The sequence below is a fragment of the Rhodamnia argentea genome, chromosome 9, assembly GCF_020921035.1.
Source record: "Rhodamnia argentea isolate NSW1041297 chromosome 9, ASM2092103v1, whole genome shotgun sequence".
Taxonomy (NCBI): Eukaryota; Viridiplantae; Streptophyta; class Magnoliopsida; order Myrtales; family Myrtaceae; genus Rhodamnia; species Rhodamnia argentea.
This window is the reverse complement of record NC_063158.1, coordinates 5,833,720-5,892,246: the sequence shown is the minus strand read 5'-3', so window position 1 is coordinate 5,892,246 and position 58,527 is coordinate 5,833,720. Positions and strand designations below refer to the sequence as shown.

Below are 58,527 nucleotides of genomic sequence, written 5' to 3'. Positions count from 1 at the left end.
TAATGACGTGGCAAATATGCATGACAAAGAAAATATAATAATGCAAACTAAACTATAATGCTATGCAACGTTGATGGTATTTTTTGGTATATTTTTGTGTATTTTCGGGTTCATGAAAAAATAAAGGTAAAAACTACCCTAACGTGAAGTAACATCTAATTTAACTTAAGAAATTGATTTCTCAAAGTCCTAATTTTATTATTTTCATGCAAAAAGAGAAATGTGATTTAGCTTAAGAAAACGTGACATCTTTTTTGGGATTTTTTAGGAATTTATTTAAACCATGAAAACAGTAAAATTTGAACAAAAATAAACAATATTGCCCATAAAACACCTTTAAATCCGAAATTCCAATTTTTATTCATAACATCCCCCGAGATTAGGGTTAGCAAGTGAATATAGTATAGAATTACCGTCGTCCCTATATACATAGGGCAAACTTTGAAATTCTATTTAGGAATTAGCGATCCGCTCCTCGAGATCGAGGATTTGATATCTAATTCACACGTACGGGCACGATCATACTTCGAGATCAAAATCATATGTTGCCTTTAATGTACGTTTTCCGAGAGACAAGGCACAAATAGGGAGCATGTGTTATGGGCAAGATTGTTTATTTAAGTGCAAATTTTAACAAACAATCAATCGCATGAATAAATAAATATGCATAAGGACATAAAATGCAAAAGCCAAGGTTGATTGAAGGTGATGCAGCAAAGTAACGTCTCAAAAGTCCTTTGACAGTCAATTAAAAGTTCATTCTTTTATGATCGAAAGGGTTTGCTCTATCAACTTTTAATTACAAATTGATGCATGTTTAGCAAGATACAATAGTATAAGTGCAAGTTATCAACTGAATAAGCATAAAATCCACAATCTAAAGTTGCAACATGTTACCTTTTCCAAGCTAAAAATCTGCGCTGCGTAATCTGTCCAAAATAGCTGCTTTTTTAGCTCAAATTTTCAGCAAATCAAACTCCTAAATAGCCAAGATTCCACCACCAGTCGTAGCTTTGTTAGACTCAAGTAACGACAAAAGAACGAGCTGTTTTACCACCCAAATAAGGCTGATTTGAGTGTGAACAGGGGCTGGACAACAAAATGTTGTATCAATAATGCCTCGAGATCGATTCGAATCGTGCTTCGGGACTCCACGGCCGGGCGGAATGGTGAACTGAGGCAAAGAAATGTAGTGCTTGGCGGTGGATAATGAATAGAGCTTCAGTGATGCGTGGGTGGTAGCGCAAGTCGTCGGATGGGGTGTTCCTTGGTCGAGCACCTCTTTGATCACTCTCTCCTTTTCTCGCTCTTAATTTTCTGAGAGTCCTCCTTTTATAGGATGAAGTTAGGGTTATAAGAAAAAGGGTTGAATAGTCAAACCATCATTTCCTTCGTATCTTTTCTCCCAATGAATATTACAAGTGGATTCTCCACTATTATTCAACCATGCAAATGTATATCTTCCTTATTGCAAGCTGCACTTAGCCGAATATACACCAGGATATTGTCCTTTTGTCATGATATCGCTTCTCTCCTTTTTTTACCTTTTTTTTTTAGCCCTCTTCCTTCTTCAGCAGCACGTATAATATTGGCTCAATATTGCGCCGATTTCCCTTGTGATTTGAATTCCTTCATGCCCATGTTTCCTTTTTGTCTTGCCCAAGAATATATTTGTCTCATATTACCTTTTCTTGGCCTTTATGATTTTTTTTTTATTTTTTTTGCAATTCGCGCAAATGAGTACTAATGCAATGCATAAAAAAAATTGATTTGGTTTTTTTTTTTGTTTAGAACTAAAATTAGCTCTAACTTTTATGCAAAAATAACAAAAAAGGAAAGTCAAAATTTAGGTGTCAACAAAGAGTTGATAATTTAGTACGATAAGATATTGATAAATGATCAAAAAATAAGTGATCCATAATTTTTTTTTGCACGAACACTGTTTTGACACTCGATAACTATTTCAAAATATCAGCTCTGAGATGATGCCCACCGTCCTTTAGTGATAAGGCTGGCTGAAAGCTCAGTTGCTGAAGAGTAGACAGTTTTATACCGAAGGATATTCTTCTTTTAGACTCCATGCTGTTGTTTATTTCCATTCTCTACCCTTTGAATATTCTACCAAATTTTGATTAATCGCTATAAACACATTAAAATTATAAATGGGTACATCAAGAACTTTATTATTATTATTTTTTTTTGTAATTTATTAAGGTGAGAGGTTGGAAGGTGCCAATCAAGCAACCGATTGCCTGTTGAACTTGACTTAGGGTTTAAATTGCCATAAGTACTATCGTTAGGTTTGAGCTGAGCTCGGTGGTCTCCCTCCTATTTTATGACGACTATGACCAGTTACCGAATTATGTTAAATGTCACTTATCAAGGAAGCAGGAAAATTGTCCAAAAAGTCTTAAATCTATTGCACTTTTGTTAATTCGATGATAAACCTTTTAATTTTACTGGTTGAATCCTAAACATTTTGACGTTTTGCCAATTGAGTTCATCCGATTGATTTTGACTGGAATTTGCTGATGTGGATGCCGATCATCCTACGTGGCACTACCGACGTTGACGTGGATAATTTTTATTAATATTTTAATGCTCTTTCGAATTTATATTCATTATTTTATTTATTTTCCTTTTTTCTCTTTTTCTTGTTATCCTTTTTTACCCTTTATTCTTTTTTTTCCTTTTCCTTTTCTTTCCCCTCAGCCAGCCTCGCCTAGGCGAGCAAGGATGGCCCTCACTAGGGATCGGCAAGGGTAGCCCATCGCTAGATCGGGTGAGAGCCGCCCATGCTCACCCAACGACGTCCGCCGACCATCGATGAGACCCGACGATGGTCAGCAGAGGAAAAAATAAAAAGGAAACAATACAAGAAAAAATAAAATAGGAAAAATTAAAAATTAAAAAAATAGGATAATATTATTAAAATTATTTATGTCAGCGCCGACCGCGCCACGGTGTCCATGTCAACTATTTTCGATCAAAATTGGCCGGATGGACTTAATTGACAAAATTTGTGAAGGTTTGAAACTTGATTGACAAAATTAAAATATCTAAGATTGAACTAGCAAAAGCGCAATAAGTTTAGGATTTTTTAGACTAGTGGGTAAATTATTCCTCTCGCGAAGTTTTTTTCTTCAAACAAATTCTTGTTTATAATAGAAAGCTGATATTTAGGACAACAGGGAGTAGGTTGTTTTGGGAATTGATTAACTAATGCCAAACTATGCAGCCTAACTTTGTTTTGTTCGGTCTAAGGTTGGGTCGTCGAAGACTAAACATATCTCAATGCAACTTACTTTGGACTAGGGCTCAACACTAATAGGAATCCTTTAAGGATGAGTTCGGCAAGACTTTGTCAAATCCCTTTGGGCAAATGCAGTACTGTTGGACAAATTTTTTTGGAGAGTTTTGGGTAGATTCAATTGTATTTTCAAATGCTTCTAAATGCTTTTAGCCCAAGGTCGGTTCAAAGGAGTTTTGAGCTTTGAGCATTACTGAAATGTTTATATATATATTCTATTTCAATTTTACCCTCGATAAACTTTCACATTTTGGGAAACGCTCTCGCTTTATGCGATGTTCCCTGCAAAGGGCTCAGGCCACTGGCTACCCAAATTTGGGCTCGTCAACAAAGGTTTGAGATTCTTTGTTAAAAAAAAAAAAACTAGCGAAAGTCCTTTGCAAGTGTAGTTTTTTTTATCCTTTCCAAATTGCATTTAAGTAAAAGCTGTTTTCAATATGTTTTAAGCTACAACTTAAACATACGCTATTTGCATCGTGGAAAAATCTTTTCGCGTAAACTCCTTCGCATTTCCTCAAAAATCGAATTAAACGCAGGCTTAGTCCCATTGGATCATGTGATAATCAAATGTTTAAAACTCTTTCTGGGGCTTGACTAATGATCGAGTTTGGACAGGCTAAAGAGGACTTCAAGCTTCAAAGTACTTGCTGAGACCTGCCCGTGGCTTAAAGAAAAAACTGTTTTTATTTTCAAGAAGGTAGTTGAAGAGGAAAGTTGCTTGTATACATCTGTCCAATTTGTGCTTTGTATACATCTCCCTCTCTTCCTCGTTAAGTGTTTCGAGTCTTGAAAACTTGATTCCATTTGGGATTCTGATTGCATTTTCGCAATAAATTTTAAGACTTTTGATGTAGTTATTCCTAATTTTTTTTTTAATGATGGGCGCACGAAATTTTGAATGACTCTAGACATCAAATTTTTCTAGCTTCTTTACCAATTTTTTTTTCCTAGCCATAGAGATCATAAGATTTAATTTATCAAAGTCGAGGGGCATAATTTGGATATGATGGTACATGGAATTAGTTAGGGTGGGTGGATTAGTAATTTTGACATGTCACGAGAGCATGCACATTGTCCATTTAAGCACAAATTGTGCAAGACTTCGTACTTTGGGAAAAGAAAACCCATTGTGTTTTTCATGTTCATGTTACCTTACGATTGAGGATATCTTACTATTAGAAAAAAAAACACTCGATATTTAGATTGAAAAAAAAAATCTTTCTTTACTTAACGTATAACGTTGGTCTATTCTGGGAAAAATTTAAAATAAGCGTTTTAAGTAGAGCTGCTTTTAAAAAAATGAAATAATGGTTTTAAGTAGACGTTGTCTTAGAGGAGTGTCTGAAGCTGCCAAGTTAGTCAAGTCTGAGCTCGCCGGCCAGCTGGCCAACTCCTCACTCCTGCGAAGCATGGGCAATTCTATCCACATTGCAACTAGGTGAAAAAAGGGTAAAATCTTAAGAACCGAAGGCTCCAAATTGAATTTCACTTAGGTTTTTTTCGTTGATTTTCTCCTCCTTTCCCAGGTTCGCTCTTCGATTCTCCCTCTCAATCATGTATAGAAAGGTACATGGACCATGGAGACCGGGACCTGAGGAGCTGACCTCAGTCAGATCAACGAGCCGAGAAACGATAGGGAAGTTCTTGAGGCCATCAAGCGGTGCAACTCGACTGGGCTAGCGAGCTCAGACCTAATATGATGCTAACTTGGTCACTTCAGGCTCTTATTTGACACAAAGTCTATTACCAACCCCCCACCCCTCCTTTTTTTTGAGAAGATGATTGCGCTTCGGGTCCTTTGTTTGAAATTTTCCCTTCATGGTCGGGGATTGGATAAGCATGGCATAATTATGGCAAACATGATCGTCTTCCACGTCAAACAAGAGCTTAAATTTAACGACCCAGCGAAGTTCGTGCAGAAAAGAATTACAACTGGGAAATCTTGATAAGCATGGACACAAGAAAAGGGGAGAGAGCCTAAAACAATCACACTCTAAATTTAAGAAAAAGCCCAAAAATAAATCTCCCCCTCCATTTGCAAAAAATAAATAAACAAAACAACGTGGCAACATCAACAAGGGAATGTGATGACCGAGGGCAATGGTTGGTTAGGGAGGCCGGAATGAATAGCAACCCTTGTTTTGTCCCAAGAAAATCTCCCCTCCAATCTCTTTCTTCCTCCCTCAAAACTCAAAGCCTTGTTCATGTCCCATCTCCAAAATCACGGGTCTCTCTTTCTCCTCCTCCTTCTTCTAGGGTTGGATCTGATCTCATTCTTGATACATTTACCCTCGTATTGCTTTCATCTTCCTCTCTAAGGACTTCTCTCCTCCTGTCTGGTGCACAGAATGGTATGTCCCTCGCAACGCCCACTTTTTTTTTTTTTGTTTCGATGATTTGCTTCTTCAGGAGATGTAGAGGCTAGAAATCCCATGATCAATATCAATTCGTCCAATTATTCCATATTTGCCGGATGGCATTCGAAATTTGGTCGATGTAGGTGCTCGTTGTTTCGCCCGAGAGCATGGCTCGGCCGGCGAACATATTGATAGGCGGATTAGCTAGGACTTTGTATGGCCGAGATTTTCTTGCCTCGCTTTGCGAGAAACGCGGCCTGTTTCATTTGATTCCTCGGCATACCCGAGCGCACCCGTGCATGAAGATACAAAGAAATGTGCGATCTAGTTGCCATCGTCGATTGTTAACTCGGATAATTTCTACTTAGGAGAGAGTTACTTGCACATATAGTCTATCAAAATGCTGAATGGCGAAGAACAATTGGTTCACATTCATGCGGAAAATGTGTTCCGTCTGGCCCATTTGTATCATCACTCTAGAAACAATCATATAAACCTTTGGCTTTCGCAAGTTAGTGAGACGAAAATTTGCAGGCAAACTCGGCATCGGGAATGGCGGTGCACGACGAGTGCAAGCTGAAGTTCTTGGAGCTAAAAGCAAAGAGGAATCACCGGTTCATCGTGTTCAAGATCGATGAGAAGATCCAACAAGTTGCCGTGGAGAAGGTCGGGAGTCCCGAGGAGACCTACGACGATTTCACCGCATGTATGCCACCCGATGAGTGCCGATACGCTGTTTTTGACTTCGACTTCACCACCGACGAGAACTGTCAAAAGAGCAAGATCTTCTTCATCGCCTGGTAACGGGAAAACTCTCAATTCCGAGCATGCGTTCGTGTCATGTTGCGTATGTTTGTGTATAACCAGCTCCTATTCCCACTTGCTGCATCGTTATGATGTCGTCATCACCAATTATGAAGAAATTTAGTGCAATCTTGACTATAAAGACATAACTTTCTGGCCATGACAAATTGGGATGGCAAATAAGATGAAGGGTCACGACAACCATGATATTGACATAGGCATATTCTACATGCTTGGATATAACCACAGCATGATTATTTTGTGTCGTTATTCTTAGTCATTGACTCGTTTATATCTGTGAAATGTGACTTAATGAACCCACCTCATAATGTGATCTATTTGCTCACAAGGATCAAATTATATCTGGCCTTGCTTCGGAGCGGTTCGTACTATTCAGATATTCGCTTAACAATTGTTTTTGGGTTCTTTTGGTGGGGGATGGACAGGTCGCCAGACACATCGAGAGTGAGGAGTAAGATGCTATATGCGAGCTCTAAAGACAGATTCAAGAGGGAATTAGATGGCATTCAAGTGGAGTTGCAAGCTACTGACCCCAGCGAGATGAGCATGGACATCATCAAAGCGCGAGCTCTCTGAACGAATGAATACCCTTGATTTTATGAGCTAATAATCTTTCTATGTATCCCAGTGAGCAGCAAATTTTGCTTCTTCTGTATGTTCTTTGTGGGTTATTTGGATTTAAAGAATAATTTCGTCATTCCTTCTCAGTCTCAAGGAGAGTGTATATACATTGTTGGCACTTGGCCAGAGCGAGCAAGAGAGAGAGAGAGATCAGGCTCAAACCCTTATCCACGTTTCCACAATCTTTAGGAATTGCTTTAAGTTTTCACTAGAAGCTCAACAATGACCGACCCTCAAAAGGGAAATTATAGAATCTCAAACAAGTGCCCCTCAACTTTCTTGTTGGCCCCGACCCAAACAACTCAACCACTAGAAAATGTCAAAACAAAGTCAAACTATCAAAAGGGAATTTTACCCCCTAGAGGAGGCTTGTGTTCATGCTCTTGTTCTTGTTCTTGTTCTTGTTCTTGTTCTTGTTCTTGTTCTTGTTCTTGTCCTTGTCCTTGCTGTTGACTTTTTGCCAATAGTCATTCTCCATCATCTCAACTTGCCAAGTGGAATGAGCCTTCTTCTCGCTGAAGGCTTGGAGCGAAGGAGTGTCGAATGGAGGAGGGAGAGTGCATGGGGCTCCTTCGCTTGGGGACATCACCATGGACTCCTCCATGTACCTCCTGTATGTCCTATTCGACGGGCATGCCATTGCCTCGGAGCATAAGTCGACTGCCTTCGGCGGTATGCTCGGCTTGTATGTCAGTAGCCTTGCATACTCGCTCAGCACATGGTACATGTAGTCGTACACATACTCCATCTTCAGCTCATTGAATACGAATTGGCTCCCACCATTTCCTATGTTCTTTGCCTGGCACAAAAAGATACGGTCTAAGATGATTCGGTTTAACATTGATTTGGATTTGATCAAACAATCGGTACATTTAACAAATTTTGATCATTGATCATTCCATAAGTTATAACAATAGACGCGAGTCGACGACCTAAATTTGGCACGTGAATAGGGATCGACGGTTAAGAGAGAGAGAGAGAGAGAGAGACCTTGCCGGTGTGATTGTTGCCCCATTCCACGGCAAACTTGAGGGAGGTGCATTTGGAGTTGGGCCTAATTGGCCAGTAGTGTTGCAAGGGGACCATTCCTCTGGTGAAGAAATCATAGTAATCTGGACGTACTAACAGAGTCATAGAATCGCATGCCAGGATATACTTCTCGCTTACGGACCACGCCCACCCGTCAATGTATATCTTGTAGCTGCCGAAATCCGACAAGAACAGACGCTCGTGAAAGCTGTCTTACCGAGGAAAAGCAAAAGCGAGCAACTAATCAACTCTATAATGCGTACCGATGTGTGCATTGGTCCTCTAGATTGGATTGATTGTACCCTTGTTTGGATTGTTCCTCCCAATCCTGCCATAAGAGATTGATACTCCTAACATGTGTTAGAGGCCTAATAGACCATACGAGTACCGAGTTCGCATAAGTTCATATATAGTACGTGGATTTCACACGCGATGTTCATCAAAGTCGACACGGCATATACAATTTCCTTTCCTCTTGTGCTTTGACATATAAATCAAAGGATGTTTACCTGAATAAATAATCGGGTATTCCAGTCATATTTATCTGTGACATTGCATTTGAGGAGGTCTCTTCTGGTGGGGGCCACATTAGGGTTCCCTCTCCAGTAAGCATAGGGCAATCTATCTTCCCACTTAATCCTCTTATTACCTTCTTGTATGTCCTTCAGCACATGTGCCCATGGTTTGATGTTTGTCTCCACCCTACATATATGTACCAAGCACATCATTCTCATCAGAATGACTCATTTAAAAATTGAGAGTTATTTGCTATGTTCTTATAGAGTGAGTGAAAGTTGAATCTAATCACCATCCCCAAAAAGACCAATCTGGAAAAACTATGTCGAACGTCTTCCCATCCCCGCAGTAACGGAATAATGGTGGCGGTCCCGATCGGGGGCGTCGATAGTCCTTCATTAGGATGAGCGGACGATCGTCGCAGTCGAACATCAGCTCCAAATCAGGCAATCTTCCGGGGTACCGCCTAAGGAGTTGCAGTATGCCCCACAAGGTGAACAAGTCCCTAGTTTGTAGCGCCGGCCTATACTTCTCGACGTAGGCCCTCCCGTCGAGGATCACGAGCCGGAAATGCGCTGTCTTGCGCGCTCTCTCGACCATGTCCCTCGTGATCCCGGTCTCCTTCCAAGGCCGCAGATCTTCGTGGATCCATACGAAGTATGACGGGCATTGACTCGTTGATGCATGGTTTTGAGATTGCTTGGTGAGGTTTCGAGTGGTCGGGTAGTTTCTTGGACATGTCTGGGCGAGGTTATGGTTTGTGCATTGTAGTGGGAATTCTGGTTTCTTTGGTACTTTTGAAGTTGTGAAGATTGATCTTGGATAAGCACCTGAAAAGAGTGATTGAAACTGGAAATGCAAAAGGAATGTAATTAACGTGGCTTCCATCGGATCTAGGAAAATCGCACTGTTCCATATTTCGGTAAAGAGTACTAATCATCTCCTAATTGAAACGAAATTCGGTATGCAGTGACGGGTTGCGTCAAATGCGGGCCTGTCATGTCTACTTACTGCTTTGATCCAAACGGCGAAAACCAGAGCGCCGACCAAAAGGAAGAGGAAGAAGACGATAACCAGAGTCGCGGTTGGGCTCCGCTTCTTCAGCTGCCTCCACCGTGCTCCGGCCGGGGTTTGCTTATGAATTCCATGACCAGACATGCCCATATACTTCTCACTGATAATCATCTTCATCTAGTCTTTGATCGTCTCTCTAGCAGTTAAACATCGGAACCACATCGTACACTGATGTAACATTTAACAATGGAAGACTCCCCACATACACATGATAATTGAAGGGTCGTGAAACACTGCGTGAGTCCCGTTCTTTAGCTGGAGTCTCATGTTTTGCGAGACATTACACAGGCCACGACGCATGCCGGGATGAGCGCTCTTCTTGCCGGCTTTGCGAGTTTAAACGGACGAGTACAGCATCGAATAATCGAGGGCAGTTTCGTTTTCTTCATGAAAATCATCTGTCCTCTTCACGATTAAATGCCTCCATATGCGTATTCTATCGTCCATCTTGTACTTAAAACGGAAAAGACGGCTCCGAATCCAGGAGGGAAGCAGTAAAGTTGGCTCATTTAACCAGTCAATTCCGGGCAAAACAAGTGGGCAAAAAACAAAAGTCATCAAGTTCTACACATGATATGCGTGCATGGACGACTACTATCAAATTCAAGGGAAATGCGACAAACCAAGACAACGTCAGAGCTCTTTTAGATTTATCGGTACGGTGATTGTAACGATCCGACTCGAATCGTGCACGTCAAGTCTCGAGGATAGTGCTTCGGGTTTTGATTTAGGATAGAGCCCAACATTCTACATGTAACAACATCTTTGTTAATGGAAGAGCCGACGGGATTTCAGTGCTTATGTGGATCGGAGAAAGTACACACACGAATTGAGAAAAGTTGGGAAATTTTCGCACTCTTCCGAAGTCATAGGTGGCATGCTTGGGCATGGTCTCTCAAGCTCGACTCGAGGGCTCGCCCCGACGCGCCACAAGGCCTTGGATATTACAGTAGGTCCAGCCGAACCCGCCTACGACAGCCCATTAAAGATGTCTCCCCTCTATGTTCTCATCCTTTTAGTGATCCGGAGGGCGGAGGTACTACCGGCGGCAATACAGCAAATATATATATCCAAACTGAAGATCGCGATTCTATTACCGATCGGTGTGTGCGTTACTGTGCCTCCTTTTCTTTGAGCTTAACTCTTTATTCATGACAGCCTTGCATTGCATCTATTCCTTATGCTGAAACGACGACCTTACCTTTCTGTTCATCAACTTTATTCCCAACCCATTTCGTTCGAAATGAGACGGGTCAAGAAGCACAGCTGAGCAGAACGACGACCGGCGAGCTAGTTTTCGCTCTCTTACTCTTTGTTTGGCAAAAATAAAAATGCCCGCCTATGGCTGATATATGGACCCCTTCTATACAAACCCACTGCACTATATTCACTTGCAAATCATCAGAACGGTTTGGAGTCCAAGCACTTAGAAGTTGATAGTTAAGGCATGAGGCGAGAGATGACAGTCACACCACCAGAAGGGAAGAGCGACGAGTCCATAGCTCTCGTTGCTGCACCAAGTAAAAATCGCCCTCTCTTCTCCAGCCTCCTTTGTGCTTCATTCTTCTCTTTTCTCTCTCTTTGGATGGCGAGAATAATGGGTGAGTATTGAGTAGATGCTACATTCATGTCTATGCTCGAAGTTAACGAAATGATAGAGTTATATCGCGCTCGTTGCTTGGTCATTCTTTCTTATAACTAGCTCTGATCACAGAGAGAAAGGTTATGAATCATCTGATCTTCCTACTTCAAGTGAATTATACCCTGTCTTTTCTTGTCTTTGGAAGCTGTCCCAAGCTCAAGGGTCGCCTCAGTCCTCTACGTTCATTCTTGGTAAAACTTGTGACGTTCTTAACACGGACCTAGTTTGAGAAAAGAACTCCCATTAGTGTACAAATGAGGCTGAATAAAGTATGTGGATTTCATTGTGTCTTCACATATGTAAAGAGATGGAATTGGATCCCAAGTTTCTCAAAGCTGAACTCGGGGATCGGCATATTAAAAATGCTTGCTTTCGTTGCACTATGCTTGATGTCTGTCTTATCAATTCCAAATTTGGGTACTCCACTATGCTTTCATTATTCTTAGAATTCCCTTTCCCTTTAATAAAATAACAAAGGAAAAATAGGGCACTTTCCTGAGGTGATAGGAAGTGCAAATGACCTGTTCTTATCTTCTATTGCTTCAGATTGCCTTCTGATGAGTTCTGAACCAACACGATCTAAGAGAATACCCCAGTTTAGAACCAGGTTAAACCCGGTCAAGTTGAGTCGTCGTTGATATTTGAGCTCTAGACGTCATTAGGCATATAGCGAGTATAGCTCTCAACGGACTTCGCTCATTGCCTTCACGTGAATTTGGCGAAGACTTCAAACAGACGGGTTCCTAATGCTCATCATCTCAAGCAAATTCTGTTGCTTGAACTAAGACCTCGAGAATAATCAGTTTCTTGTTGAGACTATTTTCGGTCCTAAGTGCAAGGAACTGGACCATAGTTGTTATGCCAATCATGGGCACGTTCTTCTCTTAATTGGCTTTGCACAAAACATGGAGACCGCTAACTAAAGCACTTTCATTTACAGAAGTGAAGATGTTAGCTGCGACTTAGCGTATGACACAGATCACTCAATCTCCTCTCATCCTCTAGAAATTAAAATTAGCATTGAGGGATGGACATAGAAGTACAAATATGTTGAGAATGTGTTAGCAGTTGGAAAAATGCTGTGGATTTTCACTTCATTGTGATGCACTTCAGTAGTCAATACTTGCCCAAGAACAATTACTCCAGGATACACATTCCGTAATTATTCCGTCTCACTCCAATGTAATTTATACTTATTGACAGAGGCACCAGGTACAGCACGGAATAAAGGTTCAAGTGGATCAGTCGACAGGGGTGAGTACTAGCCTACTAGGTGCTTGCACATCCAGAAAGATTTGATCTTACCGAAACTTCTTTTATATAGTTCCTAATAATGATGCCATTTGATTGTATAGCCACACAATGAATTTCTCAATTTCCGTCCTAATCATCTTACATCGGTCATGATCCGAGATCTATTTTTTTTTTTTTTTTGGTGTGTTTTATCGTTGAGTTTCTCTCTTTAAAGATCCTATATGCATGATGGAGTTTCCTCCCAACTCAATTGACCCGGCTTTTCTGTGTAATGCTTTTTGCAGACCTTGCGCTAGCAGAAGTTGAGAAGGAAAAGAAACTGACATTCATTAAGGCATGGGAAGAAAGTGAAAAGACAAAGGCAGACAACAAGTAAGCCATACACACGACACATCTTCTTGGAGTTTTGAATTGGGTTGCCTTAGCTTAATGCATGAATTTGCTTGAATGAGCGGAGGTCTGAAAGTATGATCATGGGGGAAAGAGTTCTTTGTTTTCTTTGAGGAGTGTTTTCCAACCTCCAGCTGATACGCAATCGGCTTGCCAATGTGCATTGCTGAATCAATCTCTCGACATTCCTGTAATCTCGCGAACCAAATGATTATACTTATTCCTATCTTCCCTACCGTTTTACGTCCAACAACCTAATGTGTGCTACTGAAGTACCAAACTCTTCACTTTTGCTCCGACCGTGAGGAAAGATAGTTCGTCAATATATGCTTCATGACAGAGTGCTCAATCCCAAGTGATGGATGCTCTGCTTTATTAGTTACTTGACCAAAGAAGTTGTGTTCACATCTTAATGAGTCAATAGCAAGTCCCTCTTACACATCGCCGTCGTCCCGCTAGGCCTGTTCTGTTTGCCCTCCTGAGTCCGAAACGCCATTGAGCTACTTAGAAATAAGGTTTTAGTGCTAGCTCATAATAGTGTGTCCAAGCAAAGCAAGGTTTTTGCATGAACAGGGCACAGAAAAAGATGTCCACAATTACTTCTTGGGAAAACAGCAAGAAGGCTGCTAAAGAAGCCGATTTGCGAAAAACAGAGGTAACATCCGCAAACACCCGCTTCCTCCTTGCTTTTTTTCTTATCATTTCGTTCTTTCTCCAGCTTTGAAGATCTGCTTCTAAGTTTCTCCTTGCATCATGTGCTTCTTTCTTGGTTATTCTCAGTTCCGTGTCCATGGTATGCAGGAAAAGCTGGAGAAGAAAAAGGCAGAGTACGGGGAAAAAGTGAAAAACAAGGTAGCATTGATTCACAAGCAAGCAGAAGAAAAGAGGGCAACAATCCAAGCAGAACGTAGTGAACAAATTCTCAAAGCAGGGGAAGTGGCTGCAAAATATCGTGCTGCTGGGTACATGCCGAAAAAGTTCCTAGGGTGTTTCTGAAAATCGTTGATCTTGGACCTGACCAGAAGGGAAGAACAATAGCTCTCATCGATAATGTTTCTGTTGTTTCATGCTGTTGGCGCGTGAACCTCGCTGAAAAAGGAAGATTGCCGTCTGTTTTTTGTGCTTCCATGACGAAGGGCTTGTTTGCCGTGTCATATCTTAAGTACTTAAATGGTTGTGACTTGTGAGTGATCTTTACCTGTTATTCCTATGAAGAGAATGGATTGTCTAGTCTAGGTTCCTGGTTCAGATGTAGCACCTTTCTTCCATAACAGAGGGTTGCTTGTGGTTTTTTCTAACCATATTCCAACTCCAAATGCTTAGAAGCAACTGCTGAGCAAATTTAACAACCCTCTGTTATGTCGGAACATGAGACCTATCCATGTAATGCATTAATAGGTTCCAGAACAAGAAAATTTCTAGATACAGCAAAGCAAAATAGACTAAGCAAGTAAGACATTACCATAGAGTCAAATGTTAACGTTCGCATCTCCTCTTGCTAATGGAAAAAGCTCAAAACTCTAGCAGGAGAGGCCTCATAATAGGTAAATGCTTAGCCGGGTTTCATAACTGCAAATATTTCAGAACTTTCTAAATTAAACCAGAAGATGAAGCATATTGATCAATATCTCCTCCTAAGAAGCTAATGTCATTGTTGATAGGAAAATCCAGCAGCAGCTGCAATGCTGTATCTGATGAATCTTCTAAGGCACTAGAGCCAGAGGACTCTGTCCCTGCAGCCATTAGTGGAATGTAGGATTTGCACCTCTTGTATTCCTCATCTTCGTCTCCGTCATTTGCGGCAGCAGCAGAACCACCCACGCAGGGACCCATTTCGGTGCTGATGGCTGAATTGGATTCACACTTCACAGATGAAGATGCCGGAGAAACCGGGCTTCTTCCAATTTCCATGCTTGTCTTTCTGAAAGATTCTCCAACTTCTGAGTTCCACAGCCGGAGGAAATGGTCAGCATCAGTTTTTGGAAGTGGATTAAACAGGAAGGACTCCCTAGAAAGCCGAGCTTCAGCTTCAAGCCGAGCACTTTCCCACTGTGCCATGTGACGCGTGATTGTTGATGTGGGTGAGTTTGTGATAGGGCCTCGGGTTACGAAAGGTTCATGAGTCTGGGGGTCGAGGCCCATGCAAAGAAGACGCTTCTTTAGATGGGTGTTCCACAGGTTCTTGATCTCATTGTCCGTTCTTCCAGGAAGTTGAGCAGCAATGGCAGCCCACCTGGCATTACGAAGAGAACAAGTCAAAGGCCTACACTTATGTTTCCAATGACAATCTGTTGGAGTCCTAATCATCTTTGATAAATAGAGCAGTTCTAAGATACTTTCAATCACATGCTAGATTTAAATTAGAAGATACAAAACAAGTGAAAATCAAGTGGCCAATGCTTAAAGCGAGTATGGAACATTGTATAGCTACAAAATAAACAGCCTAATGTAAGTAAGAGCAGAAAAATGCATCTTCATGATGCTATCTGGAATTCAAACACATCCTTCACAAGCTTAGGAATTCACAGCAGAAGCTAAATTATTTAATAATCAGGTATATTATCTTTATTCTGGTCCAAATCTGAACCTAGTAAGATAATATGGTACCGATCATCAACTTGCTTAGGCAGAACAAAATGTTGAGGTGTCAAACCACTATAGATCTTCCAAAGCTAAAAAGGTCAAGTGCCATAAAACAACAGTAACTGATATAATTCCAAAAGGGTACCTTCCATTCTATTAGCTATTCACGATCCAAATGCAAGTAGAGGTTTTATTATCTCTACTCAGCTAAGCCAACCATATCCACCGGTTGTTCAGACTAAGCACCAGGCATGAGTCTTGGAGAGTGTAAGATAGGTACCTGTTACCGAGTATTCCATGAAACTGAATGACAAGCTTCTCCTCCTCGGGAGTAAAAGGGCCACGTTTTATGTCTGGCCTGAGATAGTTCGTCCACCTTAGCCGGCAACTCTTACCGCAACGAAGAAGACCTATTAAGCAGCAGCGGCAAAACTATTTTTCAGTACCATGTTGTCGCAAAGATGCACAACACCACCTAAAAGAACTCTACTTTTGCCCATTCTCGGACTCTCCGAAGCAAAAAGATTGCAACTTCGCCTTTAGAACCACACTAATTCTTCTTATAAGACAAGTTTCAAAGGAGCCCTTGTGGTGATCAAACATACAGTAAACCGAAAAAAATAACAAAAAGGGGACAACTTTAGAAGAAGAAGAAGAGAAGAGAAGTGTAGAACCCCACCTGCAAGCTTGGGGAGAGAACGCCAGCTTCCATGGCCATTCTGTCTGATATACCCAACAAGAATCTCATCTTCCTCGGCCGTCCACGGCCCTTTCTTCAAATCCTTCTTGTCACAGCATGGTGTCCTTCCCATTTTCTCTCTCCCACTTACAAAGTTATCACAACATAATCCAAAAACAGAAGACCCTGAGAGAACCAAGAAACGCCTTTAAAGCTCTTCTTCAGCCTGTGAGTGAAAGGGAGCAAATGAAGTACAGAGAAGTAGTCAAAAAGACTATCTTGGAGAGAGACAGAGACAGAGACAGAGAGACGGGAGGATCATGTAATATGTGAGGGGTTCTCTAAATGCCCATTTCGATTTTACTGCGTCTGGGGAGGGATCGAAACCAAACTGGACACAACTTGTGGGAGTGGAAGGACGATCGGCGGGCTTTAAGCTGTGGCGCGCATTAAATGGGACGTATTTTTGCTGGGAGGAGACATTAAATGTTCGACGTGTCACGTATTCAAAGTGTATGTATCCCATTGGTCCCTACCAGTAGAGCTCGTACCCCAAGAGCAAACGAAGGGATTCGGGAAGAAGAAGAAGAAGAAAGACTGAATCTTGAATCATCATCACTCGAGGGGTCATAAGTTTCTGAGGCCCTTGTGCAGAAAACGAAAGCCATTTAAAGCGGGCACTCCCTCTTTTGAGAGGTTTTCAACTGAGGGGGGAAGGGAGGGAGGGAGGAGAGAGAAACCCCGTGAAGTGACAATCAAGAGGGTTGCATTAATGGCGGATGGTCTTGAAGAGAGAGAGCGAGATAGAGGGGGAGAGAGAGGGAGAGAGAGAGATCTCAGGAGAGGAGAGAGGCGGAGTGTGTCTCTTCATTAATGGCTATGGCTCTGTGACATGACATGAATGAGGCGGGTACGGACACGGTCTGAGGTGACAACCTCTTCCTCGCTCTTCCTCTCTGCTATCCATTCCTTCATTAATAAACTGCTGGCTATCGACCAAAAAATTTATAAAAAAAAAAAAAACTGCTGGCCACAGTGCGATAAATCGACGTATATTCGGTTGATGGATGTTGTTAGCAACCATCTTGTGCAATGCTGATCAAGAAACAAACATGAATTCTACAGTTTTCTTTTTTTTTTGGGTTTTTCTCATTATCTTGTACTAAGTATGATCGAATTACGCCATATTCAATATATTTAGAGGACGGTTTATTATTCCATATGAACCTATGATCATAAGTACGCGGAGATATTAAGGATACGTGTATTGAACTATGTCGGGAAACATTTCGGCCTTTCTTAGCATTCACTCACAGTAGTTCGACTTTGTCGATGAAAATGTGGGAAATAAATTTACAAGGCGGTAGGGATAGAGACGGATTACGGATCCGTTAAGATAATGAGTCGTTGAAAATGCGGGAAATGAACTTACGAGGGGGTAAGGGCGGAGACGGATTACGAACGCATTAAGATAATGAGTATAGTTGCGGTTCAAACCAAACGTTCCACGGGAATGCGAAATTCGTATGATGAGTTTAGATTAAAAAAATAAAAAACACAGATTTGTTTGCGAGAGCGACAAACGAATCAAACGATTCAATGGGGGAAAGAGATGTGAAGGAACAGGGGAAAAGGAGATCATAAATGCGGTCAAAGCCCACGAAGCTCAGAACAGGAAAGCTCCTCCTCCGCATCATGTCTGTTTGAATCACTCAGCTGAGTTTGCGTGCTCGGTTGAGTCACCGAGTCTCTCTGCACTTCCTGTTTTCAGATTACATTCTGATCTCTTCTCTACTCGGAAATATCAAAGAAGGGTCCACAAACTAGCAGACAAGCAAACAAAATAAACAATCGCTCATGTACTGTACGGGTCAATCTACGGTCGTTATACGGGCACCGCGGCTTTCGCCCCAGGTTTAAATGAAACAGATGTTAAACCTTCTACAGATTTCAGCATGAACGGCGATATTATAAGTCCTTTTTTCAATCCAATGACGGATCGGTGAACGCACAGTGCCCACGAGACACCATAGACTCAGTCCACTCGTCCACAGTTATACCATCGGTACAATATATCCCCCAAATGTCATTACATTCTCATCCGTGTGTATGAATTTGATCGCTTCACCATTTAGAACATATTTTCTCTAACCTTTGGCACGACATGTACACAAACTCTATCGATCGACCGCTTCATATACAACATGTCAAGTACAAGTGAAATCCCAGTGCGTGCTATAAAGCACGGTCGTTGAAGGGACGAACAGTTGTTAATCCTAGTCCAGCCAGTGTCGTAGACACATTACAATCATTTTTATGCAACATGGTAGGCCCTCGATTCATCCGCCGACATTATTGGAGGCAGGAACAAAAGGTGATTCAGCACCACAATCTCCTTTGTGACAAACTCGAAAGAGAATTGTGATTCAGAGTTTACCAAAATACGGCCAATTACTAGTATTCCCATTAGACATCAGAAAACCAAAATGATTTGGTAAGTTAACTGCAACGATTCCTGAAATAGGACATTTTGGGAAGAGCATAGAAGACAGATGAAGCATAGAAATAAACCTACCTCGGTCAAATCTAAAACAAAAAAAAAAAGGAAAAAGAGGGAGAGACAGGAGGTTAAAGAAGTCGAAACAAAAGCCGTAAAAAGAAAAAAAGAAAAAGAGAAGCAGCAAGAGATTTGATCCAAGGAACATCTGTCAACAGTGATCAATCTTTCCAAAACAGAGGGAACAAAAGCATTCTAGACAATATAGGCGAAAACAAGAGAGAAACGTCTCTTGAGGAAATTCAAAGGTAAATTGGACCCATACGTTTTTTCCCGAGACTTGTGTAGATCATCTACCAACTCTCAGCAATCTCCTGATATAATCCGGGTTACACAAATCCAGACACCATTAAAAACATTCTTAGCACTCCTATTTGGGCGTCCACAAAAAAGTTTTTATCATATTAATCCCTCACAATTTACGCTCCACAAGCCGCCCATGCCCACTTATTGAATCAGGCAGCTTCATCGATCCCTGAAAGCAGGAGAGGAAATATTAGCAACCTGTTAATAGCAATTGAATCAAGCATACCTCACAATCTTATTTGGATTAGTCCAATTCGTGCTTATACATAAGAAAGGCACATGTATATCTCCGTCACCATAACACTTTTATTGTCCAACGAATATATGATCCCATGCAGCTACTACTCGTCAAAATTGAGGTTACAAATTGATACTTCACAAATCCTGTAAAGAATGTTAAGAGAGAAAAACATAATGGATAGAAAACCATTCACTGTGCTGTAAGAAGAAGATGCAGTCATTAGAGCTCATTCCACAGACTACCAACCAATGATCAATGATAACTCTTCCGCTTTGTACACAGAACCTCATTCATACAAGTAATGAACGAAGGCACCTTCAGACCACAGTTATAGCAAAATAAAAATTAGCTACACAATAAAAAAATATCAAGCAATGTCTCCAAAATTTTACATCGACATCACTGCCAAAATAATTCACATGATAATACCCGCTACAAGAAGAGCAGGTATCGTGGCCTCGGTAACAGATGAAAAGCATGAATCTTGACAATTCTTCTATCAATAAATGCTCGTTAAAAAAAACATCAGAAAGAAAAAGCCATAAATCTTGACAGTTACTTAGACTATAGCAAGAAAGAATCCAACTCTACACACCATTAACACACCCATTCCCCACCCTCCCCACCCCACCCCACCCCACCCCAACAACCCACCCCCCACCCCCAAACCAAAACCAACGACCCAAAAAAAAAATAAAAAACAGTAGCCCCACGTGCCATCACTCACCATTTCCACTTCAGTACTGCACCAAGATTTCTCCCATATATCACCGACAATAAATTGCCTGATCAATATGTGGAGGAATCTGTTTAATCTCAGTTCCAAGTTCTTGCTCAATCCTATACCTGTAGGAACAATTTAGGCAAATCATTAGTAACTGATTGGCTAGCAATTCCAGACAGATGAGGGAATGAAATGCATACAAGTTGAAGCGATCCTCATATGTGATAAGATTGACAGCTAAACCTAGGTGGCCAAATCTTCCTGAACGACCAACCTGCACATGAAACCAAGAGAACTTGTGATGCTTCACATTAACGGAGAGAGAGAGAGAGAGAGAGAGAGAGAGAGAGAGAGAGAGAGAGAGAGAGAGTCTCCCATTACCCTGTGCAAGTAAGTTTCAGCGTTCTTGGGGAAATCAAAGTTAATAACGACATTCACAGCTTGAATGTCAATACCCCTAGTGAATAGATCTGCAATGTTACCAAATAAAAAGCAAAAAGTTCATCATATCCGACTAGCGAAGTAAAAGAATATGCACGCAATAATTTCAATGAGTACACAAATCGATGCCACCACACAATCACAACCTCCCAAGAACCACCAAAGAAGAGCAGTGTAAATTAACCATCAAAAGGGACATCTCTCTCGATTTGTTGCCTCTAAGAGCGTATAATGCCTTGGACATACAGAAACTATGCTGTAATCAGATTCCTAGCAGCCTACCACAACTCTAGTATTAACATCAAATCACAAACTGCTAGCTAAATCCTAAAAACCTACAGTAAGCAAATAACAATTTCCACCCAATACCCCGCTCAAAACAATCGAGAGAGAAAAAACCTAAAGCCAGTTAAAGCTGAAGATGCTTATGCCACTATAATCGTGATGAAATTGGAGAAAAAATGGACAGAGAGATTCACTCTGCAACAATTTGCATTTCAAGTACAAACGCACCAGCTTGCACATCCATAGTAAAAGTAGTACAAAGTACCCAACAGGACACACCAATAACATACCAGTACAAACAAGATTCCTGCAGGCACCATTGCGGAAGTCGTGAAAAACTCTGTTCCGATGGTCTTGCAGCATCTTGGCATGAATGTAGAAACAAGAGTAGCCAAGTTCAGTTATTTTCTTGGCTAAAAGCTCCACCCGATTGACCGAGTTGCAAAAAATGATTGATTGGTTGATTTGAAGCTGGAGATAGAACGTCTTTGTCACAAATGATCCAAATCATAAGATGGAAAATTTCACGAATCATCTATCAAAACAAACCTTTGAGAACAGTGTGTTGAGACAATGCACCTTCTGCCGTTCTTCAACAAAAGCATAATATTGGGTAATACCTTTCAGCGTGAGCTCGTCCATAAGGTTAATAACATAAGGTTTCTGCAGATATCTATCCTTGAAATCCTTCACAGTAACAGGAAATGTGGCTGAATACATCAAGATTTGACGATTGCCTGGCAAAAATCGAATCAGCTGCTCCACCGATGGTTGAAATTCTGGTGACAAGAGCTTATCAGCCTGAAATACATAGATGCGCATACATTAGATATTTGGAATTGGAATTCAATTTCTATAGGTGAAAATTTGCATAGTGTAGCAACAACCAAGGATTCCATTTTAATTTAAGAAGGAATAATGAATGAATGAAAATGAAGAAGAAGAAGAACAACCTTCCAGATTTATCTCCTCCCCAACACATACAAATAAATTAGTTGAGAACAAGAGCACACATAGCTTAGCAGCTTGAGCCGCACAATTGGCACTAAAAAAATAGTCGTGCAAAGAATATAGTATCCCACGAATGGAACTTTCATCAAACAGAACTGTAATCTAAACCGTAACGGCAACAAAATCACCAATTTAGATCCGTTCAGATTATTACCTCATCCATAACAAGCATTGAACAATCTTTCAATATGCACACTCCCTTCTTTGAAAGATCCAAGATTCTCCCGGGTGTTCCAACAAGTAAATGAACAGGTTGATACAAACGCATAATATCATCCTTTAAGCTGGTTCCACCAGTGGTCACCATCACTTGAATTTGCAAGTGCTTCCCAAGCTCCTTACATACTTGTGACGTCTGAAGAGCCAATTCTCGGGTTGGAACAAGTATGACAACTACATCAAATTAAAGAGTTATCACATAAGTCACAAGCAACTGCATCAAGTAAAACGAGTCACTAGACGACTTACCGACAACAGTATGCCAACTTATTATTTCAGCGTCACTAACTTTTTTTGTTTTCACACCGAATTCACCTATGGAGTATAGTTGCAATGATGAAAAATGCTAATGGTACAGACTGAAAGAAGCTCAAGTGAAGCAAGATCTCTTAATAAATTTTGTATCATTTCAATTCAAGGGCATTGTGCAGCATGATTGCCAAAAAGCTAAGCTAAGCTCAAAGTTTTAGGCGCTATAGCTATAGCATATGTTAGAGACAACTGCAAAAAGAATCAACAATTTAAGCTGAGCTCTAATGAGCTTGGAGTCCACCTAAATTTGCCGATCACACAACATAAAAGATAGGCTTTTAGGTACTGGCAGAAGCAAAGCTCATCAAGTCAAAAGAGCCCAAGGCACTGCCTAAAATCCTTAGACCCTAGCATTAAGGGCATGAAATACGATTCTGCCTCCGTGGTGGACTTGGAGTTCAGAGAAGACAAGAGGCTAATTCCAATATATCTAAGCAACTCTTCTGGCTTATTCTTCTCAGTTTAAGGCAGAGGCTAATTCCTATATATCAACTGAAAGCAGCATAACAAGTTTCGCATACTACCCAAAATAATATAAGACAAGACACAACACAAACCTTGAATAACATTGTTATCTTGATCAATCTTTTCCAAGGCAGGAATGCAGAATGCAGCGGTTTTTCCAGTTCCATTTTTAGCTCTAGCAAGAATGTCACTACCAGTTAGAGCAATTGGAATGCTTTCTTCCTGGATAGGAGAAGGTCTTTCAAATCCTTTCTCATAAATACCCATAAGGAGCTCGCGCTTCAGAAAGTAGTCCTCGAATTCGTTTCCTTTAGTTGCTGTAACATCCTGGAGTCAGATTCAAAAGTTAAGAGATGGAGCCTTTCAACATGAGATCTAAAATATCCAAATCAATAATGCAAAACAGCTTCTGTTAAAGATTTCCTAACAATCCATCCATTTCACTGACAAGGACAAGTCAGAGAAACATCAAAACTAAGTATTCAGGGTCCATTACTAGTACCAACTTTGTTGACATTAGATAGAAAAATGAGGAGACACCGCATAAACTAAAAAGAATAAGCCAGAAGGGTGTATTGCTATCAGCTTTAGACAATAAATTACAGCTCCTTAAATCGTTTGTCAATAAAAGCTACTAAAAACTACCAAATGAGGGTATCATATTGCTCGCCCCAATAGAGTAACTATGCTCCCTCCCATCCCCAAAAACTGCAAAAAGTCTATTTGTCATCAATATCAAACTTCATGTTTAAGCTGCAGTATCCCTGAAAAATTCAAGCCGCTGCTACGGTAAAATGGTGGGTGTGCAGGGAAGAAGGGGGGGTGGGGAGGCAGGGGGTTGTGTTTGTGTGTGTGTGTGTGTGTGAGAGAGAGAGAGAGAGAGAGACGCCAGGCAACCAAATTTTAGGACAAAATAAAGTCAGAGGAAATATTAGCTAATATTATGAGCCAAACACTAGTATCTGTCAAGCACAAGTACCGTAATGAGCTCTCCTCTCGCGATGCTTGGAGCACATAAAAAGAGATCAAACATTCAAAGTTCTCATACCTAGTCATTTTCAGCTTCTAAGATGATTCAAACATATTGATATTTACAAACTGAAACAATTGCCATTCCCACGCCGATATGCGCCTCATACCTCTGTCTTGTAGCGCGTATCAGGTGGTGGTATCTTTAGCCTTGCCTTCCAATCTTGTGAGCTAGAGGGAAAAGCATTAAATGTCAGTACAATGAGCTCCTGAGATGAAAACACCAACAATGAAAGAAGAACGAGCATGCATACACAAGAAGCATTCGTGCTATTGGCAGGGAGAAGTTTCAAAACTGGCATAAATATAAGCATCTCTGCAGAATTCTGTAGATTGGCTACATAACCTTCAACTACTCGATTAAAAGTGAAACTTCAGAGAAATAGGGTTAAATCATCATAAATTTCCTGTAAAAAGACCCAATTTCACATTGTCCCTTCCTATAGAAAGTGTCACAAAAGACATATTCCCAGCTCAAAATCTCCATGAAAATCATGTTTTCAGCTCAAATTTGAAAAAAAGAAGTTGCGCAGACCACAGATGCGGAAGAAGCTATGTAGTCCTAATTTGCAGTTCCCGAAATAACATATGAGGAAGAGATATCTTCCACCAAATTAGTCGAAAGAGTAGATTTTGTTAGATGCAAAGATGAGACTAGCCTTTTGTAGCAGTAAGTGACGTAAGCAATGAGATAACAATCTCTCCAACAAAATAGGTAATTCATGAACTTCCCAAAACTCCACTTCACTCTCTCATTCAAATACATCACGTGCACGACTTTTCTCAATAGACGCAAATGGAATCCTTCGTTGAGAGGTAAAGGATTAACTCCTTTTAAGTAATAAAGTTTAATCGTAAGAAAGAAGGTTTTTTAGCTATGGGCCTAGCAAAAGAAAAATTGGGATAGGATCCTATAGGATCTTCCCCCTTAAAAATCGGATGTGAAAGTTTCCTTTCATCCGGCTCAAGTAGTTACACCAAATAAATTTTTGTTGGGAATATTAGGAAAAACTGAGAAGCTTAAAACACAAAGGAGTAAAGATAAGCATAGTACGTAAATTACTCCAGGTTGTTCTATCATTATCAACTGTAGCACAGAAAGGAACTTCATGGAAGTTAAAAATATGAAGAAATAGGCGTGCCTAGACGCGATATTCAATTGATTAAGTCACCGACTTTTTCATAACTTCCTCGATTTTGCAAGTTCAACTTCGTTATTAAGGGAAGTTCCTACAAATATCGGACTGATGGCGTATATAATACTTAAAAACTCTCGGAATGAAGTTCTCAAAGTCTCCACATTTGGGAAATCAAAAAGATTAAGGTAGCAACTTCATATCACTTAAGTATCTATTCGTGACACCCAGGATAAGTAAGTGGTGGCACACACGAGCGTCAATACCTCTAGCAATGTCATGGCAAGGTCAATAAAGCCAAACACAAGTTGCAAGACATTCACTTTCAACTGCAAAATCAGCACCGACACAACTAATTGACATGTTCCACTCATAATTTAATCTCTACAAACACACTAACCACACAGAAATTGTACACACGGGCAAATGCGCAATTGCATCAAGTATAATGCACCTCGAATCAATGGCCTCTGACTGCACTGTCACTGTCTTCTCGACCTCATCGACTGTCGAATCTGCACCTCCTAATTGAGTTCTCCTAAGCCACTGTTGATGCTGCTGCTGCTGATGCTGCTGCTGCTGTTGGTGGTGGTGATTCTGCTGATACTGTGGCGGTTGTCCTAACTGGCCTCTCTGCACATACTGCGGCTGAGGCGTCCTCGACTGGAATGCAGGGCCCGCATTCACGCCCCTGCCCGCACCGATACCCGGCGGATACCTAGCTCTATTGTTCATCATCGCTAACACCGAATCGACTAAAAAAGAAACCTAACAACTACCCCTTTTGTATACACAAACTGCGAACGAACCAAGATTACACCTAACGCTCCCCTGCCTGTGAAAAAACAGGAAAATCTGCTAAACCGAACGACCGCGCTCTATACAGATTCGAAACGGAAGCCGAAAGCAACAAGAGAAAGCGCCCGTCAGCTTCTAGGGTTTGGGGACGGCAGCGCGGCCAAATGGAGGCGAAAACCGTGGGTACAAAAAGAGGTTGCCACTTCCAATGACCACAGCGATTGGAAACCCTAGGACGATCCCGCGACGAAGGAGGGGGAATCACACACTCGAGTTCGGGGATTCAGAAGCTCCGAGAGAGCGAGAGAAGGAGTATTTGTACATACAGATCTAGGGCGAATGCTTGAGAACCGACGCGAGAATGATGGCAGCACGATGAGAAGAGAGCGAATCAGAGCGTGCGAGAGCTGCGGCTGGGGCGATTGTTCATGATCTCCTCTTGGAGAGAGCTTTTTTATTTTTTTTTACCCCTTCTCCTTCTCTCTTTCTTTCTGGCCTTTTGCCTGCGAAGCTCGATGCGATGACGATGATGATGAAGATGACGATGGATTGTGGGGGGGGAGGAGGAGAGTGGTTCCTTTCGCTTCGCTTCTTCTCCTCCTCCTCTGTCCTAGGGCGTCGAGGAAATTGTGTGAATGAAATTGCGGAGAAGTCCCTCACTTCTCGTGTATTTATAAAAACGGCACCGACTTTGGAGAGACCTCGCGAATAGAGAACAGCTTTCTTTTTTCTAGTTTGAATTGAGCTCCAATCAATTTGAAAAACAAAAAAATTTGGTAGAGCTCCAGCTCAGATTTCCTCATGGAATGGCTTTAGCATAATATAAGATTAATCGGTTCTAATTTAATATAATGCAGATAGAAAGCTGAATAAATTTATATTTGGATTCCGAAATTCGAGCTTCAACTCCATCTGATCGAATTCGATCGAGCCCGAGCTTTGTCAAATTAAAATTCAATGCATTTTGGGAGAGCTTTGGGAAAATGCAAATCGACTGGAAGGTGCACTTGCTATATAAGTAAATATTGTTTGATTAAATAACTTTTAGTGTATTTTTTGCAAAGTAGTTTTGAAGTAAAAAGAAAAAGAAAAAAAAAAGGGCATGCCTATCATAGAATGGAAAGCATCGAACCAACCTCGAAGCGAACTTGATGAAAGTAATCGGAGCCGGGCAAGGATCGAGCCATCAAGAGGCCAAGCGATGCGATGGCATGAGTCTCACGGTTTCGGGCGGACTAGACTTGCACGATCCCGGTCCTCGGCAACCCGGATCGGCGAACCATCACCGATCATCGGCAATCCTCGACGACTCTTGCGCGTCCCTCGGCGCTGTGTTAGATTAGCGACGCGGATCTAGATCTGGAAAGTCAATTTCGGAGAAGGAGACGATGAACGGTGATTGTGAGGGCAAAATTGGAATATGAAAGTATTAGTGAGGACAAAGTTAGGAGGAAAAAAAAAGAATTCATCAAATATGATTCCGGCAAATGCTGAAATGAAAATACTGGGCGAGGGTTACATTGGATTAAGGAACTTTAAAAATGACAACTTTGCTCCAAATGGCCTTTTGGGAATGTTGAATCGAATAACTTCAACTTTGACATGAAGATCCTTGGAGACTTGAAATACTTTTGAAAATGCCTTGTTAAAATGGCGGTCCAAGATTTTCAATGAGGTTCCTTTACCACGCAAGAAGGATTTTTACCCGGAATTTCTACGAGATAAATGCTCCATTTATTTCGTAAAAAATGAATAATTTTGAAAAATATTTTCTTAAAAATGATCGCTTGTGTCGTTTATAAGATGAATGAAAGAAATATATTTTCATCATATACAAATATAAATTATTGTCGATATTAAAAACATTTTTCATTGATTATCTCTTTTTTTTTTTATCGGACTTGATTAATTATTTCAAGTGATATTTTTTGAAAAATAAAATATTTTAATAATCATTTATCATCTTCTCCTTGGATTTACTTCAGTTAACCGGTTTGCAAGTTAAAAGTTGCGTCCATTGCTACATCGAGTAGAATTGGACGCGCAATTTCTAATTGTATAGTCATAATCGTATCGTGTCACAATCTCTATGGGTCGAATTCAAGTCGAGCGCAATTTGTTCACTACTATTGTTCTGGACTTGACATTCGATCGGGACGTCATTATTAAACATGTCAAGATACAACATGCTTCAGCACATTTCCAAAAAATTATGAGCTCTCGTGCGCAAATATGTCTAAGTGCATTTAAAACGCGTTGTGCCAATAGGAAATAACGTTATGGTACGTTTGCACGCAGCATACCAAAAAAAAAAAAAAAGTAGAGATTAATATAGTCCATCCGCATGAAACACTTCTACCGGTTGTTTATAAAATGGATGGATTAAATCTTGCTCGAATACGCTCGATACGTTTAGAAAGTTCAATCCCGATGCTTTTAGAGCCGCTCCGATAAATATTTTCTTAAAAATGGCCGTTCAAAATAATTAGTCAAGAAAACGTTTTCATTATCGATAATTACATGTCTGAATATTTTTATGGACGATGAAAATATTTTTCGTTCTTATTCATATTTGTAAGAGATATAAACAATCATTGTTTAGGATAATGTTATTCAAATAATTCGCTTTCAGAAAGATTGAGTATAATCTGAAACAGAAAATTAATTTCCAAAAAGGAAGATAAAGAAGTGTATTTTCATTTCTTTCTTGTTTCAGTGGGGTCACATCCACACGAACATAGATGATGCATACATGATATGGGAAATTTCGAAAATTGTGGTTGGGGCAAGATGATTTTTTAGGCTTTTAAGATGGGGAATAGCTAAAATAGAGAAAGTGTTTAATATGACAATTTTATTTTAATTCGGGAAGAATTTCAAATTTAAATAAGAGCATGAAGTAGATCTTGTTTAAAAAATAGAGTTTGAAGTGGTCATGACTGTTTCAAATAAAGGCCTAACCTTCCCTAGGCAGACCGGATGCAATTTAAACATACTTTTTAATTAAATTAAATTAAAAATTTTAAAAATAATAATAAAAAAAGAATACAGACTGGGTTCCCTAGCACCTCTGCCGATGACCCCATCGACTTGAGGCGAAGAAAAGAAATATAGGCCCTAGCCTGCCGTGTATGGGTGAGACTTGCCTAGAATTGGCGAGGGCTGCCCTCATCGTCATTAGTGAGGTTGGCCCTTGCCTAGTCTCATCCAGGCAACATTGATGGCCAGGCCACCGGTAAAAAGAAAGAAAAAAACGGAAAAATGAAGAAAAAGGAAAAGAATATTCCAAAAAGTACACTACAAGTGCTAAAACTTATGTACGGCGCCCATTTTAGTGCCAAAACTTTTAAAATGAGCACTTAAATATCAATTATTTTTAAAAACGATCACTTATATGTCAAATTTTTTAAAAATACTCACTTCAAGTGCCAACTTTGGCGATCACGTCAGCTCAAATACTAATAAAAAAAATAGGCCATATCAGATTTCCGATCAACCATGTTAGCTTAAATTGGAGTTGGCAATCAAGTAATTGTTTAAAAAAAAAAAGTTGATATTTAAGTAATCGTTTTGAAAGTTTTGGCACTAAAATGAGGGCCGTACACAAATTTTGACACTTGTAGTGTACTTTAGCCCAAAAAAGTAAAAAACTAAGATGCCCGTCAGGCCTTTATTTGAGATTGATATGGCCACTTTGAATTTTTATTTGAAATAATATCCACTTCGTGCCTTTAATTGAGACAAAGAGGGCACTTCAGGTCTTTATTTGAAATGAAATCTATTTTAGCCCCTTATTTAAAAAAATGAATCTCTTTGGACCCTTATTTGAAATTTTTATTCTAGTATATAATGATCAGAGTCAGCAGTGCGCCATTTGGGAAAACCTTCCAATGGAAGGCCATGGGCAAAAGGTGAAAAGGAAAAGGCAGGGCTGAAACAATCTCTTTCAGGGTCTCTTTCAGGGCAATACATGCAAAGTCTTTACCAGGAAGGAAGGGAGGAAGACAGCCAAAACACAGAATAAAGCAGCATAATTATATACAAGAAAGAAACGCCACCTTCCCATTTTTCGCAGTTCAACAATCCTCATGGAACGGCACTTTTCCTCGCGATCCTATACTTCATGAAGAAGTAACCCCCGGCGAGAAGTTCTCGTTAGTGCGTCGACTAGTCACGGGGTCGGCATCGTCCGTGATCCTGTGCCCGACACGATTCGAGCATCCAGGTATTTCATTCCATTGCGGTGCGCGGGAGACTCGTCAAGACGCGGACGCTTTCGTTTTTAAGACCGACTCTAGCATCTGAAGTGTCCAAAAGTTTCGCAGGCTTCAACGGTGGGCTGGTACCTTGGAAAACTCGGGTTAAGAATGACCGAAGGCAAACTCAATCCAGGATTCAAGCTTCTGAAAAGGCCAATCACATCTGCCATTATCGGTCTCGAGGACTCCAAACCCCTCTCTAGTTTTGCCTTTTCTTGCGTTTCTTTTTGCATCCAAAGCAGCAGCAACAATCTTCTCCTTGATATGAAATAACAATTTGATATAGCCATCTAACTTAGAGAAGTCTAAAATACCTAAATTTTAATGGGACAATTGACTCGGAAAAGTTATCGAAAAAGTCTTAAATTTATTGCAATTATACCAATTCAGTCATAAATAATTTTTTTTAAATAATTGAGTTATAAACCTTTTGCATTTATGTCAATTCAATCAATTTGACCAACTTTGAAAGCCAGCTATGATATGGAAACCGACATTGACATGGATAATTTGTAATAATACTTTCTAAACTATTTTTTTATTTTTTCTTTTCTTTCTTTTTTCTCCTTCTTCTTCCAGTCGACTAGACGCGAGCGACGGTGACGACGAGGCCGATCATGCCCTCATCCCTCTAGTATTGGCAACCAGCTGGAGAAAGAAGAAGAATAAAAAATAAAATAAAATAAAATAAAAAAATGAAAAATAAAAGCCCATATTGGTTATGAGTTGAGAACTAGAATTGAACTCTATGAGATCAAATCTCCTGTTGTTCCTTAGTATCTCAGTGGTAGAGTGATCGGCCTTTAACTGATCGGTTGTAGGTTCGAATCCAACATGGGGAGATTTGATTAAAAAAAATTGAAAAATATTCCGATAGTATTAAAAATTGCCACTTCAGCACTAGTCGACCAAAATAGGTTGGATGGACTGAATCGATACAATTGCAAAAAGTTTAGGATTGAATTGATACAATTGCAATATGTTGAGATCTTTTTTGGTAATTTGTAAAAGTTGGCCAGCTAGATGGAATCGGCCAAAGTTATATACAATTTAGTTCATGTCACGTGAGGGCAATGAAAAGGATTTTGAGGACAATGAATGCTACTAGGTATTTTGTACCACTAGTTAGAGGTGATAGATTCCCGGGTGAGTTGGTTCCAGGCTAAGAACCGACCCTGCGATTCGCGGGTCCACTGGCAACCAGTCCAATTTTCGTTTTGTCCAATCCTCAGGCTTATAAATTCAAATCTGAGTTTTAGTCTACTTCAAATCTTAGCGTCAGGCGAACTTGAGATTGATAGCACTTTATTTATTCTGCTCACACGGCTAATTAACGCAATAGGGTGTGTTTTTCTTTTTGGTCGAAAATTTAACGCAATAGATGACTTCCAATGAGGTCAAGTTTACTCGAGAACTAGTATCTAGTAAAGCTGAACTCGAACTTCCCAATGCTTAAGTGGCTCATAAATCTTAATCCATGCTTATAATGTGTATTCCCACAGATAAATAAAATTCTTATGCACGAAATGAGGACATGATATTTTTAAACTAGGGAAACTCTAACTTGATTCCGTATTATTTGCGGGAAAGTTATCCAATCAGCTATGAATTTATTGTACGAATGCTATTTTAGTCCTAAACTTTTCACTTTTGTTAATTTAGTCATAATTTTTTGTGTGAAATTTCAACGTAGTTCTCTCGGTCGATTTTCAGTGAAAACTGCGGACATGATAGTTCAATTATCTCCTATCGTCCTTCATGGCATACCGCCACATTTTCGAAAAAAAAATTAGTTGAAATGACCGCATTGAAACTTCATGCAAAGTGTTAGGACTAAATTGGCAAAAGTAGAAAGTTTATGACTGAATTAGCATCTGTGCAATAAGTTAAGAATCACTTCGTCAATCTCCCTTATAATTAGAATTCTCCTTAATTAAAAAAGAAGAAGAAGAGTGAATTCCAGCTTGAAAGTATCATCTTCAGTTAATGCTTGAGTTTGAGAAAGTTCAAATGAAGAATTCTGTTTAATTGGGTGCGTTCGATAACCTAATTAAGTACGTTTGATAACTTTTTTTTGTATGATTAAGGGCTGAAGCCAAATATAAAAATTTAAAGTCGTAAATCTACCATCCCTATTTTATTACACAATAAAACATGAAATAAATTTATAGGAGATAATGAAAGGAATCTAATATCGAAGCGCTCATCGATTCAAGATTAACAAGTCAGTCCGCAAAGCGATTTTCTTCTTGAAAATTATGTTGCACTTGAAACTCAAAGTAAGAGCGCAACATTCTTCTAATATCTTTAAGCAAAATAGGGCCATCATTATCAATTATAAGTTCTGACTAACAATATCATGTCTTTAGAGTCCATCTCAATGATGATAATTTATGAAAACCAAGTTATTTTGTGAAGTTGAGTCCCAATCACAAACCCCAAAGTTCTGCTTGTGTCGATGAATATGTTAATACCAATGGGGCAAAACCACCAAGCCAAATTTTGCTTTGCGGATGATATGCGGTGTTGATGACGAAGGCTCGAGAGAGGGTAATAATCAGTTTATTTCGCAAAAATTGAATGATCTGAAAAATATTTACTAAAAAAATGGTTATTTGTATTACTTGAAATAATTAGCCAATAATTTATCTGTGAACTATGGAAATATTTTTTTCAGTCATTTATTTTTATAAGCGATTCAAGTGATCCTTTAATATAAATTTAAGTAATATTTAATGGATTAATTTTTAATTGAAGCAACTTATTTCCGATTGAGAATGATTACACTTTTAATGGCCAAAAAGTACACTCTTGAGTCCCGTGAGTATCATTGATTTGTTCAATTTGATCCCATGCTTTCTTTTGTACACTCAATTCATTTAATTTATACGGTTTGTGTAATCAAGCTTTTCCATTAATTAACAGTGCTATTTTGCTAATGTGCTGAAGTGACGTTTATTAACTCGATTGCGCAAAAATAAAAAATAAAAAATAAAAAATAAAAAATATAGAGGATTAAATTGATCAAATCAAAATGCGATTAATCTTACCAAAAAGCTTCCGTCAAAAGCCATATGTCTGTATACAAAATCATAATTTGCTGGGGATATTTGGATCAAGCTTATCAGGCCAGGGATACTCATGCTTCCTCTACCCTTGTTTACTTCTGCGAAAACGCAGTAAACCGGTGTTGTTTCCTAGAACCACTGAGAAAGTTTAGACCAATACTTGTAAGAACCTCTTGATGAACTTCTAAGCATATCAGTAGCAGAGAGCTCCTTGGCAGCATTATCCGAACATGAACCAAATTCAAAGCCCTGAAAGTTGCCTCACCGTTGTCGTCCGCCATTTCTTCCAAGTTAAGACAAGGAGTTCATCGACCTATTTAAAGAACGATGGAGCTCGATTCACCAAGAGTTCGGCCCTGCATTTGCATCGTCATAAGTGGATTTGGCGCATGAAGGAAGAGCTCATTGGTCCTTATGCTGTAACCAGCTCCAGTTAAAATCGAAAACGAGACCCGATACAGTTTGAATTGAAGCCTATTCTAGATGAACATCATTCTCTGCTCCTGTCAATTAGGCTTCACACTATGGAAGCACCTTAGTAGAAACACAAGTTTGACATCAAAAAAGGAAAAGAAAAAAAAGCAGGAATGTCCTGAATGTGGCTCCTAGCCGAACGCACTTAAAAGTTTAGCTTCCCAGATGGACATAGCTGCCTTAGATCGAACCGGTACTATCTGAAGCATGCGACGCAACAATCACGATGAGAAAAAGATGGGCTATCAATCCCAAAGTTCAATAGCAAACTCCTCAAATGGGAAAAGGAGAGTAAGAAGACGGCATGCCAAGTTCTCACGACATAAAAAAAAACCCAGAAACAGAGATCTCATGGCAAAAACTCATGAGCAAAGCATCAATGAACAATCTGCTCCAACTTCCCAAAGTGCATGAAATGATGTGAATGGGCACTCATAAGGATAAGGTAACACAGTATTTGTATTTGGGGCATCTAAAAAGAATGCCACAACGGATAATGACTCCGAACCAGTGATTGGAAAACGCGCCTAACCTGGGATTCTTGACAGATAAATCTCCTTCCTTGATGCTTCACAGTACTGGTTTTGGTGTGTTGCATCTTCCTTTTTCCTTTTTCTTTTTCCCTTTTTTTTTTTTCTGTTTTCCTTCATCCTTTTTCCCCTTTCTTTTTTCCTTTCTTTTTCTCTCTGGCCGCCATCCGGCCTCAGCCTCCGCCGGCCTCAGGCGAGGGAAACAAAAAAGGAAAAAGGAAAAAAGAAAAAAGGAAAAGAAACACAGAAAAAAGAAATAAGTGAAAATTAAATAAATAATTTCATAGTAGTAATAATTGTCTACATCGGTGCCGGTGGTATCACATAGGACGTTCACCTTGGTGATTTCTGGCCGATAAAACTAAATTAGTAAAAGGTGAAAATGTTTTAGGGATAAATCGGTAATCTTAAAAAGTTTAGAACTGAATTGACAAAAACGCAAAAAGTTTAAGATTTTTCCGACAGCTTTCCCAATTATATATTCATCTTTTCATCTAAGTTCTTAACGAAAATGAAATAAAAACCATAATACTTTTATTTGACCTTTTTGTTATGGAAATTGCCTTTTTAGTAGCTACATTCATCAAATAACAAGAAGTCAGCACTTAATCTAATTATTTATATTTACATAAAAACCATAATCCTTTTTCTTTCTTTTTCTTGATAGATATTTTTTCTTTTATCGACCAAAAAAATCTAATTATTTGTATTTTCGTTTCTATTTGGTTTATTAGTTTTCTTTTATCGACCAAGAAGTCAGCATTTTTTTCATTTTTTTAATTTTTTTTTAATTTTTTTTCTTTTTCTTTTTGTTTTCTTCTCCACTTTCCTTCGGCTGGTTGCCGATCTGGTGATCGGCTAGAGCAGGCGAGGGTGAGGTTGGCCTCTCCCATGCTGAGCCTCGCCATCGTCGCCCGGCATCGTCGCAGGGGCTTCCGAAGAAGCCGCAGTTGTTGGAGTAGAGGCGCAGAGCTTGGCACCGGTGCTCTTCTGCCATTTTTTTCTCGAGCCTGTCAACATCGAGACCTCAAGCTCGCCCAGCCATTGATCCACGGGTCTTGCTTTGCGAGGACCGTCGAGATTTCTTCTATTGATCGAACTTTTACCGAGCCATATTTTTTGAAGAAATAATTCTTGCTTTGAAGTACATGTATTTCTCAACAATTTCATTTGATTTCTATAGTTATTGACATGATGGCGGTGCCCCTGCGATGACGACCTCGCAGCCCTCACCAGCTCTAGCCGGTTGGCGGAGGAAAGTGGAGAAGAAAACTAAAATAAAAAAGGAAACAAAAAATTAAAATATTATTAAAAATTATCCACGTCAGTATGAACGCCTACATCGATACGGGTCAACGTCTACGTTAGTGCCGATTGGTCAAAATTGGTCGGAAGAACCGAATTGACACAAATGCGAAATGTTTAGTACTGAATTGATATAATTATAATATGTTTAGAACTTTTCTGGTAATTTTTCCGTTTATCTCAAAAGTAGGCTTATGGCTTTTCCTGGCAAATTTTTTTAAGGCAAAACTGCGGTAGAAGTCCTTACCTTTTTTCCATTTTTCAATCTTTTCCCCCACCTTATTAGGTCATCAATGATAAGGCCTCCATCTTTTAAAGTCCTATCAAGTCTATCAATAAGATTATATACCAACCAAAACCATTATTTAATTTCCTTTTTTTTTATCCTACTAAGGTCATAATTTCTTTAAAAAAAAAAATCTAATCTTTTAATTTTTAATTTGAAAAAATAATACAAAATATGGCATGACATAAAGCCAAAAAATCACACAAAGTACAAGAATTAAAAATTGAAACACAATCAAAATTTAGAAAGAAACCTAACGAAATATTTTCTCTCAGAAATGGTGCTAAATGGTTTGTGATAGTTTTGAAACAGATTTGAAATGTTGCATCTATTTTTGATAGGATTAGAAGGTCGGAATATACATGAAAACCATTCGAGAAACTCTCAATAGCTTCATTTTTAAGATCGCATTGTGGACAGTTCCCAATCATCGGTGGATTGCATTGATTAGGGAAAGGGTTAAATTAAAGAAAACGGGATTCAAGATGCAAGTCCAATAAAAAAGAAGTTTTGTTAGGAGAAGAGCAGCGGGCGGCGAATAGGTGGTGGAGAGATGGCTGCGGGATGTCTTTGGTGTCGTCGCCGTCACCGGAGGTGGCGACTAGACTGTTCATGATGGGGAAAGAGGGTGAGGCATTGAAGGAGGAGCTGGCATATTTACTACCCAATCGATTCATTTAGTAATCTCTTAACTAGTTCAAGAAATGCAACCTACAAAATCAATTTCGTCTACACCTGACACTCTGGATCGATTTACATATGAGGTCATTGACTTATGAATCACCTCCGAGTCAAAAACATTTTGGACAAAGACAGAAACCTAAATTGCCAAGTGAAATTGGCTGGCCTCAGCTCAATGTCTACTTTTGAAAAGGTCAAACACGCATGCCCTCTTTTCATTCCCCTACCCTGGCAATGTATATGCATTCTGAGGAGGATCGTCCATTTTTAGCTCACAGCATGGACATCCATTCAAGTGTCCAAGAAAGCTGGAATGCCGTTTCCCACCATTCCAAGGAAAGGGGAAGACCCATTATAATGTGTGATCCGTTGAAGTTTTTTCACACAAATCCAAGACTTTTTGTCCAATCTGACTTGTCTGAGGTGGGGTAGCAAGAAAAGGGTTTGATAGTTTTTCTTGCTGAATTTTCTTTGACCCTCGCCGGACGATCAGATACAAAGCACGGATTTTTCAATCTGCTCAAGGAAACGGGAAAGATGGCCTTCACTGGAACCGTGGATAAATGTAAGGTTTGCGACAAGACTGTTCATGTTGTCGATATGATGACTCTTGAAGGCATTCCCTATCACAAAACCTGCTTCAGATGCAGCCACTGCAATGGGACACTTGTGGTATGTTATGTTTCTGCATTTTTCTGGATGCTAATGTTATGTGCATCACCTTCCATTTTGGGTTCTCAATGTGAAGGAAAGATTTTCGGAATTGGCTTTTACGTGACAAAGCAATACTTTTCATATCAAAACCTGTACTGATGCACATTGCTTGGTAGATGAGCAACTATTCCTCAATGGATGGTGTTCTCTACTGTAAGACACATTTTGAGCAACTCTTCAAGGAATCCGGCGACTTCAGGAAGAATTTCCAATCAGGTACATTTTCCGTGCCGTATTCTGCTCTTTAGTGGTGGTTTCACCAGATCTCGAACTAACTATTCTTCTCTTGACAATATCTTGCCTATGATATGCTGCGGCAGCCAAGTCTGACAAGCCAAATGAGCTGGTAAACTTCGTCACCGATCTTAGCATGCTCTTTTGAGAATTTCTTTTTGTCATCATAAAATTATCTCTGACCTCAAACGCGTCATCCTTTGGATTTAATCCTGGACGAAGTCCACTGTTTTGAATCCTTGGGATGGTTGAGGTTATGTCTAATTCAGGCAATCAAAAGCATCATTCATAGTGCCCCTTTCTATGTTGTTGTCTTTTACCTGATTTTTAGGGGCTAACCCTAACAACCTGTTACAGACAAGAACCCCCAGCAAGCTTTCTTCCTTGTTCAGTGGAACCCTAGACAAGTGTTCCACCTGCAACAAAACCGTTTACCCCTTGGAAAAGGTTCGTAAAGCTTTTCTCCATTTGGCAATCAGAATTTATCGGTCCTAGAGGTTTCATGTGTTTCATGGCGTTGTTGTGATTGTATGCTAGTGCCTGTGTTGATACAAGACTGTTTCCGAGGACCATTTGGATCGGGGTAGAGCTTTCAGTTACGTCCTGATGGTTTGTTACTGTACATAGGTGACGATGGAGGGAGAGTGTTACCACAAGACATGCTTCAGATGCGCGCATGGAGGATGCCCCTTGACACACTCCTCTTATGCTGCCCTCGATGGAGTTCTCTACTGCCGACACCATTTCGCGCGGCTGTTCATGGAGAAGGGCGACTACAAGCATGTGCTCGACTCTGCCACGCACAGGAGAAATGCCTCCTCTGGCTCCTCTGGTACCCCACCGCCCGAGCCTGCCGAGCTGGTGACAGAAGCTAACAATGAGATGCAAGAATAGTCTTGCCGTCTGCGTAGCGCTCCTTGATAGTTTTCTGCAACTTGGTTAGCTGGTCATCTGTTTTCGGTTTTTTTGGGGGGCGAAAGATTGAAATTTCTTGTATGATTGTTCCAAGTTTGATTCTTCCTGTGTTTGCTTCATTGTATTATGCTCAAATTATGATCTCATAAGCCGATTTCCTCATCCTGAAGCCGATTAGTCCCTATCTATGTCCTCTTCTCTTTTCTTGTCTTCATCTCGAGGACTATATAATCTTGTGGAGGCAATTTTAACGCAGTATATTTTCACTTAGACGCGGATAAAGGAAAAATTCTTGTAAGATTCACCCAATCAAGAGAAGAAATAACATGCATAAGGGTAATTAAATGACAAGCAATCCAAAAGCATCACGCTTCCTACATAAAAAACTTCAACAGCAATCATCATTAGTATTTCAATTTCTTATTGCTATGATACATTGGAGTTAATCCTCCTTGAATATTTAATTGATGTGATCCTCCTTATCCCTTATTGCCACATCAAAACTCCAGTAATCCCTAAGGCTTCTCTTTATCCTTTTGTTTATTCTGGAAAACTCAGTTGTTGCAAGGAATAGACTCCGAGACATGCTAGGTATTCATAATTTGATAGGTAGATAAATCATGACCATAGTATACAAATCTTTCATCTCTCTGGCGCTTGAAGTTATTCTGGATGCGAGTGCTTGTCACGTAAGCATGAGCAATCACAGCACTTCGTGTGTAGAAAGATCAATCCGAGCTTCAAAATGATCAATCCTAGTTATCTTCTGCTGTTTTGTACTCCTAAGGATTGAAACCTGAAAGACACAGAGAGCAAATGTTAGAACAACGATAGGCGATAACAAAAGTATCATCCAAGAGGTAGAAGAAATCACCATGGGCTTTACCAATAGCCATTAGGTTATCTGAAAAGCATGCATTGGCCAAAATCCCATAACACTAAAGCCAGACAAACCATTTCAGAACAGGCCTCTTTGCATCAAGAAATTAAAGCAAAGACTATCACATGAATTATGGATCACCGACAACCCTAGACACTCCAGGCTTCAGGCTCAAAGCCGTAAGGCTACACCATTAAATTCTAAATTCTAGCCACGGCATCATCCTCTAACAGAAAAAGGAGTTGATGGTCACGCGCACTTTGTTTTCTTGATCAGGCATTCAGAATGCCTTATATCATACTACAACCTTTTAACATTGCTAAGAATCTAAACTGCATGTCAACATCGTGATCTCGGACAGTGCAAGTTCACTAAAATTGAATTTTGCAGGCTTTATTCAATAGAAACAAGCTGTGCATTGTCTTTCTGGGTAGTAATGAAAGAATAACAAGCCATTCCTAAAGAATTATTAAAGATAAAAACCAAAGATCCAGACTTTAATCTTGTGATACCTTCGGCCGTTCCATTGAGCTTCCAAAGTATCCAATACCAAACGACGATGAAGAGAAAGCAGCAGCAATCTCTACGGCCCTCAGCTTCGGTAAAGATCCTGGTACCTAGAATAATTACAATGACAAAAAATTAGAAATTAATGCCAAGATAATCTCTACGATGGAACTGGCACAAAGTTTAACTCGTCCGTACTGGCATAGAAGCATCAGCTTGTACTGATAAAATACCGGCAGTTCCATCAATACCATGTTGACTGCTCTCCTGGAGTATGGAACGTATAACTTTCATGCAAGCAGAGGCAGGACCTGCCTGTGAACTACGCCATAAAAACAGTTATTTACATGAGCTGGTCTATAGTAACATTAAGCCTCCACCAGCAAGCAGAAGCAAAAGCTATCTACCAAAGAATGTGATAATCGGGAGAGAAATCTTCACTAGGAAGTTATCACAATTTTCAAAGGGCATACTTTCTTCAATTCATTTTCATCTATCAGTATGGTGAAGGAAGGCACATCATTATTCTATGATGGCCATGTAATTATTAAGTCAAATTATACAGCCCCAAACATTGCTTTCAAAAAGTTGATCAGATTAACAAAAGGAGCATCACATACTTGCCCAAAAACAGAACACCATAACTGCAGTTACATAAATTCTTTCGTGTCTCGTAAAGAAACAGCCTCGTTGATAGATATTTGAATAGGATAAATCATACATTGATGATGAGACGCAGCACTCACGAGCTGCAAAACCCTTCATTAATAACTCCCCTGCACCAGAGACACAACTGCCAGCAATAAAAGGAGCCCCAAATGGACCCTTTGAAGATGCCCAACAACCCGCGCCGTACATTGCAGCCAATCCGACACGGCCACTAATCTGTCATTCTTACAGGAATCAGTATCATGACGACAATTATGGTGACTTAAAGTGTTTTCAAAATAGACCAATTACCTTCAATGCAATACCACCACTTGAAGCGCCAGATGCTATGTGTCCTTCATTGTCGATGCAAATAACTCCAACAGTGTCCATGATGATATCGTCTTTGTCAATAAGAAGATATAGCACAACAGTTAGTCTAGTCTGTCTAGAAATGCATACTTAGTCTAGTCCGTCTAGAAATGCATACTTTTTAGCCTCTTAGGGACACATACCTAACACATCAACTGGCTCTTGGAGCATAGGTTGCTCGGTAATGGTCTTTTTCTCAGCTTTAGCATCATTAACCATTTCTTTATATTTCTCCCATTGTGTTTTTGTCCTTTCTGTCACCAGCCACTGTTGGTTTAAATTGTGCATTATGCATAGTTTTAGTTGGCACACTCGAAAAGTATGATTACAGTCAAATACACAATCAACTGATATTAAAAGGAAGAAATCAAGCACCGGGACCTCTTCAGCTTCAGCTACAGTCACAGGCAGAGCAATACCCTTGCCCTTTGCCCATTTGCGAGCACCTTCACCAACCAAAAACCTGTGAGAAGGAAACATAACTCCACAGTGTTACGAAAAAGGGACCTCAAAGGACATTGAGCGATCCAATAGCATACCCACAGCAGACCAATATACAAGTACCAGAAAGCCCTGCTGACACTTTTTCAGCAACTTTTCTCATCATTGATGGCAGTTGCTATGGTAAACTCAATCTACAAGATAAATTTTGAATTCGTACAGCAATTTATTCACTATGCAAAAATAAAATTAAAAAAATCAACACAAGCATTTTGAATAGAAAAGGATGGAACGACATAGATGCCTTATGATCTGGCATACTATTAGAATGGCCTCAAAGTCTTTTGGTTAATCTACAGTAAAGACGGCACAAGTTTGCCAGACTCATAAATATTTTCATTACCACATAGCTTAGAACATAAACGATAGATTTAAAGCGCAATAGACGTCTGGCAGTTTCTCCAGTTTTTACCAAGTTCCATATTTAACAACTAGAAACTAGATATTATGACAGGAGAGAACAGTTACTACTGTTGTTTCAGGGGTAATATTAGAGGTCTGCATCCAGAAATGCCTCAAAATGATTGCTTTCCTCCTTCCATGGGTGATTACTTAGGTTGAGTGGTGGCTGTTGTCCACAACCATTGAAAACCAAAATCAAATGAAGGGAAGTTAATCTTACATGGGATGTAGCCGACCCAATAAAGAGGACTCCAGCATCTGCTCCTTGGCTAGTAAAGTAGCAATCTGAATAGCACTTCGGACACCTAGTCTATAGCAAAGAGATATATCTCAGAAACATCATGAGTATTTTAAAGAGATCTGGTGAAACCGATATACTTTGAAAAGGACCAACTCAATTAGAAATCTGATAAGTAAGAGCAATAGGACAGTGAGTACCAGGCACCGCTCCTACAGCTCCAAATGCCCCAGAAGCACCATCCATTATGCTGGCATCACATTCAACGTGACCATCCTCTGTCAAGTTGGACCCACGTCCCGCATTTGTGATAGGATCATCCTTCAAGTTAAAACAATTACAATTTTATTTTTCAAAGTTTTCATATGAGATAGTCTAAACAAATGAGTATGTCAATGACAAGAATTGCCATTATAGGAGATATGCTTCAGTAACCTATCTTATCGTTCCTAAAATGACAAAGATGGGATTGTTTCAACGACTATCACTTGAAAATGGCCTAATATCCTAAAAAACCTCCAACTTTAGCTCTTGTCTCAATTCTACCTTTTGTTTCATAAAAAAAGTTCAAACTTTAGATGTAGTCCAAATTTTACCCATATTTCTTTTTGTCCCATAAGAAACCCCAAACTTTAGGTCTAGTCTCAACTTTACCCTAAGCTTTCTTTTTTTTAGTCTAAAAAAAACCCTCAACTTTAGGTCCAAGACCTGTTCTACCCTAAACTTTTTTTTCTTTGTTTCATAAAAAAATCCCAGCTTTAGGTCCAGCTTCTATTTTACTCTAATTTTTTTCTCATAAAAGATCACAAATTTTTGTTTGAGTCCTAAATCTGCATCCGTTAACCATCCGTCAAAATCCTCCTTAGTGATTTTACCATCAATTTACGATCTCTTGTGCTTGGGAATGTTCCACCTCTCGCGGTCAGAGAGTTGTTGCTCCGGATGCTTGAATAGCTTGTGCTTGTGAGTTTTTCATTTCTCATTTGTCAACGCGAAATTTTAGAGGGAGGGTCAATGGGGACAGGTTTGTGACAAAGCAAAAATTTGTGGTTTTCATGAGATGAGAAAAAAGTTTAGGATAGATTTGGGACTTGACCTAAATTTGGAGGTTTTTTATGAGACAAAAAGTAGAACTAGGACAAGAGCTAAAGTTGGAGGTTTTGGTATTAGGTCACTTGAAAACATAGTACATCATTGGCTTAGAACCAATATTGTGAGTGCAGATTGGAATGTTAATTTCATTACAGTGCAACTCATCATAAATTTCACAGAATGAAGAGTAACCAAGAATCCGATTCTTTCTTGCCATGGCTATTTCCATGACAGTGCAACTCATCATAAATTTCACAGAATGAAGAGTAACAAAGCATCCGATTCTTTCTTGCCATGACTGTTATGTTTGAAAGAGATGTTTAACTCATCAAAGTTGCTACTTTCTGCTTCAAAATTACCCTCTATCTGTTCTTTACCCTCTTTGGCTTGGAAACAAGTAAATTCTCTTATCAACTCAGCTTTCATCCATTGCATCACAAGTAATTCCCCACGCCACGGAATTCAATCTTTCGAAAGGTAAACAAAAGATGAAATCTTGTGGTAAAGTATTCATTTTTACGCGAGGACTAAAGATGTGCCCTACCTCAAGCACTTGAATGGCAGCTGAAACAGCGTCCAGACATCCACCAGAACCCTACAACCGTGACGCCACACAAGAAATGAAACCGTTAATAAAAGTATCACCTCATCTCTAGGCGCCAAACGATGCAGCATTCAGGAAAAGTACTAACCAAGGAAGTTCAAATAGCTTAATCAATAGAGAAGACAGACCTCGCGGAGAAGAGAAGCGGCAGCGAGGCAGGCGCGTTTCATGGCGAGCCGGAGGGACTTCTCGTTGGAAGGCGAATGATAGCCAGCGCCGACGTGGACTGCGACGAAGAACCTACGCCTTTCAGCCGTCGCGTCGCCGTCGGTCGCCATGGCTGGGACTGCTAGTGCCGCTTGTGCTGCCTCTGCAGTCGAAGACTCTGTTCTTGAAGAAGGCCGGGACCAGAAAAAACTCTTATAGTGCAAAGCCCAACCACGTGGCCCATAAAACTGCCCATAACTTCCATGCTTTTAAGCTCGAAACGACAGTCGTTCGTTCCCTTATCATAAAAAACGAGAACAACTTTTTTTCCCCCCCACATGAGATTCGATCTAACCTGGTTAATGAGCTAACGTTGTAATCCGAGGCTACGAATGAGTTGTATATGAGATTCGAAGGCTACGAATGAGCGAATCCGAGGCTATAAAAAAAAAAAAAAGTTCAGGAAATCGAAGACACAAGCTGGAATGACGAAGATTTCGCGGATTGAAGCTCCAACTCACTGGACATGGAACTTGAATTCGTCAGATTAGAGCTACTGCGCATAAGAGACAGTTTTGACTGTCGCTGTTTTCATGAACGAAACGAATCATGTGAGATGAGTTTTGCCTATGAACCGAATGAAATAATCTATCTCGGAAGACGTAGAATTTTATATTATGGACAAGAGAAATCCTATCCGAATTTACCTCACTCTTCTTCTTAGTGTATATATTTTTTTTATTTGGGTTATCTCCGATTTATTCTTTTCTTGACAGCTACCAAAACCAGAATAGCATAAATCTCAACTTTTATCCGGACGAGCAAACGTAGTGTTTGATCCAAACTAGGAATCCCTTGCCATGCGGTAATAGATGATCACACTGTTTTTGTTCTCCTAGCGTAGAAAACAGCCCATCAATTCAGTGTCGGAACGTTGATCAAATGTTCTTTGACTCTTGAAAGGGACAACAGACTGGAAATGAAGGTAAGCGACTTTCATTGCCCTCGTCTCCACTTCACATTTTCTTGATCATGTCATCTGCAAGCAAAGTGACTGATGTGTTCTGGATTAATTGCAGCAGAAGGTGGTCAGTAAGTTCCCTCTGAACCAGCATGGCGACACCGAGAAGAGCAGGTCTTGGTCCAAAGCCATGCGGATTGCCACAAGAATTCCGGGTAATCCTTTCTTGTTTTTCCTCCTCCACCGGAACGAATCTGAAGTGAGAATTTGCATGTATGATCCAATCTTGACGTTACTGGCGCAATTGCACAAACAGGTTTCTAATTTTTTTTTTTTTTTTTTTTTTCACGTTTCTTCTGGTCTTAGATGTTGAAGCAATTGCTCGGCAAGGTGAACCCAAGGATCCAACTGTTGGTATCCGCCACAGCATCAACCCAGTAACGCTGACGCTTTTGCTTAGGAAAAGATATGCACTGGCAGAATCCAGTCATCGAATATGGGACATTGGCCGGACTATTTCTGGCGACGCCCTGATCATCACACTGGCTCTGGCAGACTGACAGGATAGCATTCATAGTACATTAGATTTTGTGATGTTAATGTTGCTTTTTAGTACTCGTACTTGAATCTCGATGGATCCTACAGCGCAATTATTTTTAAGTCGTCCTACTATTGTTTGTTACATTCTTAAAATAAGGCCTTGAATGAGCGACGGTTTGAAATGAATGCGCCTCTCAGCATATTGCGTATTAGGAGCTAGGATCAAGAAGGAAGGCCATGTCAAATATTGCCAGCTAAAGGAATCACTCACGAGGCAAACAAAATGGAAACTTTGCGCTTTCTAGCTAAGCATCCATTGAACATGACTCACAGTTATCAACATTGTGATCTGAAGACCATAACTCGGATCGTTCTGTCTCCCCAGTTGAGAAAATTAGACTTTCACACATCTGAAAGACACAAAAACAAGACATCGAAAGTATCCGGATTGCCAAATGAGGAAAGAATTGGAGGACCTCTTTATCAGAACGTTGACAATTCACTTCTTATGTAGAAGAGACCTGAAGGACTGCCGTTGGGCAGGAGTGCCAACCTCACTGGGCTTTTGGCACCTTCTTCCACTGTTAAAATGCCGCTGTTGTAGTTTATGTCGGTTTGGACAAAGCCAGGACATACAGAATTGATGCAGAAACTCGGATTTTTCCTTGCAAGGATCCTTGTGAAGGCGTTCAGGGCTGCTTTTGAGATGGCGTTGGCCGAGAGAAACATTGGCCATCCTTTGGCATGTAATGACCCTTCCTTGAAGTCTCTCAGGAATTGGTTCAGGACCTCATCTATTTGCTCTTCTGTTAGGCTTCCAGCATCACTTAATACGCCATTGGCCCATCCATTCCGAATATTCTGAAACAAAAAATAGACGAAGCAGTATCATCTCTGGGAAACTTTGGTCATCAAATGCTATGAATCGATCAGCTGCACTTTCGGTCTTCGCAAACCCGCTAGTATAAGGCAGCTTACTGATGGTTTATCCACGTAAATGTGGCACCATTACACATTGAAGCTTAGTAGATTAGACAGTTTTTCTTGGTCAGTAAATGATGTCCCATGAACGTTAATTGTGGAAAATCGAGACTACAGACAATTTTCCTGGACTGTACGAGGTGTAGAAAACGCTCTTCAAGTAGCCAACCGTTCATACCTCTAGCTTTCCCATGAAGGAGGAAACATTCACAATTCTCGGCGAGTTGGATAACTGCAGGAAAGGCACGAGTGCTTCAGCAGTTCTTTTAGCACCATAGTAATTCGTCGCTATACAATCCACAGCTAAATCATATGTTTCGGTCTTCAGTTTCGTCCAGTGGGTCCTCGCTCCATTCTGCATCAGGAAGAAAAGATCCCTCACAAGTCGGCCAATGTCCGAGACAACAAGAACATGAACTGGTTCTAGGACTAAATAGTCCTAAGTAGACAAGGGTATATTCTATTTTGCTACTGTTGTGTACATTTTTTTTCATTTGTGCATGTTATGTAGCGCTTTTCTTTGCTTATCCTAGAGGATAGGTCACTCAGGTTCATTAAGATTACTTACTGCATACACAGCATCAGTATCTACCCTGACTCCAACAATCCCTGCATTATTCACCTGCACTGACAGTTCAGCTTTCTTATTATTCACTCGGGAGCAAACACATAAGAAATGCACAAAAGAATGAGTCGAACTGTCTAAATTCTGACGTTTCTCCACTACTCAAAGACAGAATGGTGTTGAGGCCGACTTTGGGGCATACCAGGATATCGAGTTTACCAAAATTTGTCCCGACAAAATCGGCCAAAGAAGTTACACTAGCCGGGTCTGTGACATCAAGCTGATGAAAAACCACCAGCTTAGACAACGAGCCATCAAATTCCTTCAGCTTATCCAAAGCCTCGAGACCCCTTTTCTCATCTCTGGATGTTAAAATCACTCTGAGCCCATTAGCAGCCAGCTGCTTCACTGTCTCCAATCCAATCCCTTTGTTTGCTCCTGTCACAACTGCTAACCTGTAACAGCAGAAGAAGAGCAAGTGATGGACATGTGGGGTTGAGCTTGAAGCAGAGTCATGAGTAATTACCTTCTTGCTGTATCTTCCATTGACGATGAGAGGTTGTGTTGAATAGGCAAGGAAATGGAGTTTTCAGTCAAATCCCAAACTGGAAACTTTGCCTAAATGTGGTTATATTGCTGTGAAATCACGAGGATGTATTTGGTCAAAAATGGTAGATTATCTGTCAAAATAGGGAAGATGTGAGGCTGTGCCACGAGTCCTTGGATGTGACTTGGGTACAAAGTCATGTTACCAGCCCTCTGTGTCATTCAGATAGCTCTGTTGTTGCCCTCAATCCAAGTTTTATTCATTGGGAAACTCATTTCCCTTTTACCAGAAGCAAAGTACGTTTCTAGAATCACTTACTAATATAGGAGAAGATAATCGTTTCACGACGGCAGATCGGCAACATCACCTGTGGAATTCCATGTCAATTCGTTGGGGCTCCGACCAAAGTTCGCCGAGAATTCACTGATGTAGCATGAAGCTCGATAGGTAGTCTTCATAGATCTCGATAACATTCGAGCAAAGAAATAAGGAAGAGATTACATTTCTCTCCAAACTAGCTTATCAAAAGATTTCTTCGCTGCTGTGAATAATACAATGCATTCAAAACTCCAAATTAAAACGTCCTTCCACTTGAATCACGTGCCTATTTGTATGAGGGAAGCTGAAATTTTGCAGCTTTATGATGACCATGCTTCTCTCAGCCGAATGAAGAAAGAGGGAACCAAGAAAAATGAAGATTTTGCTGTAAAAGAGCTGTACAATCAAAAGACCCAAGACGGTGGAGGAAGTCTGATGGGCCCATCTGCAGATCCCAATATCAACTCCAAGATTTCATTTTTGTTTTTTCAGGCCTCTAAGGTGAAGAACAAGATCATGGACCCACCATTTTCATGGTTAATTATCTCCAAAATCTTTTCTTGGGGAGAGAAACTGAAACGTGTCAAAAGAACCACCACAGATTGAACAGGCCCCATCACTCTGTGCCTGTGACCTTGGAACCAGATTGGTCAGCTCAGCACCAGCAAAGCTGTTCATTTGCCCTGCTTCGCCTAAGTTGGTGGAAATGGTCCAACATTGGACCTTTCTCATCTTCCATCCTCCTCCTTGCAAAGGGAGATAAAAAATCTGTGCGCTGCTTTCAAAACTTTCTTATAGTTGCACATCTTTTATGGTTGCATAAATACTCCTCAGCCAGATCGCGGAGGTGCGCAACAAGACACTCTATTAGGTAAATATCACGTGCAACTCGCGATGAGAAAGCGATCAACTACCCCATGCACGTGTTACTTTGAACTATGAGATTTAACAGAAATTTTCAACTGGGTGTTTTTGAATCTAGAAACGGGTATTATCCAACAGCAGTTAGGCAATGAGTGATTCCTGAAATTTTCTACTACCTTGTCTGATAAAGTAAAAGATTGCTTTGGTAATGAGCTATGAGTGGATGGTACCCATGTAGGTTGTCACTTGTCACTTGCGGAATAATGTTGTAGCAATTCAATATGGCATTAGTGTAGCAATTCAATATGGCATTAGTGTACCCTATGCACAGTATACAAATTGGCGAAAATAATCATACATAAACAAATTGAGGAAATGATCGCAAAAATGAAGACTATAACAGCAGAACAACTGAAATGAAAGGGAATAGATTCGATACAAACAAATACCGAGGCCTGTGCTAGGCACGGTTTCCTTAAAACAGATTCGCCTCCTCCGGTGTGTGCTTAAGGTCTTGTGAACGTCTGTTTCCCGGGATACAACGGTCGGCAACAAAGAAGGTAGCACAACGCTTCAAAGCTCTCGGCGAACTTGAACCAAACGAGAACGAACACTATCGTAAAAGGTAATGCTGGAATTCAAAGAAATTGAGGAAAAAGTGAAGTCTTTCCGGTCGCAAAAGATAGAATTATAATAGCAAGATGGGGGGCGTTTTGGAAAAATGAATTATAATGGCTGATTAAATCTGCCGTTATAATATTAATTATGTAACAGCAGAATTAATTCAACAGTTGTTACAACATTAATTTGCTAATGAATTATAACGGCTGATTAAGTCTACCGTTATGATATTGATTTCGTAATAGCAATGCCATTAATCTGCCGTTATAATATTAATTTCGACAACCGTTACAAAAAAATTGTAACAATTTGAGTTGGAAAATAAATCGAAAGGCAAAATTGGGCTTTTCGCGAGGCCCACCTCTCGGTCTTGCATTCGTGTACGCAGGTCGTGCGCTCGCGCCCAAGTTTCAGCTCGTTGGGCCTCTGTTGGGGCTCGAGATTTGCACCCCCTGCGCCCGTGCGTGAGGCATAGTATTTGTGTTGTGATAGTTATCACTCAAAAAGAGGGTAACTATTTATAAAGCATTCTAAAGTCTTCTTTCTTTTCAATGTGGGACTAGTATTTTTCCACTTCCCATTTCCAACTCAAGGGTGTTCTTTGAGCATCAATTTCTCATTCATTCACCTTTCAATTTGTCCCATATTTCCAACAATCCCCCACATGAATGAAAATTGTTTTAGTTTTGACTCTGTGATAGTGTTCAACAATTGAAACCTGCATAAGATAGGTAGGTGTTACCCTTTGAACCTTCCCTTATGAAAGTGTATTTACTTTACTAGCTGTCCAGTAGATATGATGTCCTTGAACCGCCCTGCTTTCTTATGTAAATGAACCATACACTTCACATAGGAATCATTCAAACGTCGGTTCGGTTCTCATGATTATGTTTGTTTTGGCCATGAACATCAACCTGGTTACGCAAGAGTTTCTAAAGAATTTAGCCCTAAATAATTCTCCTTTGAAGCGGCCCCACTTCTCTCTCACATAGGTGATTACTAATTTTTTTGAGTAATTTGTTTACTCCACTTAAGAATCATTAAAGCAAAAATTGCTATCCTTTTCCTTACAATATCACCGATATTTTATAGGAATGGTTTTAGGGATAAACCCCACAAGTGACATCACTAAGTTCATATAATTAGGTTGTCCCTTTGAACCTAGATCTTGGGATCTCCAATCAATTAGGTTGGGTTTCCTTTATATCAACTTATTCTTTTATGGGCTTCAGTCCCATTCCTCTTGTCAATTTTTCAACTAACTCTCTATTTAACCTTTTGGTTAGCGGATCCGCAATATTATCCTTTGACTTTACGTAGTCAATAGAGATAATTCCAGTTGAGAGTAGTTGTCTAATGGTATTATGTTTACGACGTATATGTCTAGACTTACTATTATACATGTTACTCTGTGCTCTTCCAATCGCAGATTGATTGTCACAATGTATACAGATTGGTGGCACGGGTTTTTGCCATTTTGGAATATCCTCTAAGAAATGGCGTAGCCATTTAGCCTCTTCACCACATTTATCCAAAGCTATAAATTCAGATTCCATTGTGGATCCGGCTATAACGATTTGTTTATAGGATTTCCAAGATACAGCAGCACTCGCTAATGTGAATACATATCCACTAGTAGATTTTGAGTCTTTTATATCGGATATCCAGTTCACATCACTATATCCTTCTAAAACAGCTGGGTATCCGGTATAATGCGAGCCATGATTCCGAGTATACCGTAAGTACCTAAGTACTCTCACTATTGCTTTCCAGTGATCAGAACTCGGATTGCTCGTATATCTACTCAATCTACTAACCGTATAGGCAATATCCGGTCTAGTACAACTCATTAAGTACATTAGACTTCCAATAACTCTAGAGTACTCTACTTGAGAAATACTCTCTCCTCTATTCTTGGACAGATGAAGATTATTGTCTAATGGTGTTCTAGCAATACCGTAATCATTCATGTTGAATTTTCCAAGAATCTTGTCCACATAGTGTGATCGGTTTAAAATAAGACCTTCTGACGTTCTTATGATTTTAATTCCTAAAATCACGTCGGCAAGTCCCATATCTTTCATGTCAAATCTTAAATTCAACATATTCTTGGTAGATTTGATTGTTTTGTCATCACTACCAATAATGAGTATGTCATCTACGTAAAGACACAAAATGACATAGCCATTTTCTGTCTCTTTAGTGTAGACACATTTATCACATTCATTAATCTTAAATCCATTAGTAATCATTGCATAATCAAACTTTTCATGCCACTGCTTTGGCGCTCGTTTTAGGCCATACAATGATTTCACCAATTTACGGACTTTCCTTTCTTGTCCTGGAACTATAAAACCCTCGGGTTGTTCCGTGTAGATTTCTTCATCCAAATCACCATTTAGCAAAGCTGTTTTTACATCCATTTGATGTACTTCTATATTTCGCAATGCTGCAATTGCAAGTATCATCCCGATGGAGTTTATTCTCGTCACTGGAGAATAAGTATCAAAGTAATCTAAGCCTTCTCGTTGTCCGTATCCTTTGATTACAAGTCCGGCTTTATACTTATCAATGGAGCCATCTGGTTTCATTTTCCTTTTAAAGATCCATTTAGACCCTAAAGGTTTACAACTAGGAGGAAGATCCACTAACTCCCAAGTATGATTCTGCAAAATAGAATCAACTTCACTTTTTATTGCTTCTTTCCATAGAGGTCCCTTAGAAGAATTCATAGCTTCTGCATAGTTTAATGGTTCATTTTCTAACAAATAAGTTAGAAAATCATTTCCAAATGATTTTTCCACTCTTGCTCTTTTGCCACGTCCGGGCTCTAGTTCATGATCTGAATCATGACTTTTTCCATTCATAGTTTCATTCGTTCGTTTAGACGAACTTGATCCATCATTGGATTTGCAAGGAAATACATCTTCCAAGAATGATGCATTCCTAGATTCCATGATCGTATTCTTGTGTATATCTGAAATTTTCGATTCATGTACAAGAAATTGATATGCATTATCATTACGTGCATAGCCTATAAAGATACAGTCCATCGTTTTAGGACCAATCTTTATTTTTTTTGGTGTTGGAACAACCACTTTTGCAAGACACCCCCACACTCGTAAGTATTTGTAGGATGGTCTCCTACCTTTCCATAACTCATAAGGGGTTTTATCCTCTTTCTTTCGAGGTACCTTATTTAAAAGGTAATTGCTTGACAAAATAGCTTTACCCCACATATTTTGAGGTAAACCCGAACTCGGTAATAACGCATTCATCATTTCTTTCAATGTGCGATTTTTACGTTCAGCAACACCATTTGATTGAGGTGAATAAGGCGCAGTTACTTTATGTATAATTCCGTGTTGTGCACAGAATTCACCAATTGGTACTTCATACTCACCACCTCTATCACTTCTTAATCTTTTAATTTTCTTGTTAAGTTGATTTTCAACTTCATTCTTATATAGAACAAATTTCTCTAAGGCTTCATCTTTGCTTTTAAGCAAATACACATAGCAGTATTTCGTTCTATCATCGATAAAAGTAATAAAGTATTTATTACCACCTCTTGTTTGCATGAATTTCAAATTGCAAACATCACTATGAATTAATTCAAGGGGTTCGGTGTTTCTTTCAATTGTTTGAAATGATGATCTGGTTAATTTTGCCTCAACACAAATTTCACATTTATGTTTTGAATCAATTTGGAATGAGGGTATATGTTCCAAGTTAATTAATCTACGCAATGTATCATAATTAACGTGTCCTAGTCTACCATGCTATAAATTGGAAGACTCAATCAAATAAATGGAAGACTTATTATCTTTATTGATAATTGTCATTACATTGAGCTTAAAAAGCCTATCAATTACATATCCCTTCCCCACATACATTCCAGATTTAGACAAAATAACTTTGTCCGACTCGAACACCATACGAAATCCATGCTTGTTCAACGGCGACCCAGAAACTAGGTTCTTTCGAATTTCCCGCACATATAAGACATTGTTCAGAGTGAGCTCTTTTCCGGATGTCATCTTTAGCGGTTCCTTCCATCGGCCTTTGACAGCAGAAGAGGCAGAGTTTCCCATGAAAACTTTCTCCCTAATAATTGGTTCGAAAGTTGTGAACAAGTCCTTATTGGAGCATACGTGCCTAGTGGCACCCGTGTCAATCCACCACTCCTTCGGATTGGACCCAACTAAGTTCACTTCATAAACCATTGTAGAAAGGTTTATGTTTGACACGTCTCGAGCCATGTCATTCATCATATTTGTCTCATAATTCTTCTTCTTTGGAAGTCTACAATCCACAGATCTATGACCCATCTTGCTACGGTTGAAGCACTTTCCTTGAAACTTGTTCTTGGAAACTCCTCCTTTTGGTCCAAACTTTGGCTTGGCAATCTTCTTGTTCTTGGGGCTATGCCTATGCTCCACAACATTTGCTTTAGCCGTAGTAGGATTGAACTCTCTGCGTTCGGAACCTCTGTTATCTTCTTCGATTCGAAGTCTAACAATCAGCTCCTCTAGGTTCATTTCCTTTCGCTTGTGCTTGAGGTAGTTCTTAAAATCCTTCCACCCGGGAGGTAGCTTCTCAATAATAGAAGCTACTTGGAAGGTTTCACTCAAGATCATGCCTTCAGCCTGAATCTCATGCAAGATCACTTGAATTTCTTGCACTTGACTGATCACGATCTTAGAATCCACCATCTTATAATCAAGGAATCGACCGACAACAAATTTCTTTGCTCCGACATCCTCTGTTTTATATTTCCGATCCAAGGATTCCCATAACTCCTTTGCTGTTTTTATTGCACAATTAGACAATGTACAACGAGTCATGTAAATCGTTCATGACATAGTTCCTACATAGGAAGTCAGAGTGCTTCCCGGTCTCAACAGCGTTGAAGGCTTGCTTATCCGTTTGTCCCTCGGATAGCTTAGGAGCTTCCTTAGTCAAGAATCTCGCAAGATTCAAGGTTGTTAAGTAAAACATCATCTTTTACTGCCACCTTTTAAAGTTCGATCCGTTGAACTTTTCAGGTTTCTCACCATGGTGGACAAAAACCGCAGCAGGGGCAGAGGATGATCCAGGCAGTTGGACAGCTAAGGTAGAGACAGTGCTTTGGTTGATGTTGTCGGCGAGCACATCAACAACTTCGTTTCCAGTAGCCATTTGAATTTCAAGTACGAGTCGAGATCGAAATCTGTTTTAAGATTGTAGCAATTCAATATGGCATTAGTGTACGCTATGCACAATATACAAATTGGCGAAAATAATCATACATAAACAAATTGAGGAAATGATCGCAAAAATGAAGACTATAGCAGCAGAACAACTGAAATGAAAGGGAATAGATTCGATACAAACAAATACCGAGGCCTGTGCTAGGCACGGTTTCCTTAAAATAGATTCGCCCCCTTTGGTGTGTGCTTAAGGTCTCGTGAACGTCTGTTTTCCAAGATACAACGGTCGACAAGAAAGAAGGTAGCACAACGCTTCAAAGCTCTCGGCGAACTTGAACCAAACAAGAACGAACACTATCGTAAAAGGTAATGCTGGAATTCAAAGAAATCAAGGAAAAAGTGAAGTCTTTCCGATCGCAAAAGATAGAATTATAACAGCGAGATGGGGGGCGTTTCGGAAAAATGAATTATAACGGCTGATTAAATCTGCCGTTATAATATTAATTATGTAACAACAGAATTAATTCAACGGTTGTTACAACATTAATTTGCTAATGAATTATAACGGCTGATTAAGTCTGCCGTTATGATATTGATTTCGTAACGGCAATGCCATTAATCTGCCGTTATAATATTAATTTCGGCAACCGTTACAAAAAAATTGTAACAATTTGAGTTGGAAAATAAATCGAAAGGCAAAATTGGGCTTTTCGCGAGGCCCACCTCTCGGTCTTGTATTCGTGTACGCAGGTCGTGCGCTCGCGCCCAAGTTTCAGCTCGTTGGGCCTCCGTCGGGGCCTGGGATTTGCATCCCCTGCGCCCGTGCGCGAGGCATAGTACTTGTGTTGTGACAGTTACCACTCAAAAAGAGGGTAACTATCTATAAAGCACTCTAAAGTCTTCTTTCTTTTCAATGTGGGACTAGTGTTTTTCCACTTCCCACTTCCAACTCAAGGGTGTTCTTTGAGCATCAATTTCTCATTCATTCACCCTTCAATTTGTCCCATATTTCCAACAAATGTATGTAACGTTCTTCTTTTCATTTTCACACCACACAATTTGGTATTTTATGCATCAATCTAATGATTATTTGACGAAGCCGGAAGCTTTGACATTGTTGTTACTGTTTTAGTAGGAAATCATATAACTTACCGAGAGACTCGGTTTCAAATATTGTAAACCAAGGCTCGCTTTTCTTAGTAACTTTTTTGTTTTAGCTGCGAAATTGTCCAAAAAACCCTAAACATGTTTTACAACGGTCAATTCAGTTATAAACCTTTTAGTTGTGTCAATTTAGTACTAAATTTATTGTGAGATGGCCAATTCAGTTTTAAGCTTGATATTTTAGTGCGCGTCGAGAACTCATGACACTCGCCTTGTTTTTTTTTTTTTTTTTTTTTAATTTTCATAGCAGAACCCCATATTTCTTCTAGAGAATTTCCTAATTTTGCTCCCATTTTAATAAAATTCCGGCTAGAAGCATACAGGTACCATAATGTGCCTCTCCATGGGTGTATGGTAACCATTAGAGGGGGCCATTTGGGCCCGGAACCGGCCCGTTGATCGGGCCCACGGTTCCAACCCGAAACCGGCCCGGAACCGGCGGTTCCGGGCCGGTTCGGAACCGCGAAAAAAAAAAAAAAGGCCCCGAGGGCGGAGAGCCGTTGGGGTCTCGGCCCCCGGGCCCGCACTACCCCCCCTCCCCCCCCTCTCCTCTCTTCTTTGGGCCGTTGCTTTATAATTAAAAAAAAAGAATTAAAAATAATTCTTGCCTATAAATACATATGCTTCCCCTTTCATTTTTGTCACAAATTCTCCGAACAATCTCTCGAATTCTCTCTGAAATCCTCTCAAATTGCTCAAATTCTCCCAATTCTCTCAATCCCGACTCAATTCTCTCAATCGGATTTCCGATCAATTCTCTCAAAAATGGCAAGTGGAAGCAGAAATACCGACATGGGCAAGATGATTATGGGAGATTCCGAGTATCCCATTCCCGAATATGATCCTCGTGAGTATGCAAGTTGGGAAGACGACGACGATAATATCAACTATGTCCCGATTCCGAACGTCGAGCACATCCCAACACAAGAAAGTCTTCATCCTCCCACCGGTGTCGAAGAAACGTCAACGGCAAATGAGCCGGAACGGAAGGGCCGAGATAATATATCGGACTTGTGGCTACACTTCGACAAGGTACGTGATGAAGTCGAAGGTAAGTATAATGTAAAATGTAAATATTGTTCGCAAACATATAAATTTACGAAAGGAGACAGTTACGGAACATTCCGTCGGCATTTGACGAAAAAACATCCAACGCAAGCGGGGATCGACAATACGCAACAACAAATTTTTGGGTACGCCACTTCTAATCCTCATCCTTTATTTCGTTTCACCGAAGCACTTTATAAACAAACATTAGGTGAATATGTTGCCCTTGATCATGCTCCATTTAATACTGGTGAAAATTTTAATATGAAATATTTGATAAATACTTGCGTTGGTTCATAGCGCCAACTATTCCAAAAAATACTCTTAAACGCGAAGTTTTTCATCTTTATAAAAAAGGAAAAAAATCTTTAGCAAAATTTTTTGCGGAATTCAATGGACGTGTGCATATAGGTAGCGATATTTGGAGTGATCCTTGGCAAATTCATTCTTATATGGGTGTCACGTGTCATTGGATAGATGACAATTGGATGATTCAAAAAAGACTTATTGCATTCCGAGTTTTTGATGAAAGCCATTCGGCTCATAATATTTATAGAATAATTATGCAAGTTTTAGAAGAATATAATTTAATAAATACAGTATTTTCAATTGGTTTTGATAATGCCGCCGCAAATACCGCTTCTATTCCCAAATTAGAAAATATTTGCAAACCCACTTTTGGCGGACAATTTTTTCACATTAGATGTGCTTGTCATGTTTTAAATTTATGTGAACAAGATGGTTTACGAACTCTTGACACTTCTCTCGCCCCAATAAAAAGTGCAATTAAATTTTTATGGAGTCGTCTCCAATGTATGAAATCATGGGGAAAATTTTGTAAACAAAATGGGAGAAGGGCAAGAAGATTTCCAAAAGATATTCCGACTCGTTGGAATTCTACGTGCGAGTTGCTTCGGCAAACTTTTGAATATAAAGATTTATTATGTATGTTTATTTCACAAAATATTCCCGAAACTACTTTACTTCCTCAACATTGGGACGTTTGCAAGAAAATTTTAGATATTTTGAAAATTTTTAATGATGCTACTAAGACTTTATCTGATATTTATTATTCTACAACGCATTTATTTTTAATAGAGTGTGTTAATATTGGTAGTGTTTTTAGTGAATATGAAAATGATACCGAATTAGGTCGAACTATTTTAGTAATGCGAGAAAAATGGTTGCATTATTATTTGCAAATTCCTCTTGTCTATTTAGATGGTATTGTTTTTGATCCACGTATTAAATTAGAAGGTTTACAAGATTATTTGAATGTGTATTATCATGATTGTTTACATTTGGAAGATTCAATAGATATTTCAAATATATTAGGACATGTTAAAGAATCTATAGTAGCATTATATGGAGAATTTTGTAGTAGATATGGTTTAAGTGATTACGGATCTTTACAATCTACTGCCTCACGTAGCGAAGGTGGTAGTTCACTTAGTAGAGGGTATAATATGCTTAAGAGTAGGCAAAAAAAAAAAAAAAAGGGGGCAACAGGTAGTATTTCTGAATTAGAAAAATATTTAACCACTCAATTTGAGTTTCGTGATGCAGAACATAGTACAGATTTCGAAATCTCGAAGTGGTGGAAGAGTCACCAAATCGAGTATCCAATTCTCGCCCTCATCGCTCGTCAAATATTAGCAACCCCTTCTTTAACGGTTGCAGTTGAACAAGCATTTAGTGCTGGAGGATTAATTTTGGACGCTCGCCGTTCAAGATTAAGCTCGGACTCTGTGGAAGCTCAAGCTTGTGTCGGCGATTGGACGAGGGCGAAATATCGACACCAAGAGTTAGATTGTGAACACGAATTTTTTAGTGATGATGTTGGAGATACCACCGCCACGGGTACCACAACGGGTAGCGACGATTGACGATGAGGTAAGTTGGGGTTCTCAAAGGTAAAAGAACTACATGAGCTTTGATTCTTCTATCCCCAAGAATATATGTAGGCGCTTAATGATAATTCATTAAGTTCAAGCCCATTCCTTTTTTTTTTTTTGCCCATATTTTATTACAATGTACAATTTAATTGTATTTTATAATTTATAATT

The 58,527-nt window shown here is 39.8% G+C and overlaps 8 protein-coding genes across 15 annotated transcripts; 3 read left to right on the top strand and 5 right to left on the bottom strand.

Moving 5' to 3' along the window:
- Positions 1 to 5,442: 5,442 nt before the first annotated feature.
- On the top strand, positions 5,443 to 7,198 carry LOC115748637 (actin-depolymerizing factor). The gene is made up of 3 exons (XM_030685188.2): positions 5,443 to 5,661; positions 6,202 to 6,467; positions 6,918 to 7,198. Exons 1-3 carry the CDS (start codon positions 5,659 to 5,661, stop codon positions 7,066 to 7,068), a joined length of 420 nt encoding a protein of 139 aa, XP_030541048.1. The 5' UTR covers positions 5,443 to 5,658; the 3' UTR covers positions 7,069 to 7,198.
- A 330-nt stretch (positions 7,199 to 7,528) lies between these two features.
- LOC115748586 (O-glucosyltransferase rumi homolog) lies at positions 7,529 to 9,999 on the bottom strand (the record flags this gene model as incomplete). The annotated part of the gene is made up of 6 exons (XM_030685115.2): positions 9,670 to 9,999; positions 8,951 to 9,507; positions 8,652 to 8,844; positions 8,406 to 8,470; positions 8,104 to 8,314; positions 7,529 to 7,912 (listed from the first exon to the last, which is right to left on the bottom strand). Coding segments are annotated over exons 1-6 (1,590 nt in total), but the record flags the coding sequence as incomplete, so codon positions are not given.
- Positions 10,000 to 11,031: 1,032 nt separating this feature from the next.
- Positions 11,032 to 14,289, top strand: LOC115748539 (remorin-like). 5 transcript variants are annotated; one of them, XM_048285667.1, is made up of 5 exons: positions 11,034 to 11,252; positions 12,578 to 12,628; positions 12,913 to 13,000; positions 13,592 to 13,673; positions 13,799 to 14,289. In XM_048285667.1, the coding sequence occupies exons 1-5, from the start codon at positions 11,180 to 11,182 to the stop codon at positions 14,012 to 14,014; spliced, it is 510 nt and encodes a 169-aa protein (XP_048141624.1). In that variant the 5' UTR covers positions 11,034 to 11,179; the 3' UTR covers positions 14,015 to 14,289. The 5 variants fall into 5 exon arrangements, with proteins under 5 accessions (XP_048141625.1, XP_048141624.1, XP_030540904.1 ...); XM_030685044.2 differs by having other exon boundaries at positions 11,035 to 11,252; positions 13,826 to 14,289; XM_030685043.2 differs by having other exon boundaries at positions 11,047 to 11,252; positions 13,820 to 14,289.
- Positions 14,290 to 14,457: 168 nt separating this feature from the next.
- On the bottom strand, positions 14,458 to 17,248 carry LOC115748538 (transcription factor MYB17). Its single transcript, XM_048285657.1, has 3 exons — positions 16,281 to 17,248; positions 15,882 to 16,011; positions 14,458 to 15,251 (listed from the first exon to the last, which is right to left on the bottom strand). Exons 1-3 carry the CDS (start codon positions 16,411 to 16,413, stop codon positions 14,609 to 14,611), a joined length of 906 nt encoding a protein of 301 aa, XP_048141614.1. The 5' UTR covers positions 16,414 to 17,248; the 3' UTR covers positions 14,458 to 14,608.
- A 1,736-nt stretch (positions 17,249 to 18,984) lies between these two features.
- On the bottom strand, positions 18,985 to 26,381 carry LOC115748536 (DEAD-box ATP-dependent RNA helicase 8-like). 2 transcript variants are annotated; one of them, XM_030685039.2, is made up of 11 exons: positions 26,131 to 26,381; positions 25,461 to 26,034; positions 23,981 to 24,041; positions 22,934 to 23,168; positions 22,000 to 22,238; positions 21,384 to 21,635; positions 21,125 to 21,305; positions 20,490 to 20,578; positions 20,309 to 20,382; positions 20,112 to 20,230; positions 18,985 to 19,312 (listed from the first exon to the last, which is right to left on the bottom strand). In XM_030685039.2, the coding sequence occupies exons 2-10, from the start codon at positions 25,742 to 25,744 to the stop codon at positions 20,152 to 20,154; spliced, it is 1,494 nt and encodes a 497-aa protein (XP_030540899.1). In that variant the 5' UTR covers positions 25,745 to 26,034; positions 26,131 to 26,381; the 3' UTR covers positions 18,985 to 19,312; positions 20,112 to 20,151. The 2 variants fall into 2 exon arrangements, with proteins under 2 accessions (XP_030540899.1, XP_030540898.1); XM_030685038.2 differs by having other exon boundaries at positions 25,461 to 26,381.
- A 10,285-nt stretch (positions 26,382 to 36,666) lies between these two features.
- Positions 36,667 to 38,520, top strand: LOC115748540 (LIM domain-containing protein PLIM2b-like). Its single transcript, XM_030685045.2, has 5 exons — positions 36,667 to 37,079; positions 37,238 to 37,337; positions 37,442 to 37,467; positions 37,713 to 37,802; positions 37,983 to 38,520. Exons 1-5 carry the CDS (start codon positions 36,945 to 36,947, stop codon positions 38,247 to 38,249), a joined length of 618 nt encoding a protein of 205 aa, XP_030540905.1. The 5' UTR covers positions 36,667 to 36,944; the 3' UTR covers positions 38,250 to 38,520.
- A 137-nt stretch (positions 38,521 to 38,657) lies between these two features.
- On the bottom strand, positions 38,658 to 43,863 carry LOC115748537 (putative threonine aspartase). The gene is made up of 11 exons (XM_030685040.2): positions 43,643 to 43,863; positions 43,455 to 43,505; positions 42,019 to 42,139; positions 41,801 to 41,885; positions 41,059 to 41,140; positions 40,821 to 40,944; positions 40,618 to 40,709; positions 40,379 to 40,542; positions 39,856 to 39,979; positions 39,663 to 39,767; positions 38,658 to 39,066 (listed from the first exon to the last, which is right to left on the bottom strand). Exons 1-11 carry the CDS (start codon positions 43,790 to 43,792, stop codon positions 38,974 to 38,976), a joined length of 1,191 nt encoding a protein of 396 aa, XP_030540900.1. The 5' UTR covers positions 43,793 to 43,863; the 3' UTR covers positions 38,658 to 38,973.
- Positions 43,864 to 45,390: 1,527 nt separating this feature from the next.
- On the bottom strand, positions 45,391 to 47,501 carry LOC115748571 ((+)-neomenthol dehydrogenase-like). 3 transcript variants are annotated; one of them, XM_030685093.2, is made up of 5 exons: positions 47,235 to 47,501; positions 46,911 to 47,163; positions 46,736 to 46,765; positions 46,322 to 46,498; positions 45,391 to 46,023 (listed from the first exon to the last, which is right to left on the bottom strand). In XM_030685093.2, exons 1-5 carry the CDS (start codon positions 47,252 to 47,254, stop codon positions 45,646 to 45,648), a joined length of 858 nt encoding a protein of 285 aa, XP_030540953.1. In that variant the 5' UTR covers positions 47,255 to 47,501; the 3' UTR covers positions 45,391 to 45,645. The 3 variants fall into 3 exon arrangements, with proteins under 3 accessions (XP_030540953.1, XP_030540952.1, XP_030540954.1); XM_030685092.2 differs by having other exon boundaries at positions 46,712 to 46,765; positions 47,235 to 47,490; XM_030685094.2 differs by lacking the exon at positions 46,736 to 46,765 and having other exon boundaries at positions 47,235 to 47,497.
- Positions 47,502 to 58,527: the final 11,026 nt, after the last annotated feature.

Bases quoted from the DNA above. Each gene is read 5' to 3' on its own strand.
- LOC115748637 (XM_030685188.2), top strand. The intron at 6,468-6,917 runs GTAACGGGAAAA...GGGGATGGACAG, and splicing joins AAGATCTTCTTCATCGCCTG to GTCGCCAGACACATCGAGAG.
- LOC115748539 (XM_048285667.1), top strand. From the start codon at position 11,180: ATGAGGCGAGAGATGACAGTCACACCACCAGAAGGGAAGAGCGACGAG. The intron at 11,253-12,577 runs GTAAAAATCGCC...ACTTATTGACAG, and splicing joins AGCTCTCGTTGCTGCACCAA to AGGCACCAGGTACAGCACGG. The intron at 12,629-12,912 runs GTGAGTACTAGC...TGCTTTTTGCAG, and splicing joins AAGTGGATCAGTCGACAGGG to ACCTTGCGCTAGCAGAAGTT.
- LOC115748538 (XM_048285657.1), bottom strand. From the start codon at position 16,413: ATGGGAAGGACACCATGCTGTGACAAGAAGGATTTGAAGAAAGGGCCG. The intron at 16,012-16,280 runs GTGGGGTTCTAC...GCTGCTTAATAG, and splicing joins TTCTCTCCCCAAGCTTGCAG to GTCTTCTTCGTTGCGGTAAG. The intron at 15,252-15,881 runs GTACCTATCTTA...TCGTAATGCCAG, and splicing joins CATGGAATACTCGGTAACAG to GTGGGCTGCCATTGCTGCTC.
- LOC115748536 (XM_030685038.2), bottom strand. From the start codon at position 25,744: ATGATGAACAATAGAGCTAGGTATCCGCCGGGTATCGGTGCGGGCAGG. The intron at 24,042-25,460 runs GTGCATTATACT...TTTTCCCTCTAG, and splicing joins TCAGAGGCCATTGATTCGAG to CTCACAAGATTGGAAGGCAA. The intron at 21,306-21,383 runs GTTTGTTTTGAT...TTCTATCTCCAG, and splicing joins TCAACACACTGTTCTCAAAG to CTTCAAATCAACCAATCAAT.
- LOC115748540 (XM_030685045.2), top strand. From the start codon at position 36,945: ATGGCCTTCACTGGAACCGTGGATAAATGTAAGGTTTGCGACAAGACT. The intron at 37,080-37,237 runs GTATGTTATGTT...ATTGCTTGGTAG, and splicing joins ACTGCAATGGGACACTTGTG to ATGAGCAACTATTCCTCAAT. The intron at 37,338-37,441 runs GTACATTTTCCG...ATGCTGCGGCAG, and splicing joins CAGGAAGAATTTCCAATCAG to CCAAGTCTGACAAGCCAAAT.
- LOC115748537 (XM_030685040.2), bottom strand. From the start codon at position 43,792: ATGGCGACCGACGGCGACGCGACGGCTGAAAGGCGTAGGTTCTTCGTC. The intron at 41,886-42,018 runs GTACTCACTGTC...GCTATAGACTAG, and splicing joins AGCTGTAGGAGCGGTGCCTG to GTGTCCGAAGTGCTATTCAG. The intron at 39,067-39,662 runs GTATCACAAGAT...TGTGTCTTTCAG, and splicing joins GCTCAATGGAACGGCCGAAG to GTTTCAATCCTTAGGAGTAC.
- LOC115748571 (XM_030685092.2), bottom strand. From the start codon at position 47,254: ATGGAAGATACAGCAAGAAG. The intron at 47,164-47,234 runs GTAATTACTCAT...CTGCTGTTACAG, and splicing joins ATGGAAGATACAGCAAGAAG to GTTAGCAGTTGTGACAGGAG. The intron at 46,766-46,910 runs GTATGCCCCAAA...CTGTCAGTGCAG, and splicing joins TTGGTAAACTCGATATCCTG to GTGAATAATGCAGGGATTGT.